General features: G+C 33.7%; 1 pseudogene across 1 annotated transcript; it reads left to right on the top strand.

Annotated features, from left to right (window-relative positions):
* The first annotated feature begins 329 nt into the window (after positions 1 to 329).
* LOC143249597 (uncharacterized) lies at positions 330 to 41,943 on the top strand (annotated as a pseudogene). Its single transcript, XR_013027856.1, has 15 exons — positions 330 to 447; positions 3,338 to 3,419; positions 3,793 to 4,068; positions 4,327 to 4,593; positions 7,974 to 8,270; positions 8,665 to 8,919; positions 10,246 to 10,527; positions 11,349 to 11,606; positions 19,517 to 19,692; positions 25,003 to 25,136; positions 34,264 to 34,406; positions 36,863 to 36,944; positions 38,979 to 39,131; positions 39,701 to 39,926; positions 41,064 to 41,943. The product of XR_013027856.1 is annotated as an uncharacterized LOC143249597 (transcript).
* Positions 41,944 to 60,948: the final 19,005 nt, after the last annotated feature.

Here is a 60,948-nt window from a genome sequence, read left to right as displayed (position 1 = left end):
ATACATTATTTTGCTGAAAGTGGTGTAATTATAATAATCTACTTTTACTCTTAATTCACACATACAAAAAATTCTTTAAGGAATGTGTCTGTTCTCATTATTATATTCTGAATCATCGTGTTGCTCTAAGTTCACGGTCTTCATTCTGAAAAAACAACAACATGTATTCATGCTTCGCTGAGTCAATTGCGGCTTTCCCCTAGGTGACACTTTCACTAACCAATCAGAATCAACAATCGTAGCGCCAATTGGAAAAGGTTTGACAATAGCACGGAGAAACTCCGGCCCCTCTTCGTCTGTTGACTTGAGAGCCTTGGCAATGAAAATAAAGTGAATCCACCGTACTGCCAAGGACTGTGGACAGTGGAAGGTTTTGGTTGCTCCCTCTATTAAATGAACTGTTAGAGCTCTCGTGTTTTAAATACTGCTAACTTCTGTGCTGTGAAGGTAAGTTTTGACCTCAATCTATACGCTATTTTAAGAAATCGTAAATTAGCATGTTAACATGGACTCGTCTGAGTTTGACCACACTCCGGAGTTGCTGAAATATGATGGGTCTCTTTTTTTCTGTAAATAAGAGCAGTGTCCATTATGACTATAATATTTCTGGACTCTGGTATTAGTGTCGAGACAAATTTTAAAACATGTAAAATGTCAAGGTTTTATTCATTTTTCGTTGATAAGTTTCAAAGAATAGAACATCTTTACCATTTGTTCACAACTGTAAGTTTTTCTACAATTGTTATGTAATTAATTTGTTTGTTTAAAGTTGAGCACATAGCTACAGAGTAGGTCATCATTGCTTTTCTTTACCATGGGTATTAAAAAGCAGTTTTTATCGTTGTAAGTCGGCAGACATGCCGCTGTGTCACTAGGGGCGCGATATAACAATGTAAAAATACTATAACATATAAGTGAACCAACATAACATGATATGCTCATCAATAACATGAATGAAACATATTGTGAGTGTACTTATAGCCCTCCATGGTAAATCTAAAGGCTCATAACGCAAAAAGCCTGTGTTTCGATAATCGTGGTGGGCATTGCATAAATAGCTTTGTACTAAACTACAAACAAACAAAAGTGAAGTTAAGGGATACAGTAACTGATATTCTGAAGATTGTAGTATTTTAATGTCATTTGTCACTGTTTCCCGGTGGCTTAGTGGTACGATTGGGTTTGGTTTGTTTTGAATTTCGTGCATAGCTACTCGAGGGCTATCTGCGCTAGCTGTCTCTAATTTAGCAGTTTAAGACTAGATGGAAGGTAGCTAGTCATCACCACCCAAGTATAACAGATAAACAATCCTACGTTTTGTTTACGAAATGGCGCTTCATCTCCCACAATATCTGTAGCCCGTAATGCCTGGACTGAGTCTTGTCAAAAAAAAAACAATTGACCTCCCAACTCTACCTAGACAACTGACCTTTAAATCCGCTTACAGCTTTGATTTCAGTTTTTCGAGTTTTATTGAAAGTCAAATGTTAAATTATTGCAAGAACGAAGTGACAGTTTTTAAACATTTTGACGAAGCTGATGTTTTATCAAATACACACAAATGGGAAACACTTAGGCTTTATGTTTTAATGACCTTGAATTCTACCAAACACTTAGGCTTTATGTTTTAATGACCTTGAATTCTACCAAACACTTAGGCTTTATGTTTTAATGACCTTGAATTCTACCAAACACTTAGGCTTTATGTTTTAATGACCTTGAATTCTACCCAAAGAAAGTGTGTTGACCATTAGAAACGTTTTTTGTCTTTTTATTTTAATATATTATTCTTCTTAACAGTAATAAACTCTACGTAAATACATATTCTGCTCTAATAGGGGCCTCTGACACACACACATATTTCGTACAAGGAACTTTCGAAAACGAAAACTGATAAATACACGACCTTGCAAGGAATATATTTTAAACTTAGAACTTATAATAATGAGGATTGTTTGTTTGTTTTTGAATTTCGCGGAAAGCTACTCGAGGGTTATCTGCACTAACCGTCCCTAATTTAGCAGTGTAAGACTAGAAGGAAGGCAGCTAGTCATCACCACCCACCGCCAACTCTTGGGCTACTCTTTTACCAACGAATAGTGGGATTGACCGTCACATTATAACGCCCACACGACTGAAAGGGCGAGCATGTTTGGTGTGAGGGGGATTCGAACCCGCGCCCCTCGGATTAGAAGTCGAACGCCTTAACACACTTGGCAATGCCGCGCCCTAATAATGAGGAATAACGGCACGTTGTTATTGGGACGCTTTATTATACTATATATTTTTCTCATCCCACTCAAGTCGATTATAGAATGTCTTCATTTATAAAATAAAAGTTTTTGCTTTCATAATTTCAACATAGCCATCGATAGCATGATTTACCTTTTTTGGTAGGTGAACAATATTTGTGAAACATGCTGTCGATGAGTTATTTTTTTTTATAAGTGTAGCTACAAATTGCTTAATTTCATTATATGTATTGTCCGGGTTATATAACAAACAGAAAGGCACATTTTCATACTTGTTAAACAAAATATTTGTGTTGGAATAAAAACCGTCAAAACGACAACAAAATTGTAATCTATATTCATAAGAGCAGTGCTTTTAAGCATGCAGCCATAACACAGTGACTCAAAGGTAAGCTTCAGAGCTGATATTACCAGGATTCAGGATTCGATTCTTTCAGCAGATCCATTGCTATTATGCCTTGTGTAACTCTGCACTAAAACAACAAACAACATTCGTAGATTCCATTAAACAACTAATGGGAGTTTGTGACACACTGCTCTTATTGAAAGTTGATAAACAGTTATTATCACTGGTCTACTACTATGTTGTTTGTAAAATATTTTAGTGTTCAAGGCTACATGTTTCCCAGCAGTTAACTTCCAACTATGCACGACCACATATAATAATCGTTATTCATGCAACTGTGATGTTGTGAGAAGACAGAGTGGTTTGACACTTGTAGCCAGTTTGAGCTGCAGGATATCAGTATAGAAATAAGAATGATTGTCGTTATATCTCTGTAACGTGTGGAGGAAAGCTCACTAAATACTTTGTTCTAACTGTTTTAACTTTCCCTCCCAGTGGCACAGCCGTATGTCTGCAGACTTACAAGGCTGAATTCTGGTTTCGATACCCGTGGTTGGCAGAACACAGATGTTCCATTCTGTAGCTTTGTTCAATTACAAACAAACATTTTACTTTCATACTCATTGTTTTTATTTTGTATATTTTCCTCCCTTATATGGTAGTTGTGTTTGCCAAAGTTAGTGTTTAATAATTTTAACTTGCAAGACCGTTATTTATACTTCTGACTAATTTGTTTCAGAATTCTAGGATGATACTGTGGACAAAAAACACTAGATGGAGTTGGATGAGCTTATTTTTGTCATTGTGTCTTTCAGTGAAAGGTATTTTTATTTTGTTTTTATTTCGTCGATTTGGGATTTTCTTCAGGAAAAGTAAAATGTGATCAACGTAAACTAGATTAATTACAGTGAAACAATTACTTGTTAAGACGAAAACCAGGTTATTCACAGGTAAACCAAAAGAGTTAACACTATCACTTTGTGTCATAAAAGTTTATAAACAAATATGCCAAGTTTAGAAAAGATTTACATCTCAGGAGGTCCTTAGACTTCTGTCATTTATGATAAAAAAGATTGTATAAAAAATGTAACATTACAAATAACTGTTGATTATGACATCGTGAGATTAAGTACAGTAACAGCACACATGTCTTTGAGAGTGTGTATTCTTACTCTGGCTATTTTTATTTCCAAGGTCAGTGTCAGACAGAAGAACGAGTGTTTATGCTAGGTTCGAACATTTCGCCCAACTTGTATGAATACAACTCTAGTCATAACTTATCGTACTGTGTGAAACACTGCCATCAAGATGAACATTGTCGCGCTGTGGCTTTCACCAGGAACGTTGGGAAAGATGTTCACTGTGTCTTAATGGGAGAATTTCAACAAACCAAGGGGAAGTGGGCTTTACCTGGAAATCACCGGATGTTATCTGGAACTACCCACTATTTACAAACTCTTTGTCTTAAAGGTCAGTGTTCCTGCTGTTCGAAGAATCACGGACTTTTGTTTTTCTTTAATCTTGGCGTTGAAAGACCTTTCCCAAATATTCTAATTTTTTATAAACATTATTAAAATCAAATTAAGTTATTATTATTAAAAAAAAAAAAGAGGAGACACACTATTCAACTATGGTTGTGAATTAAATAATGGTAAATGTTCACTATTACTCAGTACCAGCATCAGTAAAGCTTTGAGATATTTTTTCATTCATTTATTTATTTTTCAGAAGTGTGTGAGATGTTACTTGCAAGAGAGTGGGTTTCTGGGAAGGAACTCATAGGCTACGACCACAAAGTAATCCATAGTGTTTCTAGACACGAGTGCTTACAAGCATGCTTACAAGAAGTCAATTTTAAATGCAAGTCAGTGGAGTATCACGACTTTACCGCAGAGTGTCACCTTAGTCACAGTAATCGTTTGGATCAACCAGAATTATTCCAAAAAACTGAAAGTTCTGTAAGCTATTTGGATAACTATTGCTCACACTCTCCAGGTTTGTTTGTTGTTCTGTAATACTTCTTAAAACAACAACAAATATAACAGGAAAAAATAATTATTAAGCCTAATAGCATCGGTGTTTTCGAAAAGTCTTCTTACTCATGGATAATGAAATAAAACTAAAAAAACTTATGTGACATTTAATGATGCTATGCTGTGTTATGTGGTGATACAATTGTTTTTGTAGTTATTAAGATTAATTGCTAATATACAGATCTCATATATATATATATTTGGTTTTTTCATTCCAAAAAAAAGATAGTTTTCTTAATTTTCGAAGAATGATACGTAGAAAGTTGTGTTAAACAGTCAGCTCACATCTGATAACAGTTACAATAGTGTAGTTTTAAACAGTCAGCTCACATCTGATAACAGTTACAATAGTGTAGTTTTATTCAGTCGGCTCACATCTGATAACAGTTATAATAGTGTTGTCTTATACAGCCAGCTCACATCTGATAACAGTTACAATAGTGTTGTCTTATACAGCCAGCTCACATCTGATAACAGTTACAATAGTGTTATCTTATACAGCCAGCTCACATCTGATAACAACTACAACCGTGTTATCTTATACAGTCAGCTCACATCTGATAACTGCTACAACAGTGTTGTTTTATAAAGCAAGCTCACATCTGATAACAGCTACAACATACACACACATAGAAGTATACATATTGTTTAATCACACTCATAAAAGCTTCTAAACTTTGCCTTCAAATGTTTTGAGTTCTCAGTAAAGCATTAGAAGTTCGACAGGAGAAGCTTACATAAATCAGTGTTCTCTACATCGTCTGTTTGATATCGTGGCAATGAAACAGTTTCGAACAAGTGGTTAATTAACGTGTTAAAAGATCTTTCTCACAAACCAAAGAGATGCCACAGCAAAATTATTATCTCTTCATAGAGTTTCGAACATAGTTTTCCTAAAACAGATAAGTTCTCGATGCTCGTGAAAAAATGTATTTAGTTCCGATTGTTTAACTTTTCACAAACACCTAATTAATTGTTTTGTTATTCTACTTGTATAATCCTTTCCGTTCAGTCTTTGGTCACTATGTAAAAAATCTTACGTTTTTTACTAGACTTCTATTATCAGGAATTTGTGTGTGATTTACTATGACGTTGAAAATTATTTGACTAGAACTATTTTATTAAGTAACAATGAGAAATGGTTCTGCGTTTAGAATAACATTGATGACGACCTTGAATTAGTAATGTCACGTCTTCCGCTTGACATTAACATCACTTCCATTAAAATAAAACATATTACGCTCATTCTTTAGTTTTCCCGTTGCACTGATCTATTTTTTGTCAGTTATAAAGCAGAGTCAGAGTTTATTTCTGTATCTACTAGCATTAGTATTTAAATAATTTAAAGTTGCCGTGACTGTAAACATTAGAATAAAATCTTTGGACTTACTAATGTTGGCGATAAAGTTGAAGCTCTACTATTAGTCATTGTCTGAACCATACGGTATGAAAACTTATACTATAGTTACTATAGTTCACAGAAACGATTACGTTAGAGTTCTTCCGGCAATGTTATGTCTCTTATAATTACTATAGTGTAATTACGTGTAGATATTTAATGTTGGAGTATATAAGAAAAGTACAGCTTCGAGACTTAATTCATTATTTTGGCTACAAATTAAGGCGTGACTTTTGGTAATTGGCGAAGATTACTTTCTCTTTATGCTTCTACCGAATTTTGTGAGGACGGTAAGTTAACTGTTTGTTTTCTTTGTTGTTCTTTTATCCGTGGACAACTTGTACAAACAATAAACAGTTAAGGTCTGATTTGTTTTTTTACTTCGATGAGTGTTGTTTCCTAAAGATCATAAAACTTTATCATTTGAGATAATGTGTTTTTCTTTGCTGAATGGACATAAACTGTTTCTTTAATTGAAAACAAAAAAGAAAGAAACTGTAAATCATTAACACTTTAAAGAATTTTTCCATTTATTCACAGTATTCGTGCACTTCTATATCAAGCAGGTTATCTTAGCAACATGGTTTCCATGCAGTTTGAGCTGTCATAACAACATGAATTAAATAAGCCACGATTTGAGCTTCCATAATACCATGATTTAAACACATCACAGTTTGAACTGTCATAATACCATGATTTAAACACATCACAGTTTGAACTGTCATAATACAATGATTTAAACACATCACAGTTTGAACTGTTATAATACCATGATTTAAACACATCACAGTTTGAACTGTCATAATACAATGATTTAAACACATCACAGTTTGAACTGTCATAATACCGTGTTTTAAACACATCACAGTTTGAACTGTCATAATACCATGATTTAAACACATCACAGTTTGAACTGTTATAATACAATGATTTAAACACATCACAGTTTGAACTGTTATAATACCATGATTTAAACACATCACAGTTTGAACTGTCATAATACAATGATTTAAACACATCACAGTTTGAACTGTCATAATACCGTGTTTTAAACACATCACAGTTTGAACTGTCATAATACCATGATTTAAACACATCACAGTTTGAACTGTTATAATACAATGATTTAAACACATCACAGTTTGAACTGTTATAATACCATGATTTAAATACACCACAGTTTGAACTGTTATAATACCATGATTTAAATACACCACTCTTTGAACCGTCATTATGATTTAAATACACCACAGTTTGAACTGTTATAATACCATGATTTAAATACACCCTAGTCTGAACTGCCAAAACACCAGGATTTAAACAGACCTGTCATAACATTATCGTTTAAATACATCAAATAAAAATCAAGAACTGTAACAATATTTTTGCAGGATGAGAATCGAACTAAAATTGAGATTAATTTCGAAGAAAACTTAAGATGTGTTTATTACTCTATTGCTCACGATATGAAAAGTACTTCACCTACTTAAGTAAAATACACTAAAACAGAAATGGGTGAAACGAATCTGTAAGGGTATCGTAAGATACACTAATGAAAAATCTGTTGAAAACTATGGTCATATGAGTATAATACTGAGCTACTGGAAATCACTGTGCCTCATACCATCAAAAATCAGATTATGTTTATCTGGATACGTACATGTTATACGAGAACTTAAACTAAGATATCACTGTTTTCATAATTAATCAGACATGTGTCTTACCTAAGCTAAAGTATTATCATTTTCTAAGTTAACCGAAGATATATCTTACCTTTTCTAAACCATCATTGTTTTTATACATTAATCACCCATATAAGTCTTAGCACCATTTTCTTGATAAACTATAAGTCTTAACCAGAGTAAGTATAACTTTATAAGTCCATCGCACATTTGTTTTACTTCAACCAAACCTATTACGAGCTTTTAAACTTTTATTTTCAGATTTTATCAATAACAACGCGTCAAAGATTGTTGTGATAGGTAAAGTAGACGATCTTCGTAACCTCATTGGTCAACAAAGATCACCTGCCGGTGTTTGTGGCGGTCTCTGTTTTCAAAATCGCAAGTTTTCTTGTCAGTCTGTTTTGTTTGGCCATGGAAAAATCGATACTTATTGTGGAGTTATTCTTATGGATAATGACGAAATCCACAGAATATCCAGAATCTCAGAAACGTCCAGAAGTCACGACAATCAAGAAGCTTCCGGAATATCAAATACGTCATACAGAAAATTTAATGGTTGGTTGACATTATCTTTCTAATAGCACTGACCCTAATATTACAAAAAATATATAAAAAGTACATTGTACAACTTCAGATGAAATGAAACTTTAGTATTCATAAAACATGAATTATGACATTTAATTTTCTTAAGAAAAAATAAGTTATAGGTAAAAGACTAAGCTATTTGTTTGAGCAAGCCGTTATCTTGTTTGGTGCCGTTGTTTATTGCTGTGTTGTTCTTTTTTCATTAATATTGTAGTAAATAAATGTAGCTATCAGTCAAAAGACAGTGGATAAGTAAAGACAGCGTAATGTAACGTGAAATAAGCAGCAAGCATACACGTTGACTTATATGTCTAATCATGTTTACCATTTTAGTAATGTCAATTGTTTTTCTTGGGCTTAACAGGTTGTGACCTTATAGATGTTCATTTTGAGCTAATGTCAGGTATTTACCTGGATATTGTTGCCTATAAAAGTCTCAATGAAACTACTCCGGAGAAATGTTTAAACGTTTGTCGAGTCGATGCTATCTGTCATTCTGTTAACATTGACTACCGCAAGAGAACATGTTACTTCAATAAGAACGTTCTAGATTCATCAACAGAGTATTTCTTGAAGAACAACGGTAGCTTCAACTATTTCAAAAAAATATGCTTGTCAGGTAAATAACTTATATTGGTATGATTCATATTAACTTTTTTCTTTTAAATCATGTCAGTACTCATCTGATTCACAGGATACATCATTACACAAACTCAATGTAAATAACATTAGTTTTGAAACAACAAACTGAAACTATTGAGAATATATTGCATATGATTAATTTGTTGAGTTTATATATATATATCTACTGTAAAATAATACCTTAAAATTGAATATATTTTCACTTCTCATCACGGTCAGTTTGATTTTGATTTAATCACCCATATACTTTTTTACGTGAGAAAACACCAAATAAGCGAAAAGGAACTAAAGAACCGGGCTTAAAATCTAGGACTTGTGCCTAACAAGGCTATTGCTGTATCATGTAACTAAGTGTACCAACCAGTCGCTTTTGTTTTCACCCAAAATACGTTTTGCTGTGAGTGTAAACGTCATACTACGTGATGTTACTGTGATTATCCATGTGGTGGGTTGATTTACCATCATCCAATCAAATTGTACAAATCTATCTCGGACTTGAATATATTATTATTACTGTTATTTTAAATTTTGTTGTGAATTAATGAAAGCAGACTTTCTAATACAAACTTTTTATGTAAAAAAAACACCGATAATTGAATAACAGATTCCGGATTTTTGGACAAACGTTTTGTTAAACTTAATAATTTTAATTTTATTTGGTAAAAGTTTGTGCATGGCTGTTTCCGCTTATAACTGGCGAACTGCTAGACCAATTATTACCAACCGTAACATATATTCTTAGGAATGAGGTAGAAAGTTAGCATATAGATATGATCCTCAAATTAATCATCGGAGAATCTTTACGTCTTCCTCTCGATTGTCATCAAACCTACCATGCACTCTTAGGTCCTTTTTTGGGGTGTTCATTGGCGGTCAATGATTGCAACTGTCCCACTATTTCACTTCCGAGGTCCCATATGCCTTCCCGTGTTTGAGATACGTCAGCTAATAGTATATGATTTGACACGTCTGACTGGAATAATAATACTTATTAACACTAAATTTTTATTTTTAGAAATTGTAAATCTTTAAATGTGATCTTAGAGAATTAATTTAAAATTGTTTTCAAATATCTAGATGTTGACGTCATTTACAAAGTTTTTGAATCGATGGTATTTTTTCAAGGCGACTATATGCATGTTAATTGTTCATATCGATTCAATAACACCATTTTTGAAACAATATTTTTAGCACTGTTACGTAAAGATATAAAACTTTTTGATTATTTTATGTGCTATATAACAAACTGTTGCTGCACCACGTAACATACATCAACTTTTATTATTTCTTTTTCACCTAACAGGAGCTAGTAAATGCAAACGACAATGGGCTTTTGAGAGAGTCAAAGGCAAAGTTATCGTTGGTTATGTTCAGAAAAAACTAATCGTTCAAACAAAATCACGCGAAGAATGTGAGACTGCTTGTTTACTTCAACAAAATCTTGTGTGTCGGTCAGCCGAATTCGACCATAGAAAGAAGGAATGTCAGCTTAGTCCCTACAATAGGTTCACAACAACAGATAAAAACTTTAAACTACAGCCCACGAAACAGGACATCGACTACTTAGAAAGCAATTGTTTGAAAGGTAAATTATCACGTTGAATATACTTTGAAACAAGCATGCATTTGAACATATTATAAACAAAGATAACATTAGTAAAAATTTATTTTACATTTCTACTATTGTTACAGCCGCTTTGTTACATATACAATATATGGGACTGATTAGCTGTAAAAAAAACCTAAAAAAATTAAATGAGAAGTGGGAAGTACTGAACTATACCGGAATTTTCATGTAATTGTTTGTAGTTGAGTGCAAAGCTACACAATGGTCATTCTATGCTTTGCTCATTACGGGTATCAAAACCCGTTTTTTAGTGTTGTACTGCTGAGCTACTGGGTGGGGAGGGGCCGAATTTTCAATTACAGAATAACGTGCATGGTACTCTTATAACACGTGTTTCAGTGAAGTTTGTTCTTTGATAAAAAATAACAAAATATTAAGAGTAAATTTTTCTAAATATCGTTAAACTACAGAAACTTCGAATTAGTATGAAACCAATTTAGGCAAATTCTAATGGGAATAATTATTAATGAATTTCTGTATATAACACCTGATGACAGTCAGTGTGTTTAATTTAATTTTTTATTGGTTTTAGAAATCGCTTCGCACTTTTAAGAAATAAGACAACCTTACTTCTACAGTGAGATATGATTTTAATCAAAGTTACGGTGCTATTTCTGAAATATGGTTCAACTCATTCTGATTCCTTGAATAATTTATCAAATTACGCAGCAGAGGTTCAACTAACAATTTGTTCAGTAATAGTTGTTACAGTTTCTATTTCTTTGTGTAACGTCTACCAGTTTGAATAATTAGTTCTTGTTCGTTGATACCTCATCCAGAACCTCGCAGCTTCTGCAATACGAAAGAACACCATCACCAGGGGTCACTGTTAGCAGATCAAGTTAGCTCGGCTACTACTCAAAATGATTGTCTGAATTTGTGCTTGAACAACATGAACTTTATTTGCCGTTCATTCAGTTTTGATAGACAGTCTGCGAGATGTACATTAAGTCATCATACACTGTCATCATCACCAGATGGAGCCATAAGTCAGTCAGTTATGACAGATATTTATGAAGTGTCAACGTGCTTTGACGGTAAGGCGTATTTTGTAACTTTCAATTAAAAATTAACATAATTGTATCTGATTCTTATATCAGAATTGTTCAGAGATAGGCACGAAATTAACGAAAATTAATTTTGAAATTACTTTTAATTTTTTCCAGGCTTAACATACAAGTAACATCTAATCTCGAAAGTAAGAATACTGTATGTCCTGTAGTGTTACAGTTTATAAGAATTTTTCTATAGATACGTAATTATTAGTTGCAACTTACAGATACATTTTGTATGTCATTTTATGAACTTCTAATTAACCCTTTCTTGATAGGAATTAATGTAACAAATCAGTGCTGATCTTAAGTAAATTATATCCATATGTAGAAAGTGATAAGCACTTAGGGTCTACATAGTCCTTGGTGTAGCTTTGCGCAAAACTTTGCGGGAAATTCAAAAGAAACCAAACCAAAACAAATGGTCTATTGGTTTATATACAAGGATTTTACAAATTTACAAACTATACTGAGTAATTACGACGAGCAAATTAACTCCGAGTCAAAACTAGTACACCTCGTTTAAGCTAGCTAGCTTCGTTGGCCTCATTCCGCTTACAAATTGACTTTTTACCGACGAAGATGTTTGATGTCCTCGCAAAAATATTAGCATCAGAAATTAATTCACTGAAGTTGAACTGTTTGTAATGCTTGAAATATGTAAAAGTTGCTAGTCAAATTCTGTAAGTTTTCCGATTAATAAGTGTTGATCACAATTACAGTTTACAAGGCTTATTATATACCGACTGTAGATAACCGATAATAATAACTGTCTCCCGGGGCGTTTGTTTTATATTCCAATAATGCAAGATTCTTGAAATTTCAAAAATGTTCGAAAACACCCTAGCGTTTTCGTAAAACAAATGCTGTTGATTCTTGTTCTCGAGAATCTTCTACAAATTTAAAGAGCAGGCAGGACTTACGCAATACACATCCAACACTATATATCATATGCATCAAACTGAAAAACACATTGATATTAAAATAAACGTATAACAGTACATCCGTTACAGTAGCTTAATTCAATATTGAATGTAACTGAGTAAAAAGTTGTGACATGCGCATTTTACATATTCGTAGTGACAAGATTAATGTCAGACACAGCATTCTACGATAATATTAAAGTAATGTGTTTCAAGGTGAACGACCCTGCAATGTTAAACAATAAATTATTTGTATTATATTCTTCAATAATATGATAACAATGTATTCTACATGAGTCGAATGCCTTTAAAATAATGTGATGGTAATGAGTTATACAAAAACTCGTGAATTGTAAAAATAATTAATCTTATATGTCATTTAGTTATATAAAACTAATACGTTTTACAATAACAAGAAAGTAGTAAGTTGATCAGTTGCTTTTGTATGAAGACATCATAATCAAAATGATAAGAATTTTTAAGAAATCTTTATTTGATGGCTTTACATGTGTTTCCAGTTATATATGTCCCCCTGTGGATCAGCGATATGTCTTCGGAGTTACAAGGCTAAAATTAGTGGTTCGATTTTCCTTGACAGACACAGTATATAGCCCGATATGACTTTGATATAACAAAGCACACACATACACATATTGGGTTCGAATCCCCGTTCCACTAAATATGCTCGCCATTTCAGCCATGGAAGCGTTATATTCCATCGGTCAATTCCACTATTCGTTGGCAAAAGAGCAGTCAAAGAGTTGACGACTAGCTGCTTTCCCTCTAGTTCTTCACTGCTAAATTAAAAACACCTAGCGCAGATAACCCTTGTGTAACTTTGCGTGAACTTCAAACCTAACCACTGAAATACTACAAACACCAATGAGTTCCAAAATTACATGATGCTAATAAACTGAACAAGTTATGTGTAAAAATGTTATTCCAAAATTACGTAAGGCTAATGAACTGAACAAATTATATGTGAAGACGTTATTCCAAAATTACGTGAGGTTAATGAACTGAACAAATTATATGTGAATACGTTGTTCCAAAATTACGTGAGGCTTATGAACTGAACAAGTTATATGTAAAGATGTTATTCCAAAATTACGTAAAGTTAATGAATTGAACAAGTTATATGTAAAGATGCTATTCCAAAATTACGTGAGACTAATGTGCACGTTTTACAATATAAGATGATAGCGTAAAAAAAATGTTTTCTATTATGTTAGAGAACGTGATATACAAGGACATATTAGCTGGGGAACATCAGCTTCCCATTATAACGTAGCTATGTGGTCGAAATGGGGGGAATGATCTCGGAAAAAAATTACACTCAGTATTTCCTTAATACCTAACGTTTCTTTATTATACTGAACTGTTAAATCATTCATTTATTTCCGCATCAGTCATTTAACTGCCTTTCGTCCATGATTGTATAATGAACTTATTATGCATTCATCTTATGACGAAAATAGCGCATTAATAGCGGAAGAAAAAAACTGTTCTGACACCAAAGACAGTAACACATCGAGCATGTAAATATGTATGAGGTAATTTATTATAATCAAAAACTTCTCACAACCTTATCGACGTTTTCCATTGATTGTTATGCACGTGATGTTATACGTATTTTCACATTTTGTACTCTTACTAGGTATCTTTCTGTACAAACCTAGGGGTTTTATTCGTGTCGTAAATTTATCATCATTTATTACTATTAAAGTAAAGAAGTGGACAATAAACCAGTTCACTCTGCTTGTTAATATTTCAACAAAGACCAAACAGTTTTCTTGTGGACACTGTAATTATTGTCGATTTGATTTCGCATGCAAACATTAAATACAGAGGGCGCTGATGACGTGTTTAAAAAATTAATTTGTTCGCACAATACTCCTATCACTGCTGGATAATTTATTGTGGCAATCTTAGGTATAATTAGCATAAATTACAGGTTGTTCACATTTTTATGTGCACATCTAACTCAGATATGATTATAACACAACAACAGTATGTCTTAACTTTTGTAATGTAACTTTTCGAGTTTTTAAGGAGCAAACAAACGCACACATGAACAAAAGCAAAATATCGTAACTGCTGTTTTATAAAACTAGAATCAACATCAGCAGATAAATTGAAATGTATATTAATATTTTTGATGCTATTCTTCGATGAGGTTTAAAACATCAATAACACTTGTCTGTAGGCGTTGCTGCAATTTTCACTAGTAAAACAAAGTGTGTTTCATGTATATTATCTTATATTCAAATTATCAACAGTAATATAACTTTTACTGATAAGACTGAAAAAATTAAAAATACATGCAAGTATGCGAAAGATGGATGAATAGAATATTATTAGAAGTAATTCTTTTTTTTTCTTGGTACACAACTATGATGGATTATCTGCACTCTGTCCATCGCGAGGAATCCAACACCGGACTTTAGCGTAGAAGTGCTGCTGACCTATCAGAAGATATCATTAGTTGTAGCCTTTAGGCTTATTTTCTTTGAAATTCAATTAAAATTGCTGGTTTTCTAATTTTAGAAGATTTCTGCTTGTTAGTTATTCCCAGCATCTCTGGTGTCTTAGCTGTAAGCTTGAGGGTTTATAATGCTAAAAAAATGGATTTGATACCCGCGGTTAGCATTGGGCAGATAGCTTTGTGTTTGAAAATTACTAACAAACAATCACTGCACAACTCTCTTTTTTGTTATTTATAGCTAAAAAATAAAAAAAACGCTTCTAATCAACAAGGCCCGGCATTAACAGATGGTTAAGGCACTTGACTCGTAATCTGAGGGTCGCGGATTCGAATCCCCGTCACACCAAACATACTCGCTCTTTCAGCTGTGGGAGCATTATAATGTGACGATCAATCCCACTATTCGTTGGTAAAAGAGAAGCCCAACAGTTGGCGGTGGGTGGTGATGACTAGCTGCCTTCCCTCTAGTCTTACACTGCTAAATTAGGGACGGCTAGCACAGATAGTCCTCGAGTAGTTTTGCGCGAAATTCAAACCAAATCTAATCTAATCAACAAATATTGACAGTAAAAAGACTTGAAAGCAGACAACATGTGACTAATTGTTTATTTCTACACATGATAATGTATGGTTTATGAATGTGAAAAACAAAACAAACTAAAAGCTCAAAAGTTGTTCTATATTGTGTTTTAAGGTTTTATATTCAGAGTGCTTAACGATTTTTTCAAAGTATGATACCTTTTTCACATGTTTTATATATCGTGTGTTAATATTTTCACACGTACTTTCCTAGATGAGACAAAAACGATTCTGTTGCACGTCTGTCGATATTAGGCCTAGCTCAGACAGCCTCGGCATGGCCAGGTGGTTAACATGTTGGCTCCCGATCCTATTTTGCCAATACTTTCCAGGATCTAGGAAAGAAATGTTGTCCTGATGTCCCACTATTATCTGTATATATGGCCATTTTGTTCCAGCCAATAAGTGGCCATTTAAAAAGAAAATGGAGAACGACTCACCAGTGGTTCGTGTGGGTCTTACTGGAATACTATTACACCCCACCGGTGGGTCGTGTGGGAACCAACGTGTTAAGGCATTCAACTCGCAATCTGAGTTTCGTGGATTCGAATTTCCGTAATACCAAACATGCTCGCCCTTTCAGCCGTAGGGAAGTTGTAATGTGACGGTCAGTTCTACTATCCGTTGGTAAAAGAGTAGCCCAAGAGTTGGAAATGGATGGTTATGGCTAGCTGCCTTTCTTCTATTCTTACACTGTTAAATTAGGGACGGCTAGTGCAGGTGTCCTTCGTGTAGCTTAGCGCAAAATTCAAAAAACGAACAAAGCTATCTCATATATTACCCATAACTATAGTAACAAGTATTACTTTAGTGTATAAGCAGAAATGTATTGAGGACTGGCAGTGTTTAGGTGTTTACAACTACCTGGCACCAACAGACATTTATTAATTTATTCACTCGAGACAAAGTCTTTCAATTATACCAGATTTCCTTGCAATAGTTGAATATATGGTACTTAGTGTAAGGTGTGCCCCAACTCTGTGGACAGAGTGCAGATAACTTATTATGTTATAGCTGTGCGCTAAAAACAATATTATTTATAATTTTCGTACTATTTTAAACCTTAGGTAATTTATTCTATAAATAAACAGCAGTATAATGAATTTATGAATGGTTCATACGCGCTATTGATGTCTGCATGTCATACTATTTTCACATACTTCCTTGTTAAGCATCTAAATATATAAGTGTTAGTACGAATCTTTTGTGTAATAATTTTTCGTGTGTTAACGTTCCCTCTATTTGCTTAAGAGAATTCTCATGTTATATTTTATTTTCTGAGTCAATGGATAATGGAATGAAGAAATTACTTGTGATTGTATCACACAAATAAGTCAAAGTTTTATATAATGACAAGTGTACTATTATGGAAGCCATCATGCTGGGTAAATAAAGTTTGGAGATGGGTTGTATGGATAACGAAGGAAAGTTTATAAGAAGTACCAAATGTACGACGTTTCGAGTACCAAATGTACGGCGTTTCGACATTGTCGTCATCGTATACAATCAACTTGTCGAATCGCCGTACATTTGTTACTTCTTATAAACTTTCCTTCATTACCCATTCATGCCGTCTCCAAACTTTGTTTTCTAAAAGCGGGTTCCTCCTCATCATGTATTGGGTAATTTATTGATTTTGGGTCATTTCCAACAGAAACGCTAAACGCGATTACATGTTCCAATCGTATTGTATGGAAACAAAATAACATTAATAACTCTGTCTAAAAATGCTATTAACAATGAATTCAATTTCAACATTGAAAGTGCATTGCAAGAACTTACCAAAGAGGAGATACCCGCGATGGAGCGATATGAAGATGTTACAATTAATATTTCACAAAATGAAAATAAACGTTGTTCTGCTGGACGGTACATATACAATAGTTATAAATTACTTTTGACAACAAAAAAAAACGTTGTGAATAGCTAATGTTATATGAAATTTTCATCAGGACCTTTGCATGTACACAATCCACTGATATATTTATCGATATATAGACAAATACAGATATGGTTTGAATAATACACAAATATAAACCAACCAATGTATATGGTAAAGTTCCAGCAATTGTATTATACTCAAATTTTAACTGAGTTATGAAAATCAGTATTTCGTTTAAAAATTATAATAATGATAGGAGACTGCAGAAACAATTGGATAGTTGTAAAACACCTTATATGTATGTTTTCTAACTATCTGTATGAATCTTTTTAAAATTATCGTGTGTATACATGCTTATCATGTACGCTACTGTGCGTTAATAATGGACGTATCTTTATGCAAAGTACATATCAAGATACGAACAATGCTTACTTGGAATATGAATTGGCACAGTTTAATATTTATTGAGCAATATTTCGACCCTCTTTTGAAGCTGTTTGGAGGCTGATACCAAACATATAATGTGTACTGTGTAATGTTGTTATGTATCAGTCGGCTGAAGACAAATCCAGAAGATAAGTGGAAAGTTTGCCCAATAAGTATTGAGAATGAAGGTCAGCTCCGATTAAGTTATACTTCACCATTAAGTCACTCATGCTTCGATTGTATATATTATACTAATACCACAAATTAACTCAAAATACTTGATTTAGGAGTTCAGTTTGGTTCGTGTACATTTTACTAGTAAAGTAAGTTCAATCATACACCATAATAATAAAGAAAAATACACGTTATAAAAACTAGCTTAATTTCTAAACAATGTAATGATCAGTAATGAAAAGATTATAACAAAAAAGTAATTTTTCTTTCTCTCATGCACCACGATCGTGATTCTAACAGAAATATCTAGCAAAGTACAGTAAAAAAAAAAAAAACATCACGCAACAAGAAAATATGTATCTTCTGTTTTTACTTAATTTGTGCCCAGCATGGCCAGATAGTTAAGACACTCGATTCATAACCCAAGGCTCGCGGGTTCGAATCTCTGTCGCACTAAAAATGCTCGCCCTTTCACCCGTGGGGACGTTACAATGAAACGTTTAATCCCACTATTCGTTCGTAAAAGAGTAGTCCAAGAATTGGCAGTGGGGGGTGATGACTAGCTGCCTTGCCTCTAGTCTTACACCACAAAATTAGGGACAGCTAACGCAGATAGCCCTCGTGTAGCTTTGCGCGAAATTCCAAACAAACCAATTTACTTAATTTATTAAGTGCGTGACCTATGTTTGCGATGCCGTTTCCAAAAAGAATTTTATGTTTGTGTAACAACAAAAGACCATTGAAAGTTTTTTTCAAATTGTCGTATATTTACACACATAATTATGTTTCCACATAGAGAAATACTATTTTTCTATTGTTTCTTCGAAACATATTTCAATCAATCTCCATTTTTCATTTTTTAATTGAATGACTTAAAACTTGGTTATATCTTTGTCTAATACGCCAAGACTTCTTTTCATTTTTTGTTTATGTCTTTTTAAGGATTTAGGAATCAAAGGTAAAACATCCCCAAAATGTATATGTTTGTGTGGTGTTTTTGCAGCAGTCGAGATGAAAATTGGAACAGATATAAGACTCTGTGCACAAAACACATTGAAATACAAAAACATTTGAAGTTGCCTAATTTGAATCTTTTTTACAGAGAATTATAGACCACAAAAAACATACCTTTCAAGATTTTTGGTCAATGACTCGGATGTATTTTAATCAATATATTTGGAGTTTCGTGAAAGTCTTTCTTGTCGCGGTAATTTAGACAGTTTTCAATTTTTCTGTGTATTCACAGTTTTCCTGGTGTCAAAACTGCCTTTATTAGGATTACATGGTGGAGATAAGTTGCATTCATCTCTGAATTTTAATTAGTATTTAATTTCTGTCTTAGTGATTAAGAATCCTCGTAATAAACTTTTCTTTTAAAATATTAATGGCTTATTGTTTGTAGTTAAACTTTTTTTTTAATTTTCAGTGTCTGTGGATTGTCATCCATTTTTTATGAATGTGACCGTTTCAACAAATGTCGTTTTTAAAGGAAAAATATACACTAAAGACAGAGATACTACATGCTTCGTCGATGTACATAGAAGTTTACAATTCACTCTCCCTGTCCTTCTGAACGGTAGTCAGTGTGGAACAGCTAATGAGGTAAGAATCAACGTTTTGTGAAGAAATAAAAACCTAAACTTTTCCCACTAAATCAGTCTCTTTGCTAAATAAACGTGAAATAACAAGTTCTCAGAAACTCCATCTAGTGTAAACTAGGAAAAAATGACTGCTTTCAGTCAAAAAAATAAAATATTCGTCTCTTCTTTCTCCTTTCTAGACAGGTTATAAGGTTTTTTTGATCAATGTTGTTAATTCTACATAAATTTAATTCCAGTTATCAAGGAATCTAGGTATGTGGAAGAGTAATAAATTTTTGTTTATTATGGATCTCATTGTTATAGAAGTTGTTCAGTAGAGAATGAAACATTTCCTATTAATGATTTTCAGAGTGACTTTTATAGTAAGGTTTGATTTAGTGCTCTATAATTTCTTGGTAACTGCTATTTGTAAGTTCCATGAGCTAAAAAGAAATTCAGTTATTTTTGTCTGTATTGGTTGTCGGTGTATATGCTACATCCAAATAAATTTGGTTACTGTTGCTTGGTTATTATTAAGTACAAACTACAACAACGAGCTATCTATGGTGTACCAACCACGGGTATCGAAACCCAGTTTTTAGCATCTTAAGCCGACAGACTCACGGATGAGCCACTTGGGGTGAGGGGGTAGGAAGTAAGTATTCATGTGACTTAAAAATGTAGCCTTCTTTTAAAGTTTCTGAACACCAATACGTAAACGATTTAATGGTAAAAAACAACAACTGCTTTATGAGGTTGTTAAAGAAATGTTTTGATTGTCATTTAACTTTTTTAAATGTATACTGTTATTTTTTATACATTGTTGTATTTTTCTTATATAAACACTTCCTATAGAACCAGCCATATCTTTCATTTTTGTAGATTTGAATATTTATAATTTTTCGGTAAACTTATTACGCACCAATATTTGCACTGGTATCATGAGTTGTTTAAAAAAACGATAAAGAAAACATTCATTTCATTGAAGAAAAAGCCACATCTATGTGTTCCCAAACATATTCAATTGGACTTTTAAAAATCGCCATATCATATGATAGTTTCTGTTCACCAGACTGTGGTCCAGTTGTCTTTAAAATGAGTGTACTAAATATAATATCACAACTTACTGAAAAATGATATCGGAGAAGCTTCGCAATTGAGTACTTGCTTCTGACGTTTTCATATTCCTGAAGTTTTTGTAAAGCAACACACAACCAAAATCTATGTATATTTAATTGTTGGATGTATTTTTGTGTTGTTTTCAAAAGAACGTTGCCTCTACAACCAGGGTATAAATAAACCATGTCACGAACTAATCACGTTAACCTGAAGATGACATAAGAAACGTTGTTCTCTACTTTATTTTAATAAAAGTTTTACTACTCACACCAGTCGTCTTGAGATACATTTTTACTTTAAGTAGATTCTTGTTATCACGAATCACGTTAGCTGTTCTGAGAGTGAAACCTAGCTGCAACATGTGTAAGTGTCATATTCCTCGGAGAGTTGCGCTGTAAATAGGAACTGTCCTTACAATGAGTATTGGTTTGGTTTGTTTTGAATTTCACGCAAAGCTACTCGAGGGCTATCTGCACTAGCCGTCCCTAATTTAGCAGTATAAGACTAAAGGGAAGACAGCTAGTCATCACAACCCACCGCCAGCTCTTGGGCCACTCTTTTACCAACAAATAATGGATTGACCGTCACATTATTTGTTAACGCAGCTAAAAGAGTAAGCATATTTGGTGTGACGGGGTATTAGTAGTAAACTAGACTATTAGTTTAGTAACTATGAATGGGCATTATTCAGATCACTGTGCGAAGTCAAAGACCTTTCTCCGTGTTCACGATGGTGACCTTGGGAAGGTGAGGTCAGGTGCATTCCTAGACTCGCATATAACTTGAAAATATTGTAGTTACTTTACCAATTATGTATGTATGACACAAATATGCACAAATATTTTCATTGGAAAATGTTTTTATGTAAAAATGAAATAAAATTTACAAGAGATTTTGTACCTTCTGACCTGAACGGCAATTTATACGTCCGTGGGTTAAAATAAGTTCAAAAAGCCTTAGAGTTCAGATGTAGCCTTCCCCAATATTGAGCCAGCTAAAAGCATCCTCAACCTTAATAGCTTTGTTCGCTTTTAAACGAACAACGGGGTTGATTATCTGTTTTATACCATGCTTACACCTGAAAATATGTGTCCAGCGGTATTACGTTTCAAAACCCGGATCTTTCTTGAGTTACAGCCTATGACACCAACAACTACAGTCCACTAGGCTTAGACGGCTCCATTATAAGAGAGTAAAGTGACTGGAATATCACTTTTTTCTAACTTTTGAAAATTATGATTTTTTTTTTAGAAACAGCAAACAAGCGTTAAGCAAAACAATTATTGTTAACCAATTAAATTAGTGTTTGAATTTTAATAAATGTGTTATTTTTATAGGCTCAGAACAGCGACCTCTGCTGTAGAATTATACTCGTCTATTACTGTGCTTTATTCTTTGCAGAGTTTAAGAGCTGAAAATAAACATTTTGTGTATGTTTGTGTGTATGTTTTTTTATAGCAAAGCCACATCGGGCTATCTGTTAAGTCCACCGAAGGGAATCGAACTCCTGATTTTAGCGTTGTAAATCCATATAGTTATCGCTTTACCAGCAAGGAACTAAACATTTTGCATGTAACATTACTCACTCATCAGGAAATTAAGTTGTTGAAACTGGTTACTATAGATTTATATTAATCCGAAAAAATGGCAAGGTTAAAAAATTATACTAGTCCTATTAGTGGGAAGAGATAGGTTTGTTTGAAACTGATACTTAGCCGAAGAATTATTCCAATAGCACCGCGTATGTTATTTTGGAAGTTTGACCTCCACACGTTTTCGACCACTGCAAATCAAATAAACCCAACATAACCATAGAAAACACTCAAATACTAAATAAAGAAACAAACATAAACAAACGCAAAATTAAAGAAGCCTTACTAATTCAACAACTCAAGCCCAAAATAAGCCAATACAAAGGAACACCTTTACACCTATATTAATAAATATAATCGAACATCTAAGCACGCTCTATACATTCCTACACTCAGTTACACAACCCCCTTCAAACATGTGGTCACCTATCGGTCAGTTACCTCTTCCTTTCTTTGTGAACCAGACGATAACCGAAGAAGGTCGAAACGTTGTTCGCTCCTCTACATAAAAAATTTTCTCAACCCAAACCAGCCCTTTTTGCATATATATTTTAAGGCAAAAGCTAAAACAAGTTTAGTTACATAACTCGGTAAGAGTCGTATGTTGTGTTCTACGATCTTTAATGTAGAGATTATCGAACGTCGCGTAAAAGTTATTGATTTCGATAATATAGCGAGCAGACAATTTAGTAATAAACATATAAATAGTGTGAGATGGGCTGGAAAAGAAGACATACAGAAAAATACAAAGCAGATGAGAAAAAAAAATCAAGTAAAAGAGACATTCGGACAGAGAATGGAGGCCTAACGATTAATATAGGCCTAACAGTTGATATATATTAGGGTGAGATTAACAGGGTGAAAAGAGATAAGAAGAAGAACATATTTCGTCAAATAGAGTTCTAAAGTAATTGCACATGCCTGTGCACACATTAACAAATGGTAGACGTTGGTAGTAGGCCTATATGAGAAAAGCAGAGAATTATTGAATGTTGGCCTAAATACGAAAAAGGAACAGACGATTTTGAAAGTATAGGATACAACCATGGGAACTCGACGAAACGTAAGTGAACTATGCTCAAATAGTTTGTTGATAGAAATAGAGAAAAGAAATTCGGCTTGTCAACTGGAGTTCTAAAGCAACTGAATAGGCGGAAGTGGGGTATTAGTAAAAAAAAAGAAGAAATATGTAGTGTTTATGATCAACTACATCATAAATAATTTGTTGTTCATACGCTTAACTAGTCCGGAATATGTATATTAGTTTGAAAACAAGTGAAGAAAGTTCTGCTTTTCCATTTTTTTTGTTTCGAATTTATCGCCAACAAGTCACAGACACCTATGGTACAAGAATTCTAAGCCCAACAACACAGTATATATTAATACTATTAAAAGTATAAGTAAAAATCTTTAATTGACAACTGGCGAACATAAGATAACTTAACACTGACATTTTACTGAGTATCACAGACCTGCAGTTTCTAATGTTTCATTTGCTTACTAGAAATAACGTAGTCATTGTATGAAAGAAGATAGCGTGGCACACCGAGTATGACACAGACCTGCAGTTCATAATGTTTCAATTTATTACTAGAAATGGCATGGTTATTATATGAAAGAATATTATTTGTATGACACACCAATTATTATACGAATCTATAAATTATAATATTTAATTTGCTTTGCCAAGCATCAACTTGGTCAAGTAACAAATATTTAACAACTCTTTCTGTTGCTTTTAACTTTCCATTAATCCATTACATCTGTGAGGTCGCCTCTATGAAACGTTGTTTTTTACAGCACGTATAAACTTACCCCTGAACCATTCAACTGTATTCTTGTATCTGAAAAATTTATTCACCTTCTGATTACAGTTATTGCAACAGAAACCATAGAGTTTATTATCCAGAATCAGTTGGACTAACCGTAAGAATACTTTGGTTCGTGTATTTTCTATATCTGAAGTTTGTGGTATCCAGTCAGTTTTTAATTTACTCTCAGCCTTTTCGCTCCTCTGTGTGTGCATTATTTTAGAACTTAAAAGTTCAGAAGTTTGTATAATCATCATAAAATTGTTTGCATTTAAATGTGTATAATCTTCATATGCGTGCAACACTTGTGTTATTATTATGTTGGTATACATGATAAAACTCAGAAATCAGGTCGCATGAATTATATGAAAACTGTGGTCACTCCTAACTGAAAGTTATGTTATAAATGTCTCTTAGGGTGATAGTCGCCACTAAAACGTTGGGGTCTTAGTTTTAAACCTTGTGTTCTTTAACCTATTGCTTTATTAAGTAAGAATATTATGGTATACTTTGTTCATATCTTACTCGGACTATTTAATTTCTGTACAAACGTGATTTTTGCGTTAAACGTACGTGACATTAAAAGTCATCTGTAAAATTAACTATAAAAATAAATGCAACTAATTAATGGACGACGTGTATGTCGATTTTGATTCGAATTTTCCAGTCATACTATATTGTAAGGATTTTATAGCCATTATGAATGGAAATTTTGTGAGGGTTATTTTTAATGTCTGTAGCTTACATTTACAAAATTTTTTTTTAAGTAAAAATGGTAGATAATTAAAATCTTTCTATTTTTAATTGTAGGCTGAAGGCAAATTTTCTAATGTTTTAATAATACAAAATAACGACAACGTGGTTACAGCAAGTGACAAAGCTGTTGGAGTTCAGTGCACGTTTCAAGTTGGCAATAAAACTGGTGGGACAGAGCTAAACATCAGGTAAGACTAGAATATTTTTGCCAAGCCTTCTTCTTGTGTTGAAGCGCACTCCTAGTGCTTTGACGATGTTTGATGTTTCCGACATACTGGGACGTTTCTTTCGAAAGTGCCAGAAGGGGCCAACGCCCATAAAATATCAAAAATCTTTTACATTTACTACTACATTATAAAAATATTCGTCTCATACGTCATTAAAACTTTAGTATCAAAGTAATGAAAAAAAAGTTAAACTTAATGTTCTTGAAACACCTGAAACGTTTCTGTATACACTTAGGCCTTCAAACATTTTAATCAGTTTTGGATAGACTAGGCCTTGAAACATCAAGATCATTTCTGTATAGACTAGTCGGTGAAATATCTTAATCAGTTCTGTGTAAACTAGCTCTTAAAATACCTAAATATTTTTTTTTATGGTCTAGGTCTTGAAATACCTAGATTAGTGTTTTATTGACTAGGTCATGAAACATCTTAATTACTTGCGGAAAAACTAGGCCTTGGTACATCTAGATCATTTCTGCATAAATACTTCTGTACAACTTTACATAGACCATATTACATGATACATCTGTATCAACTTTCTTAAAACTAGTTCTTCAGAAGCAATCATACATAAAACGGTTTCTTGTACAGATCAACGGTATGATGTGTTTAGATAAGTGTAGTTCAGATTGATACTTGACGTATGTGAACTAGTTTTAAATAAACACTTTATAAGAACCACTCCATACACTTCATAGTTAGTTTCATGTTTTTCTTTGAATGATAAATACCAGTTTTATTTAAACCACAATAATTTGGATTTACCTTATTCATATTGACTGTTCTCAGTTACAACGTATAAACTACTGCTGCTACATGACACTTCTCAATGCGTTCCGTAAGAAATGTCCTATGACTCTTTCTCTAAACACTTCCAAGTCAGTCCTATACGGATTACTACAACTAGTACGTGACATTCACCAATAAATTCGATAGGTACTCTCCCAATACGTAGAATATGCTTTATTTCTCGTCTGTTGTTATATGTTTTTATATATTAATAAGTGTTTAAATAAGTTAATTCAAATGGAATACAAAATACAATGATAAATGAATAATATTATTAAAATCAATATTTTTGCATGACTAACATGTTGGTAGTGTAGTAAAAGTATCGCCACAAAATGTTTCTTTTGCAAAGTTATTTTATATCAGTTTCTGATTTATAAAAATCACAAATATTCTTTTTTAGTAAAACATTTGGACGTAAGTTGGCTCTCTAATAGCGCTTTGGATTTCGGAGCTGACGATCTAGGTATAAATTCATATGATATAAAGCATTCTCCACACTTTAAACTGTAGATGCATTATAAGAGTGACGGTCAATTCCTTAGGGCGATAGGTGGTAGAGTGATGCTGACTTGCTGCGTTCCATCCGTTTGTTAGTTGAAAATTAGGGATGATGGAGTCTTACTAGCTTTCTAATATATAAGCATAGTATAATTACATTTTTTGTTTGTAAGTTTCAGTTTTGCTTCGTCGTAAGTGTTAATTATACTTTCCCGTAATTATCTTGTTATTCCCGCCTTTTACTCATAACATTTGTAGATTTTTGTCACTAAGGAAGTATACCAACAATTCCGACAAGTGTGACAGTATAAATTGTCTTAGTTTTACAAGTTCGAATACTGATAGAGTTTGTTTTACAACACAAGGCTTGGAATAGCCTAGTAGTTAACGGTCCGGAGAGTGAATCTGAGAAACCATGATTCACATCTTGTTGCCGCAAAAATATGCTCTACACTTTGGGACTATGGGTAAGTTGTAACAGATCAGTTTTCACTATTCGATTAAAGAAGACCACAGTTGGTAATAGGTACTGTTGGCTAGCTACCTTCCCTCTAGTTAACTACGTCTGGTGCAGTTTGCTCTTATGTAGCTTTTCACAAATTTCCGAAACATGAACTGAGAGTATAAGTTACACTGCTTTTAAATATTTGATACAATATTCTCTTTTATGTAAAACTTGAATAAATAAAGTAAAATAAATCACTATTGCTGAGCAGTTTGCAAGATAAACACTCGCGTTTAGACTGGTTTCTGTAAATAGTAATCAAACTTAAATCAAAGCAATAAAACATTGATGATGCATATTTAAGGTTTCCAAAGTTACGTGGAAAAAGCCGACAAAGTTAATGATGTTAGGTCTGTATTTCAAGTGATTCATTCGATAAACCACTCGTCACTGTGTTTGGGGGAATTCTACTCATTATCAGTAACCCTGGACAAGGGCAAATCGAAAAAAAAGAAGACTAGGCTTAATATAAATATAGGATTACTATATGTGTGTGTAAAAGACATTTTAAAACACCATACAAGTGGTTCTTCTGGTTTTAAGACATAATTTAACCTCAAGGTTGTTGCCGAAAAAAAACAACAAGTAGTTAATAAACCTTGTTGGTCAATTATAATTTGAGGGTGAAACTTAATTCAAAGTCGTAAAAATAAACCTTACGGTTATAATGTAAAATATAAAACAATTTTGATTAATTATACTTGGGGATTAAATATTGCGGATTGCAAGAGTGGTCAAACAGTGGCCGTACAAAACGAGTTGTTAAACATGTAGAAAATAGGCAAACTAGAAAGCTGGTTTTCAAATACGTGGACTGCTGTCTTCACTTAATTGAAACCCATGAATTCATGTTAAGTTGCTCGTTGTATATAAAAGTTCGAAATAATATGAACGTGTTCACTCTGTGTTAATGATGTTTTAAGGCTCGGCAACTATTGTACAAACTCCTCAGAAGGTCACGTGTGATAGCAAAAGTGATCAATCATCCCTGCCCTGTATGCTAGAGATGTATATTTCATTTATGAGTAATGCCGGTGCTTACAGGAATTACAACGGGAGGCTCACATTTGAAGTGTCGTTTGTACGTCGATATGGTCTGTGGTTTAATCATGTATGCATCTATGAGAGAATAACTCTTCGTGTTTGACACCAGAAAACAAGAGATTCCATTAAAACTTTATTTTTGTTTTGTTAATGCGCAATGCTATAACCAATCAAAGGGATCTAACCTGCATAATGAATACTCAGGCCTTATAACTGTGTCATTGGAAAGGGAGGGACACTTTCTTGACTAAACATTTTCATGGTAGACATTTTTGTTACATGCAGTTCGGGCAAAATTATGTTTCTTGTTTAAAATAAAATACACTTACGCCCTCTCTTGTCCTCTTACCTTACTAATGTAACCTTCCTTTTTTATGCTCTTACCTTCGACTATCTTCATGTCTTATCAGCCTTGTAGTGAAATAGCAACATTAGTTTTCTCACAATCGTATTTTTTTATCCCTGAATATCATTAAAATTTTCTTATAAGCACACTTAATATAATGGTGTGTATATATAATTTTTTTTTTTTTGTGGACCGCCTCCACATCGTTCCTCTCCAATCACTCGCCGTATGCCAAACCAAGCTCCTTCAGGTCTATATCGGAGCAAACAACTGCATGCAAAGTTTGGATATCTGTGTCCATTTTCTAGGTGGCAAATGGCTTGATGATATACAGATGTGAGAAACATCTTAGGTGAATCAATTATTGACAGTAAAGATGTTCCACCTGTTTGTGACAAACTTAGGGTGTTCTTTGTACCACTGTTCAGAGCTTCACACTTTTCATGTGTCCTCCATGTTTTACTCCATCTGCTCTTGTAGTATAGCATCCCAAACCCCAATAAACAAAGTTTTAGTCTTACTCTGGATGTCAGTCTATCAACCTCTAGTGTGGTTAAAGAATCAGCTTCTATTTGTTGTTGATATCGAAAGAAAACAGCTAATCTAACAGCCATAAACTCCAACAATTTAAGGCTGTCAATGCTTATGGGAAAGCAAGAAAAAAATCCACTAGCTGATTTGTCTTTAAAGTTTTGAACGGGACAAGAAAGAAAGACGTCAATGAGGAGAATGGATATGAATTCGGTCAATCTTAGTTTGATAAATGTCGGTAGCTTAGTCAAGTGAACATTCTGTGAGTAGCTATAACCCGGAGCTTATGGCAACGAACTCCTGTCTTATGGGAGAAAGAGAACATCTCAGCCAACTGCTGACATATATCACTAATCCACGCAACTGTATGTGCATGGAAGATCAAATCTTTAGGAGGGAAGCCAACTCAACATTTGGGTTGTCTGTTTACGTGCATTATGATCCGTAACTTGCTCCATAAAGATCGCGCTTTACAACAGTAATAAGCGGTCTATGCAACTAAACGCGTATCCTTGTTCAATTATCTGGATTTAGTAGTACTTAACAGTTGTAATAGAAATATTGAGAGAAGAAAATTTCGTTACTATATGAATTGTATTACATTACCCTTTCAAGTATCGAAAACTTAAATCAATTTACTTTACAAAAAGCTAAGAGTATTCGAAAACTATTTGAAACTTAAACCAAACACTTATAGAAAATAACATTCGATGCAGTCAAACAGAATCTTATTAAAGTCACTTTTGTACTTGATTTACTTATGTTATAGAATAAGTTCAACGGAAAAAAAGTACTACAAGGCAGAAATAACACTTGGCTTAAAAATTTTACTTTTTAATAATCAAGATATTAAGAAAGTCCATGGATACAATCGCTGTTTCATTCACCTCAGTGTACTCTATATTGTTTCTAGCTCGACTTCACCGCTCTAATTATATCAAAGACACAGAATGATTTCTTTAGAAGACCAAATGGATGCCGAAGATTACATCAGCTTAATTTCTGATCAAGTTTATCTAGGGCTTCTTAAGTGTGCGCCAATGGGGACAGCTTCATCCAGAATGGTAATGTTCCTAAACATGGTGTCCAAATTATATGAGCATGATTTGAGAAACATTGAGGCTGCGGGAATCTCACATCAATCTCCACAATCCCTGGCAATAAGTCGATTGAGTACAGTACTAATGACTTAATGGGATCAATCCACAGAACACCTTCCACCGCCTTGTGGATTCTATTCCATATTGCTTCGTGGATGTTATTCGGGGATGGGTGACCCAACCTGTTATTTGGTACAAACCCTAAATTAATATGTCCAGCCAGTGTATATGTATATGATTGATAAATGTTTCCTGAAGCTCATATGTTAGAACGATGTTCTAAATGCACTTAATAGTCCTTATCAGACTTTACTAAGATTATTATGTTATGTATTAGGTTGAGGAATAATTCGTGAGCGTTTTTAAATAATTTCATTCAAGCATTACATCCAAGACTATACAATACTTCAATGCATGAACACATTACACCCAAAACATTTATTATGATACTTTATTTCATGTAATACCTAGGTATATAGTATGCATTGTTTTAAACGAAATTGCAAGAAATTAAATGCGAAAAGCAGATGGTGTCGAATTCACAGATCTCACTTTATTCAGAGCATCAGACATCTTTGTGGTTTACTTATAATTTCAGTTCGTTACAAAAAAGGGACTTTTTTACTTTAAACTGACTATACGATAAAATGTGTGATAAAGTTTGAATAAGAGAAACTGAGTATAATAAACTTTGTGCATTGTGCATAAAAAATCGTTCAAAACAGCAAACAAACTTAAACTTTACGATAAAACTTTTAACTAGAGACATCATCCGATTTCTTATCCGAGTTTTTAGAAACTCTTGTTATTGTATTCTGGTTTCAAATGTTTATAAAACGATCTTTTTTATATTCCTGACAGAAAATCTACATGACATAATATGGGTGGGGGAAAAAATTACTATAGTAAAATTTAGCTCATCCAATCTCTATCTGAAAACATATCTCACAAGATTTCAGTTCGTTCTCGGGTTTTTCCTTCTTCTTTGTTTTAAATGTTTTTAGATATAGTTAACCGTGTGATTGTTTTGTACCTCGTGAGAAAAAGCTCTCATTTCGGGTAAGTGTAGGGTGTGAGATGACCCGCCCAACTCGCTACCCTTATTATGTGGTTTAACAAAGTGTTTGCTGTTGATTGTGCTCATTTCTGGTTTTGTTACCATGTTAAACAGGAAAGTTTAACAAAGTGCCTATTGTTGAATATATCGAACTTCCGCAGTGTAATCACACATGGTAAAAACTTGAGAAATGATGTAGGTGGGCCATTGTATAATCTTATGAGAACCGCTGGAACAACAAACCTTTATGTGTTTTACGATGCGAGATATTTGTATCCACCGTGTTCCGAAGTTCACTCCGCGGATTGTTAGCTTTATTATCGTTGTGTAGGCCACACTTAAAGTAGAAATATATTGTTATTTTCTACTAGATGTTCGTTAACTTCATATGTTCATTTCACCTCTACCTTCTCGTAAAGTGTTCAAAACACTTAACTTGTTCAAAAATTAAACATATAATTATTCATGAAATTATTACAATAACAATTATCAGTTATCAATATTTGTCATAGTAGTTCCTAAAGTATTCAACTTCCGGTTAAATTCTTTTTTAGTTCTCACAGACAGAGTTTACTAGAGACAACCTGTTCTTGTCTGATTCTTTATTTCAGTAATTGAAACTTTCGTGGTTTGCAGAAATCAAGTAAAATAAATTTGTACCGTTCTAATGGATTCTGAATTGCATTTAGAAAGGACAATTGCGCGAATTTTGAAATTTCCTTCAAAATATAATTTTGTATAATTTTGATCGGCTATCAGTATTACAAAGGTGTTTTCAGATCTTAAGTTCATTCACTACTTCACCGGGAACCTGAGAGAAATACAATGTGGAATTTACACATAAAAATTTAAGTTTTGTCAGTCGTGTTCCCTTAAAGTGTTTCTGTTCTTCATGTCTTTCTTATCTTGTTGGTAAGGAAACACGTTTTGACTACTTCCGGGTTTAAAGAACAGAGTAAATTACTAATTGTTTGTTGTGTGTTTTGAAAATAACACATGATGATGTACTTTTAAGAAATAAACGCTTGTGCAATCTCAACTTTAAGTTTCGTAGGAGGGGGTTTGTGTTGGTAAACGCGGGTGTGGAAAATAACACGTAAATCGAGTAACTTCACGGTCTGGGTAAGTTAGACCATTATCGTGGGCGTGTTACACAGTGAATGTATAAACATATATTAAGTTAGACGGATTCTTGTTTGCCTACCTAACGTGTTTGGAAAACTAGCACACGTGTTATAAATGCTCAGAAATATTGACTTTTGACTTAACGAACCCTAAACGCCCACCTGTTGGAAAATTCCTTTAGTTTGTGGGAAGTGATGACGGCTGTAAATAATAATCTTGTTAAATCACCAACATTTGATGAAAATATATTGTCTAAAATAACGAGTCGATGTCATATGCCTGATAGCTTCATCTGTATGAAAATATGATTTATCAGTTACAAAATAAAACGTCATACAGTTACTGAAAAGTGCAACCTTTGAGACATAATGGTGATAAAATACAATAATCTGGCAGCACTATGCTCAGCGATTCAAATAAAAAAACTGAATAATTGTATTATTGTAATGCCCGTCAGAAACATGGAAGTTGGTAAATACAAAAATAACCCACATGACCACGGTAACTGGTAATTAGTCCGGCATGGCCAGGTGGTTAAGGCACTCGACTCGTAATCCGAGGATCTGGGGTTCGAACACCAAACATGCTCGCCCTTTCAGTCGTGTAAGCGTCATAATGTGACGGTCAATCCCACTATTCGTTGGTTAAAAGAGTAACCCAGAAGTTGTCGGTGGGTGGTGATGACTAGCTGCCTTCCCTCTTGTCTTACACTGCTAAATTAGGGACGGCTAACGCAGATAGCCCTCGTGTAGCTTTGCGCAAAATTCAAAAACAAACACTAATTCCCAGCACTTGGTAAACATAAGACTTTCTTAACTTATACAACAATGAATCTCAGTATCTAAGTGTAATAAATAATAATAAAAACGTATCTAGCAACACTGAAACCCAGTACCTAGTAAACAGAATATTTATCTAACACGATATACAACAATGAATCCTAGTATCTCATTAAAATAAAAACAGTATGAAACATCAGAAAGCGGCCTGGCTAACTAATGAATGAGTATTTGCCGTAAAATTTTTATTAATGCTTTGGTCGCCAATTTTAATTTCATTACTTTAAGTCCCACACTCAATCATTTATTTTATACCTAAGTGCATTTCATTATATATACATACAATATTGACTCACACTATCTTATTGAGATGAATAAACACATCTAAGAACAACAAAAAACGAGTACTGGTATCTGTAAGATGTATTTCATGATAAGTTTCCAAACGTACAATACTCAAATTGAGGATTTGATTCCCCGTAGCGGACACAGCAGATAGTCCAACATGGCATTACACAAAACAACAACAACAAATTTAACTTATAATATTTAATTTCAATTCAAAAAGAAAAATAAATTTGAGAAGTTCAACACACTGGTTCAGTTTCTAAATGATTATAACAAAAACCCAATAAGTCTTACAATGAAATGCTAGGTACAACACTGAAATTCGGCTCTTCATGGCGAACACTGAAAAATACAATACTGAAACTCAGTGATTCGTGAGAAGACTTAGAAATACGACATTGAAATTAAGTACTTTGTGAGAAAGACTAAGTATTACAATATTAAAATAGTACAAGTCAAATCCAAGTAACCCATGAGAGTAACACTAAACTTCAGTGTCTGGTGTAGGACATTGAGAGGTATAACACTGATTCGGAAAATTGTAAATACGATATTGTAGCACTATTTGTGTGTTTTCTTATAGCAAAGCCACATCGGGCAGTCTGTTGTGTCCAGCGAGAGGAATCGAGCCTCTGGCTTTAGGGGTGAAAATCCAGTGACTTAGCGCTGACCCAACGGGTTATTCGTAGTATTGTGGACCTAAATTCTGACATATAACAGTTTTTACAAAACATTTTTCAAAATCCTAAACATTCTAAAGTGTTATTATACCATTAACTACTTTAATTAGTAACGACGAATACATTATGAATGTTTAAAGTAATCAATCTTCCCTAATTAAAATAATAGTTAAACTCAACAATTTTTAACATATTATTAACATTGAACATTTTTGCCAGTTACGTATTTGTATACGTAGAAATCTGTCAACAACTATAAGTTATTGTTTTTGTTTTATTTCAGTCAGCTTAAACCTACTGATCATAAAAGAGGAAAACCACCCCTTCCGGTTTTGTCACTTCATATTATGGATATTCAAGGTCGTGAACGCAAGAGTTTCTCTATAGGAGAGTTACTTAAATTACAAGTGCGCATGGCTGGTGGCGGTAAGTTATTTCTTATAATTATCAAATTGGATTACTAAGTAACAAATATGGAAATCTGATTACAGTAAGCTACATTTCTTCACAGAACACTTACTAAGTTACAGAAACAAACATCTTATTACAGTGAACCGTATTTCATCAGCTGTAAGAGTAAGATCTTTTACGCTAAAAATCGAGTTTCAATCTTCGCAAACTGGCATAGCACGATAGCTCAATGTGTAATCTTTCGCTTAAAAACAAACAAACGATGTTACCACTAATTATTGAGATACAACTTAAGTATGATCGTATTATTACTAAATATTTAATTGAACTTATGGCATGCAAATGTCTGATAACTGTAAGTTTTATGTTTCATTTAAATAATTATTTAAGTTAATGAGAATGTCTGAAAGTTAAATTGTACGTTGTGTTTATATAGTTATGTATGACAAGCTATTACTCACTCGTACTTTTTTTTAAAAAACGTCACCTGTTGTTTCTTTACTTACTTTATGCATCACTTGTGTTTATGAAACTGAATTCATTCTACGCTCATTAATTATTGAAAAAATATAGAATTGTCATGACTAGAAAATATTTATGCCGTTTAATTAATTTGAACAACTTAGAAAAGGACACCAGTCTGGAATCAAACCCATGACTTGCCTGACAAACAGAGGCTAGGGTTTGAGTCTGAATCGGTTTAAGTATATTCACATCTTCAAAAAAAATATATAGTAAAGGCTTATCGTATTCAAGGAAGTTAATTTTCAGTGATTAATATAGCAATCTTTTTAGTGTTATATAATTTAAAGCTGGTTTCTAATATAAAACACGTATTGATTATTTCTTTATTTCACGTGCTTATTGTAACGGATTTACTATTATACATTTATTTTAATATCGACAATTGTTTGTTTAAGTTAGATTTATATTTAGAAATTCATGTAACTAATACTGTTAAAAATGTATTGCTAAATTTCCGCCTGTTCCCTAAATTCGTAGAAGATTCTCGAGTGCAAGAACCACTAATATATATTTTACGAAAGCAACAGCGTATTGTTGGGCCAACTGAAATTTCTAGAACATCGCCTTAACATTTATGAACTGATGCGCCTAGAGACTGTTTTATATGGTTGGTTTGCTACAGTTAGTACACTATAAACCTTGGAAGCTATAACTGTGATTAACGCTTATTGAATGGGAAACTACATATACTTGACCAGGAATGTTTATAGATTTTGAACATTACAAACCGTTTACCTTTAGTGAATTAAGTTCGAACGTTAGTATTTCTACGAGTACATTTAATATTTTCGTCGATTGAAAATTGGCTTGTAAGCGGCATGAGACCAGCCAAGAATAGAGCTATCCGTTAAGTGAACTATACTGATATCAACTTAAAATTAATTCGCTCATCGTAAGCCGTGGATAAAACATTCAGTTCTACACCACAGAGAAAAGTTTTTAAAACCTTTTGTATATAAATAATTATTTTTAATAACTATTTATAATAACTGTTATTATATATTGTACTGTTGTTTTGATATTAAAATATATTTGCACTGAAAAAGAAAATTGTGTGTATCAATTTTGTTGGCAGATATAATTTTGATACATACAACATTCAATTAACTTCTAAATTAAAATTAAAATTTTAGGCTATTTTAAATAGTAATAAGTAATTTTATTTATTTGTTTGTTGAGTTTCGCGCACAGCTACCCGAGGGCTATCTACAACCCCAATTTTGAAGTGATAGTCTAAAGCAGTGGTTCCCAACCAGGGGTGCGAGATAGCATTCTAGGGGGTGCGAGATAACATTTGTTTTGGCCACCTTCACCTTTATTCTTAAATGAATAATTACTGTGAGGAGTGCGAGAACATATTAAAATTTTTTAGTGGTGCAGGGCATAAAAAAGGTTGGGAACCACTGGTCTAAAGGAACAGCAGCTAGTCAATATCACCTACCATAAACGTATAGGCAGTTCTTTACTGACGAATGGTAGAATTAGTCGTTACATTATGACGCTTCCATGGCTGAGAGGAGTAAACATATTCAGTATCAGAATTCCAACATACAACTCGTAAATAACGAGTCAAGATCCACAGCCACAAGGTCAATGCACCAGGCCTACGTGTATATTAATATGTATGTTGTACTTCAAATTAATAGAGTTTATCAATAAAATATGTCCCCCAAGTGGCTCAGCGATATGTCTGCGGACTTACAACGTTTAAGTCCGGGTTTCGATACCCGTGGTGGGCAGAGCACAGATAGTCCATTGTGTAGCTTTGTGCTTAATTAATTCAAAACAAAAACATCAATAAAATATCAAATATATTTATCCTTAGATGCTCCTTAAGTTTATTCATGATAAAACTTAGTTTGAATTTTATAAAAACGAATTGTTATTTAAATATTTTAATTTCAAAATTTGCCTTTGTTAATTAATGTACATATTTTTTTTAACAGACACGTACGGTATTTTCCTCCGAAATCTTATCGCAAAAGACCCAGCTGGATCTAGTAATTTAACACTGATTGACAAATCGGGGTAAGTAAACCTTTAATAAGGTTGTGATATTGTCAAATAAATGTCGATTCGAAACAAAGAAATTAGTAACCTAACTGGTTACTTTTTGCTTACGGTATTACCGTACAACGTCTGAGTGCAACCACTTTCTCGTATAACTTGTTAAACTGTGTAGATTATTATCGAAAACGAAAGCAATTTATAATTTTGTCTTCAGTGCAGTTGAACACGTAATATTGACACATATTAGATTAATAAATCTACTTTTTGTGATAATTTTTCTCTATGAAAAGCTTTACGATACTATTTATTGTTTTCGTACTATTATTGTTCAGTTGGGCCTAAATGTTACTGACTTTTACTCAGAGGTGAATTTCTCAGAAAAAAGATTCGATGCATTCAGCTGGTTTAGTTTCTTTGTTTTTGAAAAGAAAAAAATATACGTGTAAAAATAAAAAAACAAACCGACAATTTTAGTGTCAATGAATAAATACTTTCTAACGGAACAACGCAATGCACGCGCATCAGAATGAAGCAGCTCAAATAAGTTACGGTACTTGTGTTGCTTTAAAAAATCAGTTCTGCTACTCAGTGCCAGTAGAATTTCACCCCTGCTTCTACTTGACATATCTATACCGGTTTGGGTATAGTTAATATACTCACGCGGAGATCAGCTCAAGAACAATGTTTTAAGTCTCATTTGTTTAGAACTTCGTCACAAGGTGGCGTATTGTAGGATAGAAATATTATTCCACCCATGACAAAGTTACGGTGCGTTTAAATATGTATTAGGTTTATTTCTAATATGAGTGTGAGATATTACAGGTAATACTTATATAGTATATTTCTTATTTTTCAAACACGTCCACGTGTCGATAACATCATAAGTAGTTCTGTGTAAACAATTTTGAACAGGTATGTAAAAAAAACCAAAAGAGTTGTTGCATTTATCGGTAACAAAATTTTCTTAATTAGAAAAGTCCGTCAATAAAAAATGCAATACGTGAACTTAATAAGCACATCTTCTATCATAAGACAATTTCACATCTTTATTAGATAACGTGAACCGCCATATAAAATACTAAATTAAAATAGAAAGTCATTGAATGGGAATTACAAATAATATGTGTGTATATAAATTTATACCGTATAAATAACATCATTTTGTATCTCATTGGGAATACACGTCTATAATAAAGTATTTATCTTGCAGCTGGAAGTTGCCCTAATTCACTTGACTCTAAATATATATGTTTACTTTGCTACTATGTTGTCATAATTCACGTGTTGTTACATTTACTTTTCGTGTGTGTTACCCTAACTCGAGTGTTTCCATATTTATTTACCTTGCAGCTGAATCACTCACTGTTTCCCGCTGCTTGTTGTTATAAATTTATGTGTTTACTTTGCAGCTTGATTTGTCCCATCTTGACTTTCTAAACGTGTATCTTTTGCATCTTGCTGTTGCTGTGCCTTGAGTGCATATATTTACCTTTATTAGCTATGCTGCTGTACCTTGAGTGTTTATATGTTTGTCTTCAGAAGCCATGTTGTTGTACCTGGAGTGTTTATGTTTACCTTTAGTAGCAGTGTTGCTGTAACTCGATTGTATGTTTGTATGCTTTACAGTTTGGTGTTGTCTGACTGTCTTGAAATTATAAGTAAATGTTGGTATTACTGAAATATTTGTAACCTGTTATGAGTAAATAATATAAAACCGTGTATATGTATATGTGAAAGTAATTATGGATTTATTATTGATGTATTATAACCACTAAACATTCATAGTTAAAACTGTAAGTCATTGACGATTCTAGGGCCCTGGCATGCATAATATCACCCATACAGACTGAGCAATCAAAACGTTTGTTTTAGGAAATGTCATTTACCGTACACTGATAACGAACATGGACAATACAAAGTAAAATATTGTAGCGTAATGATTTAGGTTAAAAGTTGTGTTTAAACTATTTAGCGCCTCCTTACCGTTGATATGGAGTGTTGAAAATAAAAGTTAATGTGTGTTGTTTACTTTATTCTTTCCTTTCAATATAGCTGTCCAGTAGAGGTGAAGATGATACGAGAAGTGCGAACTGTTGATGAAAAAATAAATCTTTGGAGAGCTACTTAGAGGCTTTCACTTTCTTGGGAAGTAACACAATAGAGCTGGAAGCAGAAGTAGAAACATGTTTAGAACGTTGCAAACCGGTAGGTGGCGCTAAGCTCACCCAATATTATATATATATATATTAATTTTACAAATGTAGAAGCATTATTTGCATATCTTGTAGAGTGTCCCGACTCTTGCTTTTCATGTTGAAGACATTGCATTTACAGAACATTCTGAAAATACGATCAGCTATGGAAGAAATCGTTGTATACCATATATATATATATATTAGGAATAACACCTTACCAGTTTTGTATTAATAAAATTTGTTTCAAGATGAATTCTTTGGTGATTTTTAAAATAAACAAACTATATGATGATTACCAGGTAAATTTCTTGTATATTAACCATTTATTTATTTATTAGCAGCGAGATGGGTCCAACAGGTTATTTGCTAATCTCAACAATACGGGATTAGTAGTTTAATATTATTCGAATAGAGGGCACTGATACCGACCACTCATTTAAATTATTTAGTTGCCCTTAATCTAGTAACTTTTGTGTAATATCCAAACAAGGCATGGCGGTTAGTAGTTTGATGTCATTTCGATAGATGGCAATAAAGTTGCAAATTATCCTAATTCTTTGCTTACATTTTATCCATCAGGTTCTTTGTCAGATCCCAACAGGACGCAGCGAAGACGATACTGAAACTGTTTATTCTTATGGTCGAAGGAAAAGAAGAGAACTCGAGGAAAATACTTATGGGGATGTTTTATCTATAATTCGTCTTTCGAAAAGTGTAGGTGTTCGGGCGCTTGAGTTTGGTGTTGGAGATCCCTTCACAAAAAATGTTAAATATACAAGACTTGTTACAGTGCCACCCCTTACAGGTGAGTGTAATCTAACGTTCTATTCTGGTAATATGTTCAAACAGTTTATTAAAATGTTAAATCATGTTTGAATTGAAAATTTTCAAATTGACCTTTTAGAGTGTAACTAAGGTATGTAGGTTTTTAAAGAAAAATCAAATCCACTGAAATGTTAAAAATATCATTGATAAATTCAGATTACTTTGTTTTAGGTCTCTAGAATAGTAACTGAAAAACCATTATTAACAAAGAACAGTATTAAGGCTAAAGTTAAGTTTTTAGGTCTTACTAATAACCTCACGGTCATATTGTTGTCAAGAAAAATCATATATAAGAATGCATTAACTGCTTTTACATCGTAAATTGAGAGCTAGATCTCACGGTAGTTTGCCAACTTCAAATATAAGACCAATATTTTGTCACATAACTCTCAATGGGCAGAAAGTGGCAAGTACGAGAAGAGTTTAATTTGTGCAGAATTAATGGATCCCTATTATGTGATGGTGGCGGGGGGCTTATTGGCTTTTGAAATATCACAATGCAAACTTTATTTCAATTATTATATAAAAGGAAGTCTGTAATGCGAATATTATAGTTTACTATTTTGGTTTATTTATTCTGAATTTCACCTAAAGCTACACGAGAGCTTTTGTTTTTTGTTTGTTTTTGAATTCGCGCTAGCCGTCCCTAATTTAGCAATGACAGAGTAGAAGGAAGGCAGCTAGTCATCACCACCCAACGCCAACTCTTGGGCTACCCTTTAACCATCGATAATGGAATTGGGCGTACAATATAACGTCCCCAGAGCTGAAAGGGCAAGTATATTTGGTGCGAATGGAATTCGAACCCGCGATCTTTATATTGCAATTTGATATTTACTGTAATCAACTATAAGGTCCGACATGACTAGAGTTAGGGCGCTCAACTTTTTTTATTAAAAACAATCAAAAATAATCATTCAAAACAAGTTTCAGATTTTAAAATTTGCAAAAATTAAGCAATTTTTAATGAAAAGTTATTTTAATAAAAAAGGAAACTTAGTGTAATTAAAAATTGTTGATTTATTATAAATTAGTTTGATTTATATACATATTCTCTATATTTTAATTTGATATACCATTTTATGAATACAAATAGTTTTCATCTTTTCTTCTGTAGCCTCAAACGAATATGATTTAAAGCAGTCGACAGATGGCGGTGTGTTTTGTTTCGATCCTATGGTGGCAGCCATATTAGGAATCTTTATTCTTGTTCTCGAAATAAGTGGAGTTGCAGCATGTATTGTTACTTCCTTACAAAAAAAACGATGCAGGAAAGAAAAAGATAGTTCTTCCTCGGTATATTAGGATGATAAAACGGAAAATTCTGGATTAACAAAATTATTTTGAAAGTCTAATTTTTGTATTAATTAAATCATTTATTCGTGGTGTTTGTGTCAAACGTCATGTACGTAACTAAGCAACCTGGGTATTTCTTATAACTGCTCAATATCACTGCCAGAATTTATGTAATATGCATTTTTGTAGTTGTTTTATTTTGTAAACGAAAATAATACGTACCTTTAACAACTAATTAATTGAAAAAGAGCTCATGGCAATACAGCTTAAGATACTTAGTGAGTATAAAGAACAATTATGAAATTGGAAACAGGTGTGAATTTTACGTGTTTGGTTGAAATAACGAACAGCTATGGAAGTGTTGAACATGGTGGACGTACATGCTTAGTAAACATAATTAAACGTTACAGAAGTGGAAGCAAGAGGGACTTAGTGGACATGACTAACGGCTATGGAAATGAGGGGGGATGATAAAGTGAACTTTGATGTTAGTTGACCAGGGTTTTTTTTTCTCTGTCCAAAAAGCCATGGGGAAATTTTCTCCCTAAACTTAATTTTTCTCTCACTTCTAGTTTTTTGCAAATTTAACAATTGTATTCCCAGATGATAGCTTGTGTTTTATAATGGTTGTGGACATTGCACTAAGCACTAGAATACCACACGCCATCAGTATAAAATAAAATCCCCATTCTTGAGAAAAATATCGGAAATAATTTGTGTGTAAAACCAATGGCAGTGGAAGTGGAGAACAGTGGAGGGTTTAAATATTTAACTCATATAACTAACAGCTATATAAATAGGGGACAAACATAGGGTTACTGGCTATGAAAATGTGATGCTATGGTGGATTTAGAGGCTTATTTTACATACCCAATGGTTATGTATATGGGGAACAGCTATGAACATGGATAGTTAGAGTGTGTTTGTATGTTTAATAGTCCTATATGGACATAACTGTAACAATATATTTAATTTACAGCTTAAGCAATAAACTATCTATTGAAATGGGTTGGTTAAGGTAGCTCTCCACTACACGATATCTCTGTTCTTCATTAATATTTAAGATTTTAAAATAATTTCAGTGGATTTGTATGGAAAACTGAGTGCTCCAACACACATTTGATGTATTCTGTATTTATATGTGGAATAATTCTGCATTGTTAGTTATATGTAGGTATTCAGTAAAGGACAGCATGCAGCTATTTATACAAATAATGTTTATCAGTGTAAGACAAAACTTTAATTAATACTGAATATTTAGAAACGTTATATACTGGTGGTTTTTCTGAAGTTTTATTTGTTCATGTAGTCTCGGATTATTTACTAAACTAGTCCAATGTTAACAGTAGCTCTCTAGTACTCTAACTGGCAAACCTTTCTTTTTATCAAACATCATTAAACTGAATAAAACAAGACTACTTTTAAAGTTTTCTTACTTCCGTTACACCTTCTGGTAGTTGAGATATCACTGAAAAACGTAATTCAAAAAATTCGTTTAACGTTTTCGCAATTTTAAGGAAAGGAGTTTTTAAAGTAATGGTAAAACAGTGAAATGTAATTTGAAAAAAAGATTTCGTTCACATTTAAGACTATTGTTGCATATTTATGTGTCTTAATACTTACCTAAATATGTTTAATTACGGTTTCTGCAATCTTTATCTCTTGTATTAGTTAATACAAGAATATATCTAATTGTGATTATTCAACTGATTTCATCTGAACAAGAAATAGAGAAAGATACACAAAATAATATATTTCAAAACTCCAAAACGATATGTAGGCACGTTTAAAAGCGAATAAAGGTGTGTAAAGTTATACGTGTTATATAGCTCTGAGCTCAAAGGTTTCACTCAAATAAATTCAAAGTTGCTTTGTTACATAATAAATATTAATAACACGATAATAATAAAATGTTTTTAATACAGACGTTTCAAAATTTCCTTAAATTACATCATCAGCGTTAATATCTCGAAAGGTCAGTTTATAATATTCGAAATACAAAAATATTCGCATTGAGCGAGATTCTGTATTCAATCTTAAGTTTAAAAAGAACAGATTTAAATAGTAACAATACAATAGAATGTATGATAAAACGTACGTTATACACATTTTTAATAAACACCGTCTTTAAAAGAAACTATTATAGATAAAAGCTTAAGTATAGATGTAAACACAATAGCTTTAAAATAGTAAATATCATATAAAAACGGTAAAAATCCAAAATTGATTACATTAATGACAACAGAACGGAGTTGATTGTTAGAATATCTAAACTTGTAACATCCATGTATAAACTTTATATGCGAGATGAAAGAAAACAGTAACAGTTTCGTGCGAAACTACTTAAACAGAAACTTGTTCTAAGTATTCTAAACAAAGCCAAGTGTCTGTCTCTGACTAATTTTGTCTTTAGTCAGAAATTTCAAAAATTTATAGTATATTACAAATGAATGGTTAATATTTTCTTACACTTTCCCACACGAAAACTTTTAACAAATAAAATAAAACCTACAAAATGCCACACGTTGTTTCTAAATATCCACGAGTTATTATCACTTCTTTCATTCAGAAAACAGTTTTAATATCAAATTCAGAAAAATAATAAAAAAATATTACCCACAAATTAAGTTACGTTTAGTATACACATAAACATTTAGAATTAAACGTATGTTTAAAACCAAAGACATTCTGCCTATTCCTATACGCTCGGAGGTCGATTATGAATACACTTATGGTACCTGTAATGCTAACTATATTGGTAAAACTACACGCCACCTACAAATACGTGAGCACGAGGACATGGGAATTTCAGCAAGAAGCGGATGCAAGTTAAGAAGTAACCCACCGACTCTTGTTTCTGATTGCATAGTGAGAATAACAATTACCCTATAGAAAACTTTACAACTCTAGACTTCAAAATCACAGATTACGAAAGTTTTATTAAAGAAAGGCTCTCCATTTTCAATGATCATTCAACACCATGTAATAACATCAACTTTTCCCTGTTGTCATTAAGGTAACCATTTCCAAATTGTGTATTAAATACGTTTTTGGTATTACCCTGTTTTTAATATTTATTTTTCAAACTTTATTATACACCTGTTGCTCAATTACATTTGATTATTCATGTGTGCTCGAGCTATGATTCACTTCATGTGTGCTCGAGCTATGATTCACTTCACTACTTATAATTTTATGACCTTGGAACACTTGTAAACGATGAAACTAAAATTTCTTTTATGTGATATGTTTAGTTTACGTATTTAGTTTTTCATGCTTACGTTTTGTTTACAAACTTGAAAGACCTGAAATATTTTTCTCCATGTTCTTGAACCGTCTTTTGGTTCACTTCCAACCAATACAGACCAATCTCTGGAGTTAACGACAAGAGGAGGCCACCAATAGGAATTTGTTCGCGCGAATTAATTTAATTTTGTTTCTTAGTTCTTAGTATAATTATTGTTTTTTATTAACAATATGTAAACATTGTACGATATTTGTAAATTTTTCCACAACAAATTACTTCATTTGGTGAAGTAAACACCAGGTGTTTTTCCTCCTTCTTACCGACTTATCTTTGCTTTCAAATATTGGGTTCTATTTTTCTTAAAATACCCAATTTAAATTATTCCAAAGAATTCAAAATGCACATTTGCCTACAAGACATATAGTAGTATAGTGAAATGGTTTTCAAGTAATAATATTTTACGAAATTTCTGGTTAGCGTACCTTGTATACATTAGAAACCTAGAAGTCGACGAAGAAAGAGACAAATTATTCAAGGAAACACTACCATCTATGGAAACTGTAACAATATTCTGTAATCACTGTAACAATATTTTTTCTTTTATTGATATAGGTATTTACATATACATGTATGTTTTTCCTTAATATTTGAAATAATTTACTTCCAAGCAATAAAAGCTTTTTGAAAAATTAATTATTTTAGGATGCGTCTGCATAGTAATAATGAATATAAAGTGTAACATTTTCTCCAACTTAAAGGAAAATGTATATATTGACTGTTTTTATACGTCATAGAATACTTTGTAGTTGATCTTTCGCTTAAATCAAATAGTACTAATCATTCAGATAATACCAGAATTTTCCATTTGAACCTGGATATCTACAGTCCTTTTACTTTCGGCTTGAATATAAACTATAATTAAGTGTATTGAGAAACTGAAAGGCTCTACGTCAGTTAAACAGGTCTTTACCCTGAAACCGGTGGACGGAAATCTGACGTCATCATTCATGGTGAGTAATGTGATGAAATTTATGAGAAAGCTGACGCACAGTTACACAGAAAGCAACCAATTAGTCATACCTTAATGAATTGTAACTAAATAGTTTGTGTTATGTGTTACTATAAGATATGGTTGCAGTATAGCAAGTCATGTTTACTTATTTCAGAAGTGAAATCAAAACCATTCTTTGGATTTCAAAAATTCAATTGATTTTAAATGTATTTTTTCAAATTTGAGTGTTGGAACTTAGTAGGATCAAGCAGCTGTGACAAACGTATATTCTTGAAAGAAAATACTGTGGAAAGTCGGAACACCCAATATGGAAGTTAGTTTTTTATTTACATATTAATTCTCTAAGGTATCGTTTTGTATGTAAGTTTTAGTTTGAGTCGTACTATAGGAAGGAAGCCCAGAAAGTTCCGTACAACTTGTCCATGTTGGTTTTTATTCGTCACGTTACAGATTCTCGCTACTTCTAAGTATCTCGCAGCTAAAGTACAGAGAAAAAACGTTAGAACAGACAAACAATAAAATGGTGCGTTTAAACATAACTACAGTCTAAACGTGATGAAAGCATAACCATCGGTTGATGTAAACTCAAACTACATTATGTACGGTCCATAGAACAGAGCTATGTCTGCCGTGTCCGCGAGCAGCACAGGTTGTTAAATGACACTGATGTCAGTCAGTAATTCGTTTATAACGTGCATAAGCCTACTATGTGTAAGCTTGAAAAATCACCCGAGCGTGAATATATGAACAAATGAAACACGTGTTTGTTGTTGTACTTATATGTTTGTTTCCTGTTCAAGAACTTTTACAGTTTCAGACATGTAATCAGCCTCCCAACAACACGTCCAAAAAATCTACCCATACCTAATAATTCGTATCTGAAAGCTAATACACCTAATATCAACTTCGATGAACAGAGACACTCGGGGTTTTAAAGGAAAAATTACTTTTGTGGCTGATATTCAATACTTGAAATTATCAACAACATGCATTTTCTGTAAATCTCCTACAGGATCGTCAAAGTTATCTTAATAAGATTTAGACTATATTTGTTTTAAGTAAACGAAGTTATTTATGTTTGCTATACATATGACTTTGCGGGTGTTACTGCATGCTATACCTTCTTTTAAAAATATCTATTAAGGTGAAGGTACGCAATGTCAGGCAGAGAAAATAATGAAAAAAAATGAAATTATAAAACGCGTTAAAATAATAATGTGATGTAACTCAATGACTGAAACGGTCTGACATACATCTTATAAGAAAACCGATAAAATATATTAATTCAAGACAACCTTAGCTGTAATAATTCAACAATAGTGTTCAATGTATAGCTCAACACACTGTTGATATTAAGACAACACTATGTTACATGAGCATATACTGTCTTAATTCATCAAACGTTTTGAAATTTAAACAGCAGTGAGTAGGTTAAAACCAATAAATTATTTATATGAAAACAATGATAAATAAGACTTAGTTTATCGGCTATTATCAACGTGAGAGAAATATGATAAAAGTAAAGTCCAAAATACTATTGATATTCAAACAGTAGTAATTAAATTATAAATCACTACATACGAATATTAGAACAATACTGGACATAGTATTAACAGTAGAGAAATAATAAGCAAGGTATAGCAACACATTGGTCTTTACAGATAGTCGTACATATCAAACAGAATTGCAAATTGAAATCAAGAAATGCGAGGAATCATTTTATCGGATTTTACTTATTTCTTATATATTATGAGTCTAATATGGAAAAGAGTTTTAAATGTTTCTTGAGCAATTTGAAGACATTTTTAACATCTTATTTTTATTGCTGGGTTAATCTGTAACTTACCTGACATAACTTGTTTAGCACCTCATCACAGTGGCGTTTAGGTGAAGTATTTCTCCTCCAGTGGCGGCGCCGGGGGAAGGGGGAGCTTCGGGGGCTTGTGCCCCCTCAGTTCCCAATATTGTTACTTACATATATTCATAAAATATGGAAAACACAACCGTCGTTGTTGCTTAACAATTAACATCAAAGAGACATAGATCTGTAGAACTCAACGTCTTCATTAAAACGGAAGTATGTGTCATGCGTCCTATAGCAACGTACTGAATGCACTGAAACTCATGCGCTATATTGCCGCTCCCTGTGTAATGCCATTCTATCTTGAGCTTTGACAAAGATTAGACAATCACGTTGATTTCAAGTTACACCAGGTCATCAGGGATTTTACTTGATAAACCAAAGGTTTCACAGGTTACCCATTAATTTCATTTATCTTTAATTGAAAAGTAAAACATAGCATGCATGTATAAGTGTATTGTGTATAGGTCAAAACTATGAAACATTTAGCCAGTGTTATATCCTCTGTGAGAACATTTTGCATTGTGTATTAGCCATCCAAAATTGTACTTATGATTGTGGCATACACTTAAAATTGTGACTTACAATCCAACTAATGTTATACTTATGATTAGATAATAACCTTACATGTTAACTGACCAAATAATATTTCTAAACAATTCTAGAATAAATTTTGAAATTGTCATTGGGCTATTTAAAAGTGCCTAATTTAATGTACTGTAGTAGCTACATTATTGTAACAGGTGCTTATGACACTGATGATAAGAACAATATCACAGTCACAGTTTGGCCTGTATGAATAATGTGAACTTATGAAGAAACCAGCCTTTCTGTGAAGGTCAACTGCAATTTAGCAAACTGTGGTGTGGCAGAGGATGACCTCACAGTGGAGCTCCACCAGTTGAACCAGCTAACTGCCAGGAAGAACGACAAGGGGCAGGAAGTATTTACATCATTGGAGCTTGCAACCATGCTGGAGCCATACAAGGATGCCTTTATGGATCTTCACAAACTTGTATGCATCGCTGTGACCCTGCCTGTTACTTCAGCTGCCTGTAAGAGAAGTTTCTCATGTCTGAAGCTTCTCAAGACATACTTGCATGACAGCAGTAGTAACAACCACACCAGCAACCTTGCTGTCATATCAGTAAACACCAGGCGGGCAAAACAACTCGATATTGATACTGTTATAGACACATTTGCTGCCAATCACCAGAACAGACGCATTGTTTTGAAGTAATATTAACTATAAACACAACATGATGAAAGATAGTTAGCCTGATAATGACCTTACTTTTCCTCAGAGTGTATTAACTTTACATGGGATAATTCGTTTCTGTTATGTAAACTATGTCTTTATGTTATATTTCTTTTGATTTATTGCTTTACTCTTAATGGTATATTAAATGTTCAATCTAAGCTAATCTTGATTTTCTTTATTATTATGTATTACCTTGGGTGGAACTAAGGTGAGCATTTTGGGAAGCCCCTCCACAGTTTATCTCAGCCCCCCCCCAACGTAAATATACTGGCGCCGCAACTGTTCTCCTCTAAAAAAAAACTCACCCTTATTTAAAAACTATGGTATAGGAATCACTAGCAATAAAACTCTTGTACCCTTTTTTACTCTATCGAAAACGTTTTTACGTTTTGAATTATTTTACTTGGTAATGTTCAGCTAAATACATCGTGCCTCAGTAACAAAACTAACACCTGAATGTCCTTAGGCCAACTATGATGTTTATGTTGAGTGCTTGATATTCATGTTGATTTGTTAGAAAGGCTTGTTTTTATTCTTTCTTTCTTTCTTTCTTTTTGATAACTTCGGTGATATAACAGCAAAGTAGTTTAATCCAGAAGTTTTATGACATTGAGTTGTAGTGAAAACCAAAACGAAATTTACTAAGTAGTATTTCAACTAAACCTTACGTTACGTTTATGTATTAAATTAGACAACAGATAGGCCTACTATTACTGACGTTATTTGATGTTTAAAAGGTTTTAAGTGGTGAATGAATGTTAATTAAAGATATTGTTTTGGTATTTTAACACATATTTATCTACTAGGCCTTAACGCATAAATAAAAACGTTTATTACTACCAAATATCTTTCATCGTTTGTACATTCGAAAGAGTTGAAAATTTGTGTCGGAATACCTGCACTAGTTTTTTGTTTTGTTTTTTTTAATTTCCGATGTTGGAAACAGTGAAAAGTCTCCAGCCTGCTATTCAAATTTCGTTCATAGTACCCATGTACTTCTGTTCACAATAACATATCGTTATTCTGCGTAGTTTTTACTAAAAAATCTGGTGGCCAAAGAATACGTTTTAGTTAAATTATATAATGTCTGTTAATAATTCAACAATAGGTTTCCCTCATTTTTGACGTCTTTATTGTTTGTTTTTGAATTTTGCGCAAAGTTACACGAGGGCTATTTGCGGTAGCCCTACCTAATTTAGCAGTGTAAGACTATAGGGAAGGCAGCTAGTTATCACTACCCACCGCCAACTCTTGGGTTACTCTTTTACCAACGAATAGTGGGATTGACCTTTGATTTATAACGCCCTCACGGCTGAGAGAGCGAGCATATTTTGTGCGACGAGGAGTCGAACTCGCGACCTTCAGATTACGAGTCAAGCTCCTTAACCACCTAGTCATGCCGGGCGGACGTGTGTATGTTTGAATAATTCGTAAACAGCATGCATATTTGGGTTTGTTGATCTATCGTTCTATCTGGGAAAGGGTCCTCCGCCAGTACAGCGGTAAGTCTAAGGATTTACAACGCTAAAATCAGGGGTTCGATTCCCCTCGGTGGATTTAGCAGGTAGCCCGATGTGGCTTTGTTATAAGAAAATACGCACACACATCTAGCAAAGGTGAGTGAACATGAAGAACCAATCACAATGTCTCAAGCTTATCAACCATATCATTATTAAATGTCGAACAAGACAATTGTCAACTAGCTGCATTAACTAGAAACAAGAATAGATTAATCGGTAAACCAGTTTAGTTCTGAACCGCAATTCTGTGTTAATTTTCTATAGTCTTTATAGTAAACCTGAACAAGAACTTTATATGTCTCTTCATTCTCACGATTCCCCTCGGTGGGCTGAGCAGATAGCCCTTGTGGCTTTGCTATACGAAAAACACACACAAACACACTCATCCACGCGTCTAAAAGTTAGGACGTCTATCTTAATATATGTAGCACTGTCTGCACATCTACCTAGTGTTACGCATTATAATTTATCCCACACGAAGTTCCGAGTTATTATGCTACATAGGTTAAAATATTACAATTTTAAACAGCCGGACGTTTAAATTTGAATTTAGAAATTAATTGATTGTCGATACGTATCAAATTCATAATATTTTCTAACAAGATTGATACATACAATTCTCTTTCTTAAGGCCCAGCATGGCCAAGCGTGTTAAGGCGTGCAACTCGTAATCTGAGGGTCGCGGGTTCGCATCCTCGTCGCGCCAAACATGCTCGCCCTTTCAGCCGTGGGGGCGTTACTATGTGGTGGTCAATCCCACTATTCGTTGGTAAAAGAGTAGCCCAAGAGTTGGCAATGGGTGGTGATGACAAGCTGCCTTCCCTCTAGTCTTACACTGCTAAATTAGGGACGGCTAGCATAGATAGCCCTCGAGTAGCTTTGTGTGAAATTCAAACAAACAAACTCTTTCTTAAAACATATATTTTAATATACAAACAATAATAGTTTATGATAACGGTCATTACAAATAATGATTTATATAAAAAAGTTTTACGAACAGTACTGAGTCTTCTTTCTGGTCTGGAACTTAATATTTTATCTACAGTTCACGAGAAGCGAATTAATTCTTAGTTAATGTTGTTACACTCGATTTAGGCTAGCCTCACGCTGTTTACAAGCTGACTTTTCTCCGACAAAGATATCTAATATCCTCGTAGAAGTGCTAACGTCCGAAGTTAAACGGTGTTATGTGTTCGAAATCTGTAAAGGTTTCTTGTCAAGTATCTATAATTTTTCGATTGATAAGTATTTATCATTCATAGCTTCTGATGTTTATAGTGTACTAACTGTAGCAAATCAACAACAATATTAAACTGTCTGCCCGCTTTGCGTTGGTTACCTTTTATAAAGCTGAAAACAAATATTTTCTTTAAAATTCAACTAAGACGACAATACTTATATTTTACTTACACACGTCGTACATTCTTTATTTTTACGCTCAAGAATCTTCTACAAATTTAGTAAACAGATGATACTTTCTCAATACACATTTAACGATATAAGTTACATGCATTTTCCAATATATATTAAACTTAAACAAACACAAATATTAAAATAAATCTATTATATTAAATCCCTTACACTAAAGTTTTATAGATGTACAGGTGAGTGTAGATATATTCTTTCTTACCTGTTTAGTCAATGTAAAATACTCTTGTTACACCAAACATGCTCGCCCTTTCAACCGTGGTGGCTATATAATGTGACGGTCAATCCCTCTATTCGTTGATGAAAGAGTAGTCAAAGAGTTGGCGGAGGGTGGTGATGACTAGCTGTCTTCCCTCTAGTCTTACACTGCTAAATTAGGGACGGCTAGCACAGATAGCCCTCGAGTAGCTTTGTGCAATATTAAAAAAACAAACAAAGAAAGAAACTCTTTCTTAAAACATATATTTTAATATACAAACAATAATAGTTTATGATAACGGTCATTACAAATAATGATTTATATAAAAAAAATTTTACGAACAGTACTGAGTCTTCTTTCTGGTCTGGAACTTAATATTTTATCTACAGTTCACGAGAAGCGAATTAATTCTTAGTTGATGTTGTTACACTCGATTTAGGCTAGCCTCACGCTGTTCATATATTTTTCTTACCTGTTTAGTCAATGTAACATACTCTTGTTACACCAAACATGCTCGCCCTTTCAGCCGTGGGGGCGTTACTATGTGACGGTCAATCCTACTATTCGTTGGTAAAAGAGTAGCCCAAGAGTTGGCGGTGGGCGGTGATGACTAGCCGGCTTCCCTCTAGTCTTACACTGCTAAATTAGGAACGGCTAGGACAGATAGCCCTCGAGTAGCTTTGTGCGAAATTCAAAAAAAGAAACGCAAAAGGGATATTTTTTTTATTTTAAAGAGAAATATATGTAATAACGTTACAAGCTCAGAGTATGTGATGTTACACGTGTTAAGGCACTGATTGTCAGACCAAACTGACAATAAAAGTTGTGCACTTTGAAAACGGAGGAAAACATCGGATTTTTCGCCAAAACGCATGCGTGTCTAATAAATTTGTTTGAGAGATCTGCATGTTCTGCAAGTGCGACATGTGCAAAATCCCTATAAAAGTGACGGGTTCTCGGTTTCCATAGCTCAGTGTTAAGCCACCGACACGCAATACAGTTACGCCAAGACTGACTGAAGCACAACGCAACAACGCCATTGGTCGCTTGGAAGCAGGTGAATCTCGATCAGATGTTGCCAGAGCTGTGCATGTCTACCCAAGCACCATCACAAGGCTATGGAATCGTCACCAACAATATGGATCAACTCGTGACCGTTTACGATCATGCAGACCTCGTGTGACCACGCCCGCACAAGATCGCTACATCCGGTTACGTCACCTTCGGTATAGGACCACTACTGCGACGTCTACTGCCTCAACCATACCAGGGCTGCGTAGGATTTCCGATCAGACCGTACGCAACCGTCTACGAGATGCAGGAATCCGACCTCGACGTCCAGTCAGAGGCGCCATTCTCACCCAGCAACATCGTCAAGCACGGCTGCAGTGGACTCGGGCACATCGGGTATGGCCTTATTGACGATGGAGGCATGTTTGGTTCAGCAATGAATCACATTTTATGCTTCGTAGGCAGGATGGAAGGACCCGTGTTTACCGTCGGCGAGGTGAACGTTTTGCAGCAAACTGTGTGCAGGATGTTGACAGATTTGGTGGTGGCAGCGTCATGATGTGGGCTGCCATCGCCTACAATGCCAGAACAGACCTTTTGCACATTCGAGGGAATCTTACGGCTCAACGAAACGTCGACGAGATTCTTAGGCCCCATGTGCAACCCATCATGGTGAACGTCAACGACATTTTTCAACATGACACCGCCCGTCCTCACACAGCCCGACTCACCACTGTCTTCTTGAGACACCACAACATCAACGTTCTTCCCTGGCCCTCCAGATCACCAGATTTAAACCCCATCGGACATCTTTGGGACGAGTTGGACCAACGTCTGCGGTGGAGACAACCTCAACCGCAGACTCTACCTCAGCTTGTAGCAGCTTTGCAGGCTGAGTGGACAGCCATTCTACAGGATGTGATTCGTCATCTCATCGCTTCAATGGGCAGGAGATGCCAAGCAGTTATTGATGCTCACGGGGGGCATACTCGTTATTGACGTTGAGTGACGTTAAACTTCACCTAGTGAGCGTGGACTTCGCCTTTGCAGATTTTGGATGTTCAGCAGTGGATGTGCAAATTTTCACACATGTCATACAGAACTACCCGGAATAAACTTGTTAACAATTTGTCTCATATTTTGCCTTTTGCGTTTCTTTTTTTGAAGAGTATAGATCTATTCATTATGGCGTACATTCTGTGAATTTTGCTTTTAACTTCAAGTTGCGAGCTAATGCAATTTTCGATCTTATGAACGTATAATCGTACAAATAAACGTTTTATTATTTTAAATAAATATTAAAAATACAGTAATACCAAAAACATCTTTAATACGAAGACATTTCAGAATTTCTTTAAATTCTATCATCAACATTAATACCTCAAAAAAGAACAAGTTAATCTTCTTGAAGTTCAGGAAATCTCCAAGGCTTTTCTGCTTATCGATGCTGTCAACGAAAGCAATTAGTAGAAGGATTGAAACTAAATATTACAAAATGAAACAGCTAACTAACCGACATATTGAAGCCAGTCTTGAAGGTGCTTTTGTGCTTTTCTTCTAGCAAAGCCACATGGGGCTATCTGATGAACCCACCGTGGGGAATCGAACCCTGATTTTGGGTTGTAAATTCATAGACTTACCACTGTACTAGCGGGGAGCAGAATTGAAGGAAGGAAGAAACTTTCATGGATCGACTTTTATCATCTCACTAATTTTATTGAAAATCTGAGCCTGAAAACCATCGTCAGACTCTAACACAATCAAAATGTCAAGCTTAACAGACTAATTCCAAAATAAATAAGAATCTAATAACATCATTCCTGATATCGTAATTTTTAATTTTAGTGATTTTACTTTATGTGAACAATGTCAAATGCTCTATCAAAAGGTTTAGAATTTTGTCTACCTACCCATAAGTTTTCCAATTTACCTTTTTTTTTCCCAATTTACAGAACGAATCTTCAGAAGAACTCCTAAATCGATTTAACAGATGTAACACACCAAATATAGAATGCATTATTAAAACTTAATTTTAAATTGTGGCATTGTCTCCTTATAACTTCAACCACTTAAAAATATTTTTCTATAAAATGTTGAATTTTTTTGCCTTAAAAGAACTTTTCAGTAACCGAAACGTTGATATTCGGCTGGATAAAAATAAGGTGTCGTCATTTTGAGTAGTTCTAATTATGTCTCCAAAATGAAAGACATTGTAAAGGACACAAAATTTAAACCCATCAACATTGATTGGCTTCAGCTTACTCTCATGCATGAGGAAAAGCTCCAACTGACGTTAAAATATTTTAGAAACTGTAAATTCATATGCGACACCACTTTTGTAAAACTTTGTACTATAGGTTCACGTCCTGGTTTTATGTATGGCTTACTGAAGATATACAAAGATGGTACACCTCTCAAACCTATTCTATCTATCTTGATTCCAATGCCTACAGACTTTCTAAATATTTTGTATCTGCATTAAGCTCACTAACTAGAAACGAATTTACTGTTAAAGATTCTTTTTCTTTTGCTCAAAAGATATACAAGTTTCCCAATGCAGACAATTTTTTTTATGGCCAGCTTTGACACTCATTTCTTATTAACTGACATTCCACTTGAAGAAACAGTTGACATAGTTAATAGTTATTTCTTACCAAAATGTTGTGTACTTTAGCTTTGGCCCCAGATTAGCCTTTAAGGGCAATCATTTCATTTTAATCATGACGAGGTAGACGGAATGGTGATGAAAGCATCTATATGTCCGACCCTTGCAATTATTTTACATGTAATTATGAAAGTCCATATTGCATATTATATTATATATTGTATAGAAGATACGCTGATGATAACTTTCTACTCTTTTACAGCACTGATAACCCAAATAAGTTTCCATTTAGAATACCTAAACTCATAACATCTATCTGTAGAATTTACATGCTAGATTGAAGAAAACAATATCTTTGTTTATTCTGTGTTTTGAACGTCCAAAAACTATCTCTTTGACACATCTGTTTATCATAAGAACTCATTTCCTGGCTGATACACTCGTTTCGACAGTTTAATACGAGAATACTGAAACAGAAACTTGTTCTAAGTATTCTAAACAAAGCCAAGTGTCTGTCTCTGACTAATTTTGTCTTTAGTCAGAAATTTCAAAAATTTATAGTATATTACAAATGAATGGTTAATATTTTCTTACACTCTCCCACACGAAAACTTTTAACAAATAAAATAAAACGTACAAAATGCCACACGTTGTTTCTAAATATCCACGAGTTATTATCACTTCTTTCATTCAGAAAACAAAGTTTTAATCTCAAATATCAAATTCAGAAAAATAATAAAAAAATATTACCCACAAATTAAGTTACGTTTAGTATACACATAAATATTTAGAATTAAACGTATGTTTAAAACCAAAGACATTCTGCCTGTTCCTATACGCTCGGAGGTCGATTATGAATACACTTGTGGTACCTGTAACGCTAACTATATTGGTAAAACTACACGCCACCTACAAATACGTGAGCACGAGGACATGGGAATTTCAGCAAGAAGTGGATGCAAGTTAAGAAGTAACCCACCGACTCTTGTATCTGATTGCATAGTGAGAATAACAACTACCCTATAGAAAACTTTACAACTCTCGACTTCAAAATCACAGATTACGAAAGTTTTATTAAAGAAAAGCTCTCCATTTTCAATGATCATTCAACACCATATAAGATCAACTTTTCCCTGTTGTCATTAATTCTCAGCGTTTTATTTGATATTTATTATTATTTTAAAGATACAGTGTTTACAGTTATACATGAGCCTTTCTCTATAATAGTTTCTCGTAACGGTGTTATTTATTAAACATGTGTATGCTGCGTGTTTCCATCGTACATTCCATTGTTACCATTTAAATTTTGTCTTTCTAAACGCCCCTCCCACCTTGGCACAGCGGCATTTCTGCGGACTCACAATGCCAGTCAATCCCCGTGGTAGACAGATCACAGATATCCTATTCTTTAGCTTTGTGTTTAATTCCAAATAATCAATCTTTCTAAACTTCCGGTTGAATTCTAAAGTTGTTCTTGTATTTCTAATACCATGAACTTTTTCTGTGATATTAACGCTGATGACGTAATTTAAGAAAATCTCGAAACGTCCGTATTAAAAAATGTTTTATTATTACCGTGTTTTTAATACCTGTTATGTAAAAAAGCAAATTTCGATTTATTTGAGTAAGGCTTATGAACCTATCACTCTACAATATTTATATATATACCTTTACACACCTTTCTTCGCTTTTAAAGGTGTCTTCATCAGTATTAAAGTTTTCCAGTATGACGGTGCATTTAATATTTCTTGTATTTTTTATAAGATATAAAATGTAGTAAGCATTTGATCAATCGGTTTTTAAGAACGCAATGGATGTTCTTCATTGAGGAGAATTGAGGTGTCTAATTTACATAATCTAGCAAGTTTGTCTACAACCCATAGAGAAAAGAAACACAAAATGAAAGAGAAAACAGCGTGTAAAGAAATAGGAAGGAACCATGGAGAAAAACCTGGTAGACCAGTACTGACACACCTGTGTTGCCGTGAGAAATATTGGGGAAGGGGGGGAGAGGCGGAAATTTTTTTAAAAACGGAAGTGAGTTCTTATGAAAGTAAATAGAACGTAGAACGGAGTAGAGGTGAAAGGTTGGGTTAGGGGATGACGGGTGTTTTGGGGAAAATATATGCTCTTGCATTTCACTCTTTTTTTATTATTATTATTAGCCCTTAAGCGAACGCTGACGCTATGCTACTTTATTTAGGGTATGTTTCTAGTTTTCTTGTCCCCGGGATAAATATTTTACGAGTACATACAATAAAAAACATTGTACAAAAAGTTTATTGTGCAAAAAACAAATATTTTAAATTTTGATATATTTCATGCCCCTCAGTTCCCAGCAGTATAGAAGACTATAAACCGGATTTTGATATCTGAGGTGGGCAGAGCACAAACAGCCCATTGTATAAATTTGCATTTAATTACGAACAAACAAAAACACATGTACTTTTTAGTCATTATGTCATCCCTCAGTAACGCAAAATCAGAGAATTTGTTTGTTTTTGAATTTCGCGCAAAGCTACACGAGGGCTATATAAGCTAGCCGCCCATAATTTAGTAGTGTAAGACTAGAGGAAAGGCAGCTAGTCATCATCACCCACCGCCAACCCTTGGGTTACTCTTTTACCAACGAATAGTGGGATTGACCTTCACTTTATAACGCCCCCACGGCTTAAAGAGCGAGCATGTTTGGTGCGACAGGGATTCGAAGCCGCGACCCTCAGATTACGAGTCGAACGCCTTAACCCACCTGGCCATGCCGGGGCCTAAACCAGAGAATGCGTTGTTGTTTTTCTTGACATTTAATCATTTGTAAATATGTATTGTAATATAAACAGAGCGTATTAGTTTAGTTTGAAGCATAACAATAAAATTATAAAAATTAAATTACAATAAAAATATAATATACTTAAATACTTAGTCATTCTGGTTTAGAAAGATGCTGGTATTCTATAAGCGCAAGATAAAATTAAAAAGATCGCCTCAGGTAGCCACGGGCCAACTTGTCAAGTGTTCCTAGCAGAATATTTAATCCTCTCTTGTTCCTAGGGGTGAACGACCGTAAGATGAAGTGGGATAAGGTCACATGCAACATTCTACGAAAATGGGCAGAGGTCATTTTGTCTGTCTGCCAAGTCTTAGTCTGTAAACAAGCCAGTTTTCGCCCCAGCTTGGTACCCATCCGATGTATATTTTGTCAATGTTTATTTATGGTAGCAGTTATTTGTTTCTTTTATCATTACAAGCTCATTGTGTTTATAACAAATAAAATAACAAAGCTTAAAATTAAATAATACAATTTTAAGACCAAGAACGAAAGGATTAAAAAAAATATTTTAATTTGAAGCATTGCGAATATATTTTGAAATTATTTTGTTTGTTTTTAAGTTTTGCGCAAAGTTACACGGAGGCTATCTGCACTAACCGTCCCAAATTTTGCAGTGTAAAACTAGAGGGAAAGCAGCTAGTTATCACCACTCACCGCCAACTCTAAGCTACTCTTTTACCAACAAATAATGGGATGGACCGCGCATTATAACGTCCCCACGACTGAAAAAGCGAGTATGTTTGGTGCGATCCTTAGATTTTGAAATGATCCCTTGCAGTTTTAATCATTTTGTGAAGTTAGTGTCCGTTAAAAAAAAAAAGCGTCAAGTGCTGAAGAATAGGGGATCATTGTATAGTGTTCAATAATTTTCAGTAGGCTTGCGACTGTAATTATAAAATTTAGGACAGTCCAGTGAATCACATTTCACTTTATAACTCAAATGTCCATTTTGGTTCCACTGCTTCATTTCATCTGGACGAGGAAGCAAGATCTAGGTTTAAACCTAACAACTAAGAATTAAAGCAGAACAGCACAATCCACAGTATATCTGGGGAAAAGAAAAGAAAAACACTTGCTCGGTTACATTAGGATGACCCTTTCCTGTGATTACTTATGTTTTCAGGAAGATCATAGATTAAGTGATACAGATGATAATCTTATAGTTTTCAAGGGAGGCCAAATTAAAAACAAAAATATTGCATAATTAGATCGTATTGGACAGGTTATGAGAAGTGTTTGTTCATGAAACAATCGGTTAGCTCTTACTTTTTCAGTTCATATGTTGCTTTAAATGAATCAGTGTGGACACAAGTTGGTGTTTAGTATAATGTTTTCTTATTGATTATTTGTTCGAAGCTTCACTGTAGGCTGTGTTTTGCCTATCGCGACTTTGATATGGGTATTAAAATTTCAATTAAAGTAAAGCACAGAACAACGTTTCGACCTTCTTAAGTGATCTTTAAGAAAGTCGAAACGTTGTCCTATACTTCATTTTAATTAAAGTTTTACCAGCCGTCTTGAGAATACATTTTACTTCAAAATGGTTTCTCGTCATCACGAAGTCATCAGACTTATCTCTGAGCCACCAGGGAGGATGGAAAGTTTCTTTCTGTTCAGAAGTGTAAGATGCTCTTATTTCAAGTCTCGAATACACCGACTCTACAGTAAAATTATAATTTTACGTTTATGGCAATAAATTACACAGCATAGTTCGAGAAATCGGATTTTTTTTATCATACCATTGTTTGGAAAATGTTATAGAAATTTTTTTATACTCGTATCCCGCTATTAGCAACAAAATATTAAAACAATTCTTAAAATAAGACATGTTTTTTATTGTTTATAAATTCAGTATACACAAAAAACGGCTGGTATGGATAGAGAAAGCACTATGTAGAGGAGCGAACAACGTTTTGACCTTCTTCGGTCATCGTCAGGTTCACAAAGAAAGAAAGAGGTAGCTCATTCGTCAAAGACTCTTTTAATTTCAAATCTAACCTTAATCAACTTAATCATAAAGCCTAATGGCCAGTTGCGATGTCATATCCCTCTTTACAGACGTCCCAACCACTGAAGCCTGCAAGATAGTCTTATAACTCTATATCCGAGACCCTAACCCATCTATAGACATTCCCAGCAACCAATTAGCAACCCTCATAGAATTCACCACGATGAGGACAAACTTCATGTTCAACAACCAAAACTATATACAAATAAATGGCCTAAGCATAGGCAATCCAATATCACCAGTTCTAGCTAATATTTTTATGACACAAATTCATACACAAGCAATTAACACAGCATTACATCAACCACTATACTGGACATGATTGCGGGATTCACATTTACAGAACACACATTTAATATTTCAATCACATTAACTCTATACATCCCAACATTAACTTCACATGTGAACAGGAAGAAGGCAATCAAATATAATTTCTTAACCTCAAAAAAACAACAACCGATACACAATTTAAAACAGGAATCACCGAAAAATCACCCATATTGGACTACACATTCCTTGGGACTCAGCACATGAAACAAAACAAAAACTCAGTATACTAAGAAATCAAATATACAGCCATAAAACTATGCTCACAAGATAAAATTAACGACAAGTTAGACAAAATAAAACAATACTTCATCAACATCAATAAGTTTCCTCCACATACCGTAGAAAACATTATACGCACTCACCTAGACAGGAAGCAAAATCAACCAACAAAAGTAAA

Source organism: Tachypleus tridentatus, chromosome 4, assembly GCF_004210375.1.
Source record: "Tachypleus tridentatus isolate NWPU-2018 chromosome 4, ASM421037v1, whole genome shotgun sequence".
Lineage (NCBI taxonomy): Eukaryota > Metazoa > Arthropoda > Merostomata > Xiphosura > Limulidae > Tachypleus > Tachypleus tridentatus.
This window is presented reverse-complemented; position numbering and strand designations above follow the sequence as displayed.